Consider the following 72,089-nt stretch of genomic DNA (forward strand, 5'->3'; position numbering starts at 1 on the left):
AAAAAAGATCGATTTCGTGTAAAGTTCTCATGAAACTAAATAATTCACAAGTTCAAATGTAGACGCATCGTAATGTCTGAGTGCATTGAAAAATATTACTTATCATTTGATATAGCTGTCCAAGAACTTGTCTTTTTAGACATTTCGATGAAATAAATACAGACTCATGTTACCTTATCTCTGTGTCGAGAATACTGTACAGTATTTCTTTTAAATTTTCTTTTCTTTTCTTTGAGTTTATCCAGTTGCTTTCCAGTTTTTGTAAATTAATCATAATATAGAATAACGTCCGTTTACTTATAACTCTGAAAGCGTATTAAATGATTCTTTCCCTTAACTCTTTAATCACATTATGCAAGTTATGGGTACGCAGTTGAAGTCAAGAATATGTTCTTCAATTGAATTGTAAACAAAGTAAACATTTCTCTTTTTTCAAAAAGATAACAGTCAAAAACTCAAGTTATCTTACTTATGCTGAAGTGCTGTTTGTAAAGGTGAAACTGGGCCATTCCCGTTATTTTTGAAACAACATTACAGTATACATTTCACATTTCTGTGGTGACAATCATGAATTTCAATGAAATAAACCATTTATTTAGACATTACCCAATGATGTTATTTTGTCTCATGTATAAATCACACTTTTGATTCGCAATATTAATGTTTTATCACAAGCTCCCGTCTATAATCTACTCATATTACACTGCTCCACAAAACATAAGCAACCTGAGAGAACGTGGTATAAGTGAGGTCCATTCAACACTGGTTAGTGTCATGTACATACACAGAGAACACAGGTAAGGCGAGTACCTACTCGATAAGGTGAGTACCTACATAAGCAACACCGTTGCAAGCGCGATGAACAAATTATGCCATGAGGCGTACACCATAGCTCAGTAGTGTTCGAGTTTCCAAGCATTGAGTTAGTGATTCTTATGTAGGGTCACACCTTGCAATGGCTGGTAGACGACATTTGAGTGACTTTGACCGCGGACGAGTAATTGGGCGGTTGGAATTCGGCCGATCGCAAGTGGAAGTGGCGCAGGAATTCAACGTGAGGCAGGAATGCAAAAGTGTTGTGTCGAGGCTGTGGAGTCGCTTCAGAATGGAGGTGAAGTCAGTAGACGTCATGGAGGGGGCCGTTCGAAGAAGACGTCGGCTATCGAGGACAGATTTCTCACAATTTCTGCCAAATGTAAACGTCAAGCTTCATGCTCTCAACTGGCCAATGAGTAGTTTCAGGCTACAGGACAACACGTGAGTCGTGAAACTGTTCGTCGGGAGCTCAATAGAGCAGGACTGTATGCAAGAAGGCATGTCCTGTGTGTGCCATTGAAACTGGAGCACAAACGTGCGCGTTACACATGGTGTCTGGTACATGTTGCATGGGGGAACACCAGTGGGCCCGTGTCATATTCTCCGATGAGTCAAGATTCAGCCTGTCGTCAGATTCTGGTCGCACTTTAGTGTGGAGAGAGCCAGTAACGCGCTATCATCCAAACTTCATTGCTGAACGGCCTTCCTATGGTGGTGGTTTCATTATGGTGTGGGGTGGAATTATGCTGGATGGGAAAACGGACCTCCATATTGTGCAACATGGCACTTTGATAGCACAACGGTACCGGGATGAAATTCTCAATACACATGTGCGCAATTTCCGCGGTGCATTTGGCCCAGACTTCCTATTCATGGATCACAATGCCCGCCCTCACCGTTCACATCTTGTGTCCGAGTATCTGGAGAGCGAAGACATTACGCATATTGCATTGTCCCATCGAGCATGTGTGGGATGCTCTTGGGCGGCGAATAGCGAGAGGCGCAGTACACCAGCACGCACTTTTCCTGATCTGCAAACAGCTCTCCTCAAGGAGTGGCGCTATCTACCGGAAGACTTGATTAACACTTTGATTTGCAGCATGGAGGCCAGATGTCGTGCCTGTATAGCTGTTCGTGGTGGTCACATGCCATATTGACTGCCTATGCCCTCGGACAATCCAGCTTCACCTGTTGCTGTATCGTTGTGCTGAACTTTTTGGTCACTCTGTACATCCTAACTGTATTGTTCGTCTTCACTTGTGTTGCATTGTGCATCTGGACCGTCTGTTTGTTCATTATACTTGGTGCAGTGATCGTGTCGTTTTATTTTCTGCCACTTTCTTCGAGTTGCTTAAGTTTTGTGGAGCAGTGTATTTGTGGTTTAGGTTTTCGCTAAGTTTTCAGTTGGAGTGTTAAGGATACTTTATGCAAATGTGGTTAAATCTATTCGATGCACAACGCTGCTACATTCAGTTAGTCTTACTTCACATCAATTACATTATTTCATCTTACATTAATGTCCATTATCAACTATAAGTTGTGAACTTATCAACTATAACCAACTTGTAGGCTAAAATAAAGTTATCGGTCATAGATACAATTAGTTTACCATAGTGCATTGATATACTTACAAGTGGGTAATATCACAACCTACTAAGTTAAAACCCTTTTCTTGGAACTGTATTTACAACCACTTGAAACAAGAAAAATAATACAAACCCAGTAAAAATTTTATTTTGCATTTCACACTGTGGGATAAGCTTAACCCTCGAGAAGTCGCGCTGAAAAAGTAACGCGAGTAGTCGCGCGCGGTCAAAAAGACCGCACGAACATAATGTGTTGCAAACATCGTTTTTAGCATTTTTCTTGTATTAGAAACGTAATTTTGTATATTTTATGATTAAGAGGAAAAAATTTTTATTATTATAATAAGTTTTACAGTAATAACTAATAGAGGAACCTACAATTAGACATGAACTTTTTTATTTCTTATTTGGAATAAAATGTTTTTTTTTTCGTTACATATTTATATAGATAGCTACGTACTGCTTTTATTGGAAATTCTAAATCTGATGATCTTTTGTTTTTGTCAACTCTGGTTCCTCTAAAATTAGAAATGCAATAGTAAATTAGTAAAAAAAAATATACTATATAAATATAACACTAAAACAAAGCTTCACACCGCATTCTACATTCATTTAGAGCTCACTCGTAGCTAAGCGGTTAGCATACACGCCTTTGGCGTGGGATTTCCAGGTTCGATTCCCGGTGGGAGATCATGTGGTTCGGATACCACGTTAAGCAGTAGGTCCACGTCTTACATAGCCTTGATCCTGAAAAGGGCCCTAAATTGAAATAAAATCGAATTTACATTGAATTATTTTACGGTCCTGTTATTTTGAAACTTCACCTATACAGCACTACATTTAATTATTTTAGGTTATATTCAAATTTACACTGTTCTACACTTCGTCGTCACTTATTTCGTCCTCTCCTGCTCTGACTACATTCGGGGAATCGCTGGTCATTTCTGGGTTTAAGATCTCCAGATTCGCTCGCAGACTCCTCACTTCACCTTTCGCGTGTTCACTCACTTATATATATATGATCTTCCTCAGACAAAGCTTCCACGAGATCATCTCGGCTGATTTATCCAAATAGTCCGTTCCTAATATTTCCCTCCGATGTTTTAAGCTATTCATTTCTAATTTCCTCTTTTTTCACACTTGCTATCAGTTTGTTAACTCTGTCGACCTCTCTTCCGTCCATTAAAATAATATTTCTGTTTATAAAGCTTAAAACATCTCCAAAGCAAAGGTCACGTGCAGAGCGAAACACTGAGAAAAAACATTACACGGTTAGTCGCGCGCGGTGGAAAGCACCGCAGAATCACTATACAATCACTAGTAGTTAAACTAAACAACGGATAAGGGAGTGATTGAGCAGGAATATTCGGGAAGGTGAGGGGAAAGATTAGCTAGACGGAGAAGTCTGTCGGACAAACAGAATGGACACACGATCAAAAATAATTTCCCTGCGGTGCTTTTGACCGCGGCGCGACTACTCGAAGGTTGTAAAATATGAAACTCCATGTCAATTAATGAAAATGACGAATAACTAATATTTGTTTTATATTTAAGCTTTTTTATGGACTATCTGCCTCTCGTGCCTTTATATTTTATGCAAATGTTGATAAATTGTCCGCAGGTGCTAGACATATAAGCAATCTAACGTGTAGATTGCATAGTGCATTTTGCTACTCAGCGCAAGTTAAAATTTAATTAGAATTGTTGCTCTTTCACCGAAAATATTAATATTAAATTAATTTTAAAACTACTACTACTTACCACGTAACCAATGTTCATCAGTTTTGTATAAGCTGTAAATAGTGCGAAAATTGGATTCTTCTTACATACATATTGACAGAACATATCAATAAAAAAATTATATTCATAATGAATAGCTTATTGGTAAATACCATAAAACTATTCATACATTAGTCACGGCTTTGCAGTAGGGTGTTTTGTGTTCCTCCTGCGCCACCCTCCCACCTCCCCTGAATGCCTATAGCTACTGGGCCAACCCCTGATAGCCTGTAACTACTGGGCAAGCGCCAATCTGCCTATAACTTCTAGCACACCAGTCACTAGCCAATATTATTTACTGCAGTACTCTTAGTTAACTTATACAGCATCATCATTCCGTACCCTCAACCCTGACTGACCAGTGACGTTATTCAAATACGCCAATGATATCCCTCACTGATCGCTAGCACAGAACGAAGGTATTTCTATAATTACAAATACTAAAGTGTCCTTGAAAAAGGAATATTGTTATTTTATAAGAAGAAGCATTAATGATCTTTAAATAAAAAGCAATTCAACATTCATCTCGGAGAAGATAATTTTAATATATTTTTGGAGAATATCATCCCAACCCCGTGGTATTATGACAGCACAATCCATTACTTTGTGTCCTATTTCTAAAAATAACTATATGTATTTATCATAGGTTCATAGCATCCATTTTCGCAATATCATTTGTTTTTCTTTGATCTAGATTTAATTTTTTATGTCTGTATTATCGAATTCTTGTTTATATATCCGGAGTCTTTAAGTTAGGTCCTTTGCTTTTTTTTGCATTTGCCGAATTTTATTTTTTAAACTTCTTTTTCTAAATTTTAATTGAGATATTTTAACCTCAATTTCATCGTTAATAAAACTACTAGTTGGATGCTCTAAGAACCTACATACTCGTTGATTTGAAGAACTCATTATAATGATGTAACTTACTTCTTTGCACTTCTTTACATATACATGCATAATAAACTTTTATGAGAGCCAAGGTTATCAACTTTTATTGCATTTAAACACCTACATAGGAAAGATTAATAGGTAACCTCTCACCTTTCTACTATACATAACTTACAATGAATGTATATATAACTCGTGCTTAATAAAAGAAATAGTTTATCTTGTTTGTTTCTTTTCTTTTTTGTATTCGTGGTTAATGTAATGTGGCTTAGATGTGGAATCCCCATAACGTTTTCGAGGTATTCCGGCTTTTATCTAAGAAAGGAGTTTTTTTAATGTAACGTAACGCATTCATAACGAGATACAGTCACGGGACTAGAATAACAGGGGGTGATTTCGACCTTTCCATCACGTGGCAGGACTGCAAGCATGGCGTCACTAAAGATGGAAACGACAATTATTTCATGGACAATTTTATTCATGGACTTGGTCTAGGACAACATAATATGCATAATACCCGCAATAATAGCAATCTTGACTATATTATCTCTAACTTAGAACCTCGTTGTGTTGTCCCATGCAGAAAACTTTTCCCTCCGATTACGATTCCTTGGATGTTTCTTTCGATTTTCTCCCCTCCACTACTACAAACCAGCCCCTCAAAAGTAAGTCACAACTACTTTGGAAGAAAGCCCCCTGGGGTGACATCTGCCGGGCTATTGAACTGTTTCCTTGGTGTTTGTTGAGGTAGGAACTGCTGACGACGCTGTGGACTTATTTACTTCTGTTGTCCACTCAGCCATAAAGGACTTTGAGCCGGTGAAAGCATCAAAATCGAACAGGTTTCCGGTCTGGTACGACAATGAACTTCGTGAACTTCTTAAAAACAAAAAGCTTGATGGAAATCACATCCGAGTGACTACACATACAAAAACTTTGCTAGAATTAGAAGTCCTGCCAAGAAGGTACAGCGGCGTAAATATTTTGAATACATAAACTCAATTGGTAATTTTACTGTTAGTAACCCTAAAGTCTTTTGGTCTGTAATTAAATCTATAACAAAATCTCCGGGCATACCGGCAACAGTTCAAGATGAAAATACTGAAGCGAGTGATGATCAAAGACCCGTCCTCTTCAATAACTACTTCTGCAAAACATTTACTTCCCTTCCCTCTACAACCCATCTTCCCCCTCTCCGCTCCATCCTCAACCTTATCCAATCTCTTTACCACCCTGGGCGAATTTCTGGCTTTCTTGCTATCGTTATCTCCATCCAGATCACTTGGAGCTGATAAAATTAGTCCTCTCTTTCTCAACAAAACTGCTTCAGTTATTGCGGTTCCTCTATCTATCTTATTCAATAGATGCTTCAAGGAAGGGTATTATCCCACCAGTTGGAAACTAGCTCACGTGACCCCAATATATAAATCAGGACTTAAAGATCATGTACCCTCCTATAGGCCAATATCTCTTCTTTCTGTAATATCAATTATCTGCGAAAAAATAATCAAAGACAGGCTACTTCAATTCACCTCACCTTACATCCATCCCAGACAGCAATTTAAACTTGCTGCAAGTTTTCCAAAACTTGCTATTGCAGGTCAATTTAGCTTGCCGCAAGCTATATTATGCAAGCCAATTAGCTTGCTACAAGCTTGGGGCAAGCTAGTTAGTTACACCAGGGCAAGGCTTGCTGCAAGCTTGCCTTCACAACTGAAACACAAGCTAAATTATCTCAAACGCAAACCAAGTATAAGCAAAACTCATCATTTGCAAGCCTGATTAAGCTAAATGCAAGCGAAAGACACGCCAAACAAGCGATATGCAAGCTTGCGCAAGTGAATTTAGATCTACTGAAAACTTAATAACAGGTGTAAGTAGCGTAGTTTGACTTTGCACTTTGCTTGTCTTTAGCTAATTTAGGCTTGTCTTTGACTAAGATAGGCTTGTCTTTAGCTAACGTAAGCTTGCCTGTATCTAATGTAGACTTGTCTTTGGCTAGCATAAACTTGCCTTTGGCTAAGGTCAGCTTGCCGTTGGCTAATATAGGCTTGTCTTTGGCTAAGGTAAGCTTGCAGTTGGCTAATGTAGGCTTGTCTTTGGCTAAGCTAAGCTTGACGTTGGTTTAACTATAGTTGTATTAGGCTTGCTTTTGGTTGGATTAGAACTGTCTTTCGCTTCGTTTAGCTTGCCTTTGGTTTAGTTAGGGTTGTCTTTGGCTACATTTCGCGTACTTTTGGCGAGGGGCGTAAGCAGGTGTGAATCCTAGGGGTCCTGATCCTCCTAAATTACTTTTCTATAAATTTAGCATAAATTTAGGTGTAAATTTACTAATCCTAATATAATTGGACTTCATGTTAAACTTGATTCCCTCCGAAAAGATCTGAACCTTCTCCGAAATAAATTTCTGCGTACGCCCCTACCTTTGGCTAATTTCCACATTTACTTCTGTAGTTGTCCATTATTGCAGACCTTTTCTCCTTTCAAAAAGTGTCATTGTGCACCATCAGAACAAATGAAAACTGATGGACTAGAACCTTAACATCCATGTTAATTCTACTATATAAGTTGTTATACGAGGGTTATCTGACAAGTAGTAAGCTTACCAATAAAAGTACGAGTTGTTTGAAGTATAAGCAAAATACGACCGTCTTGTTTCTTATTATAGTCCACATAATTATGAAACAAATATATATCTTCAGATACAACAGTCGTAACTAATTGACCTGAAATAAAATACTGGTATAACGATCCCTTACCTGATGTTTTTCCAGAAGAGGCTATCTGGAAAACGGACACCCGAAAGTATTGTGAAAATACATGTGAAGAAACTATCCTAATACGCAAGGTAACTCGATGGGTAGAATCTTCGTTGTACAAGACGTCAAAATGAAATTGAAGTGTTACTTGTGGTTTAACTTGTGCTCCACAAAGCAAATTTGGTGCGAGGTAGAACGAACCAGAGATCCCACACACCAGAGGAAGCACTACCAGTGAACTACTACGAACGCTCGAAGATCGTCTGAAATTGTTATACAAAACCGAAGAACATAATTCAGAACTATTTGAACATGAATAATGATGTCGGAGCATTTTTAATAGGACTGATTCCGATCAAGATGATTTTGGTTCTCCTATGTTACCGTCATTCTACATTTACCTTTATTTAAAAGTGAACTAAAATGATGCAGTGAATTTCTGTTGTAGAGTTGTGGGAGAGACCAAGATAAAAAACCGAAAGTGGAACAATAAAGGAAGACAAACGATGAGAAACACACATCATACTCCTGTGAGATTTTCAGACGCAAACTCACTGCCCCTCAGCTCATCCTCGTGTATTTACCACTACCCGTATTGGCCAGGGTATAAGCTGCACATTTTATCCAAATTCCAGTTGTGAAAGTTTGGATGCGTCTTATATTGCAACCGTACAATTATAAAATTTCGTCATATCGTATGCTGTTAAAAAAAAAGGCCGATTTTCTATTTTGAAATAATAATAATGAACAATAGAACTCTTGAAACTAGCCGCATTATAAATACCGCAATATTATCCAACAATAGCACTGTCAAAACAGTCGGCAGTATTGATAATATTCTGATTTTACTATTGCGTTTAATTTATTTTCTTCATTTGGTTTATACACAGATTTTTTTTCTTTTTCCATTTCAAATTTTAAGATGTAGCTTATATTCGGGCCAATATGGTATATCTACCGATAGTGCATGATATTTACCTCTACGGTATTCCAACAATTTCCTATAACTCATCCACTGATAGCAGAATCTATTGACTATGCTAAGTAATACTGAAGAGGAAATAAAAAGAGAAATTGGTTAGCTTTGAATAAATCAATTTTATTTGGTAAAAATCTTCTATGTATAATCTTCATAATCTTTGTTAAAATCTTCAGAAGTTTACATTATAATGTTAAATTTTAAAAAATCGTAAAAGTTTTCTTTAACATAGATAATGTACAAATCAATAAAATACAGTTATAAATAAAAAAAATATAACATCCTGCTGCTTCAATCACCATTTTCTCGGTCCATCGAGGCGGCTTTCTTGAACTCCCTGGAAAATACAGATGCGAATTTAATGCATTAACTGAGTAGAGTACTTTTCTCGCTTCAAGATTTACATCAAGCATTAGTAAAGATATTTAATTTCCAAAATCATGCTCTCTCGCAATAGACGACCTACTAGGTCGTAGCTATCATAACAGATGACTTTCCCTATATTTACCGTTGTTTATGAATAATGTGATTTGTGTACAGATGCAATTTAAGCTAAGCTGGAAACAAAGCAAGTCCTAAATAAAGTAAGTAAATAGAGTGTGAGCAACGGAAGTAAATTCAAACTTTGTGGTTTACTACCGTACAGATTGTTGCCAAATTAGTCACTATTCAATATAATGGTTTAGACGAAATTTTTGGTATTTGCAAAAGTCTGTAATCCCAAAATTCCTGATTTATTTTAATAAAAGAAAATAATTGAATTTCAATGTCAATGAATCGTCAGGATATTTGCCTCGTGCAAGTTAACAAAAGATCCAAAAATGTTCTGTATATCAGCTATTTAAATTTTTAATCTGTAACTACAAAAAAGGAAAGAAAAAATTAAAGGAAATATTCAATATTACGTCCCAAGGTTATGTCCTGTAGGTTAGAGACGGTGGTGATAATGAGTGAAATGGTGGAATGAAAGTGAGAGGAAACGGAGGAAACTCGAAAAAACCCAGGCACACAGTGTTTGTCCACCCCGAAGCCTACTTGGCGGGAGCTGAAATCTAACCAGGGATCCACATATCGGAGGTAAGCACATTGGAAAACTCCCAAAAGGGGGCGGGGTAGGGAGAGAAAAAACTTACGTGTAACTAAGGACAAATTCAATCACATTATCTGTTCTTTGAATCTCGACAGCTGAATTACTGTATTACTCATCTAACTTACAAGGAAAGGACTAAGTCATGATCGCCAAATGGATGTCTACGTATGTTTCTCAACAGATACTAAAATTAGAAGCTCAAAAAATCAAATCTCAGGTGCAAATGTGCCCTAATATGTTTTTATTGCGTAGATTTGTATTGATTTTGTATTGTATGCAATTAAGTCATTTCATGTCACAGCAACATGTTAAAAAATTGAACTGCCTGGAACTTTGTACTTAAAAATACTTGTTTCTACATAGATTCTACTAAGATTATTAAAACTATTTTATATATGGTTACGTTTTGTTTTTTCGGGTTTTCGGCCAATTTAACTTTTTTTCTTTCTCTCTGGAGAGAGCGGTACACGTGTAAACAAAAAATATTATATCCTGTCAAACAAGAGTTGTAAAATAAAAGTTTTGATACATCATTTTAAAGCTTTGAAACTAAGAAATCTGATTCTGTATTGAATATGAATCAGTTTGCAGTACCTAGTTTCTGATTGGTCAAAAACCGTAATAATACCCTTCGTGAATTTCCGCACAACAGATATGTTGTTTTCTTTGAAAATTAAGGAAATCTTTCAAATATAACCGTCTAAAAACCGCTTTAGAAATATTAATAGAATATAGAAACAGTATTTATGTGTACAAAGTTTCAGGCAATTCAATTTTTCGGCATGTTGCTGTGACATGGAATGACTCTTTAACACAATACAAAATCAAAACAGATTTGCGCGTTAAAAATATATTAGGGTACCCTTGCATCTGAGGTTTCATTGTTGAGCTTCTAAATTTAGTTTCTTTCGAAATACACATGCAGATATCCATTTGGCGATCATGACAAAGTCCTTTCCTTGCTAGACTACTACCTTACAGGAAAAAATAAATCAATACTTCAGAAGCAAAAATGTATTTCACTTAAGTATTGTAAGACGTTGTTCGAAAAAAAATAATCCTTATGTAGTGATAACAATGGTTTTAGTTTCATATACAATTATTACCAGTAAAATCCATCACTCTTAAAGAGAAATTAATATGGATAGAATTAAAACTGATTTTAAATGCCAATCATTATAGATTTGGAACTACTTTTTTATAAGACTATTTACAAAAGCAACCACTTTTAATAATAATGTCGTTACTGTTTATGCAATATATCATTACCTTCATTATACATTATCTTGACATAAATAATGATATATTGTCGAAACGGAACAACATTCCTATTGAAAGTAGTTATTTTGGTAAGATTTTATTTTATTAAAAATGTATTATTGTCGAGAAGGAAGCTTAGCTCAAACGATCCTGATCTTATTAAACCTCTAATATCTTATTATCAAAGATAACAATCTACAGTTATAAGATGATTCTATCTAACACTTAATATACAATCATAATGTATTTGCAATAACATTGACTTTGAATTACTAAATTCTTGAACCTGCATGATCCTTCCTGGTGGAAAAAAAACTTTTTCATTAATCATCATTCTATACTAGCTAACACGTAAAATTACAAAGTTACAATTCATGATACAATAAGACACCTATGTGACATGATTTTATCTCTTCACCAGTAGGGCTCTGTGTTACTTATGAGCATCTAATTAATCATAAGCAGACAATACACAAGACAGTTTATAGTGGTATTGTCTAATGCTCTACAGCTTAGACTTTAAAACCCTAAATCTGGGTTGGTGAAGTGACAAGGAAGCAATAATAGAATCTTGTAAAAGCTAAAATAATCTTTCGTCCTTTTAATTTTTTTCGAAAACAAAGGTTGGCCCCAATTCTCTCAGTGCTTAAACTCACAATACCATTTAATCAATCACACACAGGAAAATTTATAAAACTTCAAGAAAGAACATATTTTTATTTTATACAAGATTCTCAAACATTCTGCAGGTGTGGTACTAAAAGGAAATTGCTTTCTTTCTTTCTGACAAACTAAATTTCCCGAAAAAAGAAAGAAACCTACCTTCTCTGTGACCGATATTTTGCCTGCTGGAGCCAGTGGCAAATTAACTCCTTAATCTTGCTTTCGGTTTCCTCACCTTAGATCTTTTTGACTGCAGCTGTAAAATAAATAAATGAATATTTTTTCAGTAAGATATAACAAAAATGAGGCAACATTTTTAAAGATTATTCATAAAAGAACATATTCTACAGTGAATGTGTAAGTAAACAACTTTCCACTAGCTGCTAAATCTGAAAAATATTCCAAATAACTTGTATATTTCTCTGCAATAATAACTCTTTCTAATACGTTATTTAAAGCAGCAGAGATAAAAGAAGAAAATTGACTATTTCATTAAAAACTGAGTGGCATAACTAATAATAAATGAAGACACAGTTCAAGTGAGAAATACATAAAAAAATCATAAAATTTCTACCTTTACGTATCCAATATAGCTATGTTTCTATCGCAAAGTTCTAATCCATAACTTGTACCTTCTTCAGTGCTGAAAAGCAACGTTGTTTTACCTCTTAACATTCTGTGGTTTGGTGAACGAAATTTATAAATGAAATCTTTAAGTTTTACGTCCAACGTTTATGCCGGTTAAGCTAAAGGAGACGGTGGTGAGAAATGAATGAAGTGGTGGAATGAAGAAAGTGGAAGAAAACAGAAGAACCCCGATAAAACCCACGAGCACGGTGTTTGTCCATCACAAAGTCCACACGGCGCGAGCTGGGATCGAAGCAGGGACCCCAAGCATCGTAGGTGAAGGCTCTATCGCTGAACCACCGCTCCCCCCTGAACGAAATTTAATCCATGTATGAAAAAATAAATAAATAAATGAAATGGATCTTCTGGTTTCACCAAACTACAAAATATAAGAGGTAAAAAAACGTTGCTTCTCAGCACTGATGGTAAACAATGCATTAAAACTCCGATGGAAACATTGTTATATTGGATGCACAAAGGTATGAAAATGTTCCCTAATATGAATCCTTTCCTTAAGTTATTGTGAATTAAATGTTTGTTAATCACAAAGATAGCATCATTCTAGATGTGTAACCTAGTGTTTTACACAGAAATATGTGAAAATCGATCATCTACTATCAAGTTTGATACTATAAACCGATGTAATATCTACTTGCAAAACTTACTACACTGCGTACATTACACTGCGATCCATTAAAGCAGTGATCTCTCGAGCCATATTGCTTGTCAGTGGATAAGAAAAAAAAAATAAATAAACCCAACAAGGATACAAGAAGCTAATATCGGTAGACGACAGCAAATATAAAATTGTATTTGATATAGTTTGGGAGAACCGGAACAGGCAAGAAACTGCAAAATGTATATACGAGCTTCAAAGGTTATTGGCTACGATCTTAAGCGTTTCTTCACATTTACGGTGCATATACTGCATAACTTTATGATATATTTACTCAGTAATACAAACACTCCAAAAGCATCCAAAGTCCTTTAATTTCAGCGCCTTTTAATATAAAGTTATTCCTAACAATTCAAGTATGTTCAGGTTCTCCTATATTTTGGATTCAACTTACTTGAGTTTATTGATGCATCTTAGAATGATTCTTATGCATTACATTGATGCATTCTTTTAGGAAGAGCAATTTTATTTAAAAGTTAGGAAGGTCGGTTTAAGTTGTTTTCCTCTATATACTCATAAAAAACATAATCCGATAAAATTACAATTGCAGGAATCGCATTTCCAATGTAATTCTAGAGAAATTAAAAATACAACAACAGTACAATATTACAACTGTATGAAATGTATTAATCAGAGAAAGTCTATTTGGGATGGAAACTGCATGTCTACATTAAGTTTCGTGAATATAATAAACTCTATCTGGTATAGAAACTACACATTTTCATTGTTTTGTGAATATAATAAACTCTACTTAAGATGGAAACTACACGTCTCCATTATGTTTTGTGAATAAACTATTTTGAATTAAAACTTCACGTCTTTATTATGTTTTGCGAATATAATATAACAAACTACACTAGCACAATAAAAACAATAAGTTTGAAGAAAGTAAATTCATAGCATTTGAACGGATGGACGCTAGGCCAAAGAACATGCTCAAGTGGTTATACGTTGTTAGTGCATATACTCCTAGCTCCATTCTTTGTGGTTTTCTGGACGTCAAGCCGCTACCCCTTAATTCAGATAGCTATCTAACTACCTCATGATGTTGGGCTAATACCGAAAAATACATTTCACCAGAAATGAGTCCAGAATCGCATACAACAAAGACAAACTACTCGATTACATGAAAGCTCAATGAGAAAATATTTACCATATATTGTCTTGCACAGAATTGTACAAGAGAAGAACCTTTTAACAGTATTCCTGGAAGATACTCTCCCAGAAAAGGAAAATTGCATCGCAAAAGAGTCAGCAATCAGTCTTCTCAAAATGTTGATTACAAGAGATTTCACATCAAGCCCTCCAATTGTAGCCAACATCTTCACCTGCAAAATTAAAAAAGAACAAAGTTATAACACGCTCAACTGTTTTAAAATTTTATTCTATACTATATATTACTTTGCTCGTCGTCAGTGCTCGAAGTAGGGGGTATGGCATACACCACCTCAGCAGGAGTGATCAGCGTTCCCCTATTTCTTATTGATTTTTTCGCGTCCCGGGACGTTCACTTGCTAGGTGTATGGATGGGTGATATGCTTAAATGAAAGAAATGGCAGAACCCTGAGAAAATCCACGCGGGAATTTTCAGAAACGAAGGAACACATTGCCCGCTCGTAACCGTAACATAAAAAAACGGCTGAATAGTTAAAAATAAACTTTAGTAAAGACCACAAAGAGGATCGCGTTTCATTTAAAATCAAACTTATGTATTTGAACGGGAGAAACTTCATTTTTTAAAAAAATCGTAGACATGATGCCCATCGTTTGGTATATTTGGCGTTTTCTTTTACAAATTTAATAGTCATTTTTCACAATTTTTAGGTCATTTTTCCATATTTTTTATGTCATATATCTATATATTTTAGGTCATCTAATTCCGTCCCTACTCATTACACTTAAAAGAAGAAAAACACATCTGCACAACTTTTTGTCAAATAAGAAGGTTCGCTCCGAGTTGGAATCACTGTGTCTGAAGAAGCCCGAAGTTGAACTGTACGTCACGTGTTAACACATAGGAGAATTTTCAGTTCAAAACAACCACAAAGAATCAGCTCACCCTTTTTGAACAAGGTATACATCTTTTATTATGCTGGTGATAATCATTAACAAAGGTGGACATAACTTGAATATTTTGTAATGAAAGCTATTCCTATGCTGAATTATGATCACTGAAGAGGTAAAAACTATAACAGCTGTGAAGTTTTTGTTCAATAATGGCAAGAGCAGCAAACATAAAAGAAATGCATAGTCCGAATAAACTTAAATATTCCGGGAGACACTATAGCTCAGTGGTAGAGCGTTCATCTGTGGTGCGTGAGGTCCCTGGTCCAATCATAACTCTCGTCACGCGGGTCTCGTGTAATGAACAATCACGCTGAAGAATCATGATCTACTTGCATTTTCAGTAATTTCCTATGCTCACACATTATTCTCATTTCTTAATCCTCTATTCCCTTCATTACAATCGCCGTTTGGTTATTGAAGTTGAGCGTTCCTTTTCATCAGCAATAGGACAGAGATCTATAGTTTAAAGTGGAATCCAAACAACCATAATCGTTCTAATTTTTAAGGCTCTACTGCGGGGAATGGAACCCGGAATCCCGTATACCTAGGCTCACGTGCTAGCGAAAAGTGTTATCACCAGAGTTTCATTTAGTCTTGGAGCATAGGCATAAGACAAACTTTTAAAAATAGCACTCAAGCGATAATGTTTCTGAAGTATGAAATAACAGTTCGTACAGCATTATTTGACTGTTGAAACCACATTGAAAGAAGTTCAACAGGGCACCGAAATATTCTCGGTCGCCAATACGTAGTGTCAGGTTACCTAAAACTTCTTTTTTGTTTTTATAAATTAAATATACGATAAGTTTTCGTATAAATTTATGTAACATATAGACGATTGATTCTAATCAATGACGTTTGATTAAATGAAAACAGCATTGCAAATTCGAAGGTTTAGCATTTGTTCTTTATACTAACGAAAGAATTGGCTCAATGAGATAATGGAAGACCAGAAAATGAAGACGGTGATAGATGTCGGGAAGCATTTACATGGACAGACAATGGCAACGACGCTTACATTTTAATTCACGTGAGACACCTGAAGCCTTATGCAGAGTCGTTCTGACGCGAGATTAGTGCCATACTAAAGAGTTCGACCAACATATATTTCCTGCAGCAGTCAGGCCTTTAGTATAACGCTAATCAGACGCCAAAACGACTCTGCATAACGTCCCTGATCTGTGGATCTACTAGTATTGAATGTTGAAACAAACAATTTTTCGGTTATAGGGATACTCACCTTTGCCAACGCGCCTGCCTTATACAAACCTTGCCCAGACAAAAATTGAATGCAATGCTAGGTTGTAATAACCACCTACCACAAGTGTTGCTGCATTCACATTTATGGGTGCATGAATTTGTAAAATTTACGGAACAAAATATGTAATACAATTTGGAAAGCTCACTTCATAAGCAACCCAAATATCTGGACACTGAACCTATGAGTTCGATATTTCTTGAGAAATACATCAATAAAATTTCCGCTAATCAAACATGAAATCACATAGGATAACACAGACAGAGTTGGAAACCCATGTCGCATAATGGCCCTCTGTCATTATTAAGGCAGTAGTGATCAAAAGAAAAGTAAGTACTTTACCTGTACACAAGGGCGCCCATCAGGGGGGCAAGGTGGGGCGCTCGCCCCCTCTTAGAGGAAATTGTACTTGTTAATATCGAAAACCCAATAGAATTTTTACATTAGTTACGGCAAAATTTGAAACTATATTTGAAACGTTGGTTATACTTGCCCCTCCGCCCCCCCCCTTGGAAACCAGAACATGGACACCCTTGCCTGTACAGTCAGTATTTCCTCAGAAATACCTTACTGAAAGTAGTACTTCTGAAGCATAAGGGCCTAGCATTTCTCTTTGATTGCGAACTTAGCACACAACGTAAATAAATTTATATTGCAGGTAAGTATACGCAATTAGTTATAATGGACAAAAACAACGTGTCCTACGGGCCTCTAACAAGCCTTCGTTCGCTCGGCAATATTGTATAAAACATTTGATTTAGTAGTATTTTTGGCGAAAGCTAAACTAACTTAACAAAAATTAGGCATGTTTAAGAAAATAGTAATAAGTTCTACCAAAAAAAATTAGATCCCCGAAAGCCGACCTATGCCAAACATACGTGCACATCCATAAAAGAGGATAGTGTAGTTTCCCGTAGTATCCTATTGCGTAAGGATTTTTTAAAATATACATACCGGTATATTGTTTCCTGCTCTTACAAGAAAACGCTTTCTTAATATTTTACAGTCATTTATAACAGGGAAGTTACATCACTTCCTCAACCATTCACATACTACCATACTTTATGGTCACTTTTCAAATCGCTCTGCCATTACATTGATGAAATAACATTACTTCCATAACAAGACTTTCTGAAGGGGGAATTTCACTACCCGTCACCCATTCACGTACTATTCTGCTTTAAGGACGCACTATTACCTTCACGAAATATTAACAACCATTTAACAAATCTCTTTTGGAGGATTCCATTTTATGAGTCAGGTGACGGAAGTATAGCGCTTTCCAGAGAGTCCCTCCTGTACTTTGTAATTAACCAACACAAGTGGACATTTCAGTAATGTTTTCAGATGAAATATTGGCCAAGGATAAGGTACTTCCTTTTTCCGATTACTAAAGAAATGCTCTCTTCAAATTAAAACATATTTCTTCCACAAATTTATGACTATGTACAATAGGATAGCACCCAGTTTCCGCGAGTCACAAATACTTGCTAAGGCTGTAAGATATGATTATGTGCTAAAAGTTGAATTTGATGCATTCCAGTATGCACCCATAAAGTGTGAATGTAGGCAAGAGATTTTCGCACGTGTTAACACATTTGCACAGTATGTGTCGTATGCAATGACACATTGTTACAAAATACTTCAAACCCAGTTCCACTTGTTGCTATGCGTTAAGATGAACGTATAAAGTGATCCACGGGTGTATCGAAATTTAATCCATTTACGCGCACCCATGTTCCTAACGCGCCTCTCCTTATGGATACTCCCATGCGGGCCCACCAGTTATGCTATGTCCTGACGTGAAATGATGCAATGTTTGCTTGCACTGGCCATTTCTCACAGCTTAGTGTGTGTTCTTCGCAGAACAATACTTTTTCTGGTACATGAGCTTCCACGCATCTTATCAATCTGTACGCAAATAATTGGGCATGTACAGGAAAATGCCAGACATTTTGCAGAATGTCTCAGGGATTTATTTATTTTTAACAAGCAAATTGTAAGCCATAAATACAAGTCATGTTATATTTAGAAGATTACTGTAGACCCCATTATTCTTAATATGTACGATAAATTTTATTAACACTGATTCGTTGAACCAAAAATATAGCCCAGACTTTGGAGATAAGTATACTTCCAATTGAATCAATCCTTCCTTGCCATGTGTACACACTCATAGTTAAGGTAAATAAAGCATTTGAACAAACAAATTTTAATTAAAGTGTGAGTTTGCATTTGTATAAATTCATATATATCAAAGAATGAATATTATTTGTGTGGTGCATCTAGTGCACTATACATAGATATATATATATTTGCCATTAAATATAGATATATTTATGTTGCATTTATATTATTGTACTGATGTACGACAGTAACATACACCGGCAATTGAAATTCAGACAACATAAAATGGCAAGCATAAAATGAGGAAGTTCATATTTTACTAAGGAAAAATTCTGACTTACCTCCTTCTATTTGCAACTCCTCCTTCTTAATAATTTATCTTCCAATACTGAAGGTGCCAAATTGCGATTAACAAATATAAAATGAACGACTACTATTTTCCTTTTAATCAACGTGAATACAAAAAAGACGCTAACAACGCGAACACTACCAAGCAAGGCGCCAAACATTAAGAGGTTAACGTCACGTGGTGTTTGAGAACAAATGAAAATCGAACGCGCGCTGGCTTTTTACTTCAATTCAAGAAAAACGTCTCGCAAGCGAAGCTTGGGTTGTCTGTACTATAGCTTGCGCTAAACAAAAATAAGCTTTTGTGTATAAGCGAGAGCGAAATAAAATCAAATAAAAGCGACAGGCAAGCTTGCGGCAAGCAGGCATGCTGTCTGGGATAGTTCTCAGCACGGCTTTCTATCGAAGAGCTCAAGTCTCTCAAACTTAAGTACTCTTCTTTCCTGTGCAGTCAAATGTATGAATAACAATACTCAATTAGATGTTATCTACTTTGATCTCTCGAAGGCCTTTGATTCTGTCAGTCACATTCATCTTCTTCATAAACTCTCCAATAGATTTAATGTACATGGCAAATTTCTCTCTCTAATCACAAGCTACTTGAAGGACCGTAAAAAGAAAGTTGTTCTTTCAGGGGCGACTTCTAACCCCCAACCCGTGATCTCAGGGGTGCCTCAGGGGAGTGTACTTGGGCCTCTGCTGTTTGTCCTGTATATGGATGATCTCTACACGCACTTATCAGCTCAACCTAGTGGCCTTCTGCTTTTTGCTAAAGATTGTAAATTATACAGAGAAATATCGTGTTTCCATGACACAACTGCTCTACAGGAAGAATAAAATTACCTTACAGGCTGGTGTGAAGTGTGGCACTTGAAACTCAACAGTAAAAAATGTGACAGTATTACTATTACTTTGAAAAAGTCTCCTGTTCCCTCCACATACCATATCAACGATTCCCCTATCACACATTCTGCTAGTCATAATGATCTTGGTGTCATCTTTGATTCAAAACTCACATTCTCTGACCATATCTCCTCAATACTAAAGAATTCATTGCGCATGTTGGGACTTCTTTATCGATTCACCGAACTACGCACTGTTTCTTCATTAGCAACTTTTTATAAGGCTTTAATAGCGCCCAAGATCGAATATTGCTCTCCCATATGGACCATGGCAGCACCTACATATCTCTCCAGACTTGATTGTGTTCTCAATTTCTTCATCGCTATAGTCCGTTTTCGTGTTCCTGCACTTCGAGTATTATCTAAGAAGGAACTCTTGCGACATCTTAATATTCAGACTCCTGTAGTACGCAGAACTATCTCTGACCTGAAATATCTACATAAAATAGTTAATGGAAACTTAAGATCGGAAATATTACTTCAGGAACTATTCTTACGTGTCCCTTCTCGCATCACCCGGAATATCCACCTATTCCATCTTGCCCGTCCTAGGTTCGCTGTTATACAGAGGTCTCTTTTTTATAGAATACCAAACTGTTATAATCTAGTAACAACTGATGTGGACATTTTTTCGAGCTACCCAGTGTTTGAAAGAGCAATTAAACGAGCTTTGACGGAATAGTTTTACTCTTACACTCTTTTTTTATGTTGTTGTTATTGTTATCTTGTTTTTTTTTTATTTTGTCAGCATGTCCCTGTGTAAAATGGCAAAGCTATGCTGTATCTGGGAATTCGTTCAATAAAAAAAAGTCATCGTTGACAACTCATAACTTTTCCATTTTTCTCTAAGTTTGGATAGGCTTTGTAATATTTATGAAACCTTATATCTAAGAAATATAACTAATCGTATATCTAATACTACAACTACTCTACATCTCTTCTATCCCATAATGTACCAAGCTAATGTATTTACACCATCCTCTAGTATATATCTTTTACCATCACTCGGATCTAACGCTAACTTATTAACACCTATAGTATATGCATCATGCTTGTGATTGCGAATAAGGTTTATATCTTTATATGTTCTTATCTTATGGAATATGGTTTTCTTGTAATAATCAAATTTTAACTGTTTTGCTAACACCTTTCGTTATTCTTTTTCTTTTCTTTATTTTCTATTCTAAACGCATAATCTTAGATCGTAGTTCAATAAATTCAGCCATTATTTTAATTATGTTTTCATCTTCCATTTTGCTTAATACTTTTTTGTTTATTAGTGGTATTAAATATGTATTGTTCTGTTCGTATTCGCTTGTATCAAATGTATCAACCATTTCTTTTAAGTCTTTGTAGAAGTAATCACTTTCTATCTCATATATAAAACTCAGTTTCATGTAACATAAATCTATATGGATTCCATATTTATGTTTCGTAGTGTTAATGGAAATCGTACATTAATAGTTTTGATAACTCTAATACACTCATTTCAAAATATATGTTTTTATTGAATGTTAATTTCTCTTTCTTCGTATATATAGTACAAAACTCTTCAGTAAATATAGTTCTGTAATCAAAGTTCGGTTATACTATTAATTTCTCTACCTTCTTCGGATCACATTCTAAGGTAATACATAGTCTTTTTCTAATATTTTTCAATGTCTTTCTGTATACGTTTTTTTCATTAATTTGTAAAAGTCCTTCTCGAAATCATTCTTAGCTTTTGTTCTTATATTTGTATTCCAAAGTATTGTTCTTCTAGCTGCCAAAATTAATGTAATTGCTCATCTAAACTGTCAGAGGTGCGTGAGAAACATGTGATGAGACTGGATGAGACTGGATGACTCAGATGATGAATGATGTATTGGTCCTGACAAGATCCATCCTAATTCTGTATTCTGCAGAGTGGGGAGAGAATTGTGATGAAGGACAACTCGTTCTGGACGCAGAAGATTTAAAAATAATTCTGCACTAATTAGGAGATCTATTTTATTTGGGATATTGAATGTTGGATCAGCATGTCTTATAGTATTGGGTATGTTCCACTCTTGAGTTGAAAATTGTAATGAAGGTAGATCACCTGTAATGCGTGGCAATACTGCACATGTCATTATTACCTTATATTGACTTACTCTGGATTCAACGTCTAAAGAGGTAATATGCGTTATTTCAGACCCCGTGCCGTTTATTCCTTGTAGTGAGATATGTACCTTCTCTTTACGTAATTTACACATTTATACCATATTTTCCGAGATGAAGTTTGACTGTGACCCACCGTCTAGTAACGCTTTACATGTATGCACTCGACCAATATTGTCCCGAACGTTCTCTAACGCTGTAGCTAATAACACTTGAGTTTTATATTTAACCCTTGCACTGTAATATGAACCTTGACTCTCAATTTGATTCGAACTGGCATTAACACTTGAATTTGAATTGGTGGTCTTTGATGTCTCGTCACCTACTTGTTCTTTATCACTGGTGGTATTACTTAGAGAACCTTGATTGAAATGAATGTCTGTATGTAAGAAAGTGTTATGTTTCTTTCCAAATTTTTTTACACGTACTAGCCCGACATTCACGTGAACTGTGAGAGGGATGTAGACAATTGAAACACAGGTTATTTTCTTAACACAGTTCTGTTTTTCTGTCAACGTAGCCTTTATGAATGACGGACACTGAAATATTTTATGCATTTCCTTACAGAAGACGCATTGTGTGATGTTTGTCGATAAATAAGATTGTGTCTTTTTGGGTCGACTGTTACCCTTTGATTTTATTTCATCTTGGTGTGACTCATTACCTTTGGATTTCATATTTTCTATCGCCTGATATTTATGTTCTAGAACAGAAAGTAACTCTGCTAATGGCTGGAAAGATTGATTATTTGGTTTTAATTCCCATTCTCTACGTGTTTGAAAATCTAATCTTTATACTAGCAATTGACTCAATAATGCCTCTTGTAGTGGTACTTGTAAGTTAAATGCTTTCAGTGCATGAAAATTGCTGGAAAATGTGTTTATGAACTGACGTAATTCCCTTGCATTTTCCTTGTGTATTGCCTGAATGTGTAAGATTTCCCTTATGTGAGTTCCTGCAATCATACCTTTACTTTCATATCTTTCCTATAATAACTTCCTTTTACGTCATAGTTCTCTTGCGAAACTGGAAGATTTCTTATTAATTCAAATGCTTCTGCCTTAAGTGCCGATAAGTATTGAAGTTTTTGAACAGGTTGCAATTTAGAATTATTATGAACCAATAATTTAGTTTTCTGAAAATGCTAACAAACCCTCGTATTTTCCGTCAAAGGTAGGTAATGAAATAGTTGGCAGTTTTAGATTATCTGCGCTATTCCCCTCCGAATGATTCTGATTAGTGTGTGTACTATTTTCTTTGAATGTCCGTTTATTTGATCGTTCATTTACTAATTGCTGCATACTTGCCTTTAAACTATAATACCAATCTTCAATTTCTTCGCGTTCAGTTTCTTGAATACTACCTTCATCTTCTAACTCGAGTGTAGTCTGAATGTCGACAAACCTTGTCCACAATTCTGTTAAATGTTCAAGCCTCGTTGTAATTTCGCCTATATTTTGTGTTTCGTTAAATGTACTAACGAACTTTTCCATAAGTGTAAGCTGTTCTTTAATGTTACCTTTCTGTTTGATAAGTTTCTCAATTTCCATTTTTACATTGTGTAAGACAATTAATTTTATTGATTATGCAAAATATGTGCGTTTGGAAACACTGTAACAAAAGTAAAACTCGAAGTACTCACTTCCCTCTTGTTACTTTCACAAATTACTACATGCTTTTATTGTCACTGGAACTTGTTCTTTTGTTATGCAAAATTAAATTTATATTAGTTTATTGTTGTCATTGTCACACTATTCACACTTACCACTGAATCTGAGCTGTAAGTGTCACTTTTTTTAATAATGCATGCTTTATTGTTGCTTTTATATAAATGCCAAATCTGGAAACGGAGAAGCAAACTTTTTATGTATGTGATTTAAAGTATTGCTATAACACCTTGTGGACTGTATTATTATCGCTGATTCTAAGATTTGGCCTTGTTATTTTTATACTATGAATTTATTGCAGATATAAAATATGATTCACACTACAATGACTACATGTATTATTGCTTTGTTGTAAACAAGTCTTTATACAACATACATTGCTATGATACAAATAATTATGTTTTTGGTACTTACAGTAACTGCTGAATTTACATATATACAAATCAATGAACTACTTGCATTAATGTACTGATTAAACTGGTAATTAATTGTCTTTGATGTGTATGAACTGTTTTGATTGCAATTATGGTAAATTCTTCTTGCCGCGTGGTTCCACACTGCACATTTTTAACACTGCACTGTATCCAACTAGCAAGATAGAAATATGTCAATTAAATGAATACACACAAATAAAAAAAACTCAACAGGTTAGGATTCGAACTGCAGCAGTTACAAAACGAAGAAATAGCAAAATTTCAAGAAGACAACCCAGAGTCTCCCCCTGTGTCATCCCTGGAGGAAGAGTCAAAACCTTCTTGGAACTCCGAAGAAGAACTCCGATATGACCATTGGGATCCTCCTACGGTTTCTACTCCCCGAGCAGTGAACCAAGACGGTCCCACGAAGGACGCCGATCAGAGAAATGATCTTGTCGCCCCTGCTCCAGTTGAGAGGATGTTAGACGACGAGAAGAAAAGTGATGATGTTTATCCTCAGTTTACTCCCACCACCAGAAGCGAATTGAGGAAAAAGAAAAAGAAGAAAAGGATTCCTGGTCTGAGAGTAGAATAAACGAGAATATTGGTAGAATATTTCATTACGCGGAAATTGGTGCGTCAGTAATTTGTTTACATGAGGTAGAATATAGGGACGATCCCTCAATTCCTCCAACCCAAAGTGAATCTAATAATCAAACTAACAGTGTTAATAATATTGGATTACAAACTTCAGCTAGTGCTAGTTCTAAACTTAGTTCCTATAATGAGACTAGTGAATCACCTGCGACCAAGGAAATGAAAAAATACCAACAAGAGCAAATGTTAAATCTCTTACAGATAGTATTTGTTTCGCCACCCAGCAGCATAGTTTCACCCACGACTCCGGTCGAGAAATTAGAGTTTAGCGGAGGAGAGAACACAGAAAAATCAGTACTTAGCGAGCAAGACAGATCTTATACATCAGAATTTAGTCCAAAATAAACCTCAAGGTTAGCAAGTAATAGCGCAAATGATACCGACTATAGGTCAGTTTCTGAACATTTCAACATCTCAGCTTCTTTAGACCGGTCCTTAGACATGAAAGATGAGCCCTTTTCTACGGATAAGAATTTTGGCAACCAAAAATCAAATTTTTAGTCCTTTTTAAAATAAGATCCTGAGGATAAGCCTTGTATAATTATAAAATCGGAGCAAGAAATGAAAACTAGTCCGGCTACCGACCCATGCATACCATATAGTTTTGAGAAACCTAGATTTACAGATACAGTTGAAACAGGCCAAGTTCGCAACCCTCCTCCCGAGGGTGACATTCAAAAATGATGCTATTAGTGCTAAACCACAAGCATTTAAGATCTATAGAAATGTTGAAATTCCGTCCTTCTCAGACATGAGTGCGTGGAAACTATCCTACAAGAATATGAATCAGTGGCTGGCATATACGAATGATCGAACCCAGGGATAGTGAATTATCTCCCTTGTTGTTTGAAAGGAGAAGCATTCTAATTCTATTCAGTAGACATAGCAAACCTTCCACCCTTAAGCTATAACGAGTTGAAGGCAAAACTTCAAAATGCATTTCCTAGTATTGAGTACACCGCAAGATTAAAATATGACGTCGATATAAGGAAACAACAACCCAATGAAAGTATTTTACCATTTATTTATAAGCTGATGAAGAATCTGAAATTCTTACGAGGTTGGATTAATTAAAGTGAACTGATGACTAAGCTTAGAATGAGTTTGTTACCAGACGTCCTAAATAAGTTGATGCTTGAAGTGGATGATTGTGATAACCTCGAGTAGTGCATCCGATATCTTACTAAATATTACACCACAAAGGTTAGTTAATCAGAGGATTAGTTATGATATAAGATGGGAAAATGGACTGGTCAAGCCTTAAAGAAACTGCCCGACCTGGATTTGTACAGGTTAGTTCTTGTTAGTCAGACGAAGTAGTAGCAGAGCCGGGCTATAAAATTTATAGGAGCACTCACCAAAATACCTATGGCTTTGGCCATGGGCGAGCCCAGCTCAGTACAGTCAAGATAAAAGTAGGGGACCGCTGGGCCTAAGCGCTCATTGACACAGGGACAGAAATCTCTCTGGCTTCGAAAATCCTATTACCCCCAAGATTCCAACTAACTGAGAGGTTGAAGTGGGTAAGTAGAGGTAAAACTTCGCGGGGTAGGTTCCCACCCCGCAGATTACATTCTTGTGGTGAGAATAGCGTGTTGTTTCGAGGATCACTTGAAGACAACTAGGCGAAGGTTTCTAGACTAGCTATAGTTGAGCCACAGTTTTGCGTCTATGATGTCATTTTAGGGGTAGATCGTTTGCACACGTATTTCACAACAATTCATTCCAAATACTTGTAGCTAGCAGATAAAGACGGGAATCATGTGGAAGACCTATGGTTCGCAATCCCAAAAGGTACCAATGGGCAACGTCCAGGATTAATTCATTTTTTAGATCTAACACATGTTGAACGATACCCACCGTCTGTAGTTAAGTTAGAAAAAGGGTCGCTTAACATCTTCCAATTAGCACAGGACGATAACGCTATATAACCGATCCTCCTTAACCCTCCTCGTAGAAAAAAAACTTATAATAAACGGAACCTCCCACCAAGGAGTAAGGATCCGTCTCCAAAGTTGGCCACAGGTAATCCCCTAAATCCCGTTGCTACTGTAGCTAATAAGAAACAAAATCACTCTGCTAAAGAAATCACATTTCGAGTATTCGTGCTTTCCAGGGAAATTACAAAATTTCCCCCACGGCCTACGAATAGAACGGATGGAAAAGTTAATGGGCGTAAAAAGGCAAGGCGTAAACAAACTAAGAAAAGCAAGGTATCTTAGTTACCTTAGTGCTCTTTAGCTGAAACCTATCAATTCGCTTGGCTTTGGAAAAGGGAAAAAGAATCTGTCCAACCTTGCCCCTCAACCTGGCCCTAGTGGGACTTTGGTAGCTACTCCTACAGAAAGTTCTAGTACAAAGACTATTCAAAGAATGAAAAAGAAAGCGTTCCATGCAACGAAACATAGCAAAAATAACCAACACCCTGTAAAGCCATCCCTTGCCTCACAGGCGCCTTATAAGCCTGAAGGGGACCAATTAAAAAGGGAACAGTCAGAAACATTTGGAAAACCTTTGATAACGCAAGGAAGTATAAATTACCCAGCAACTCTCTCGGACCTAGAGAGGTTTGCTCAAGATCTTATTAGAAAAGAGGTCATATCAAACCCTTTGGGGTTAGATGAAGAAATGTTTTATCTCTATCCGGACACTAAATATAAAGTGCACCTTTCAGCAAGTTACCGCATGCCGCCCAAGGCTTCGTATGACATAGAAATTGCAGTTACAATCGGGAAAGTTTATATTTGGGAATTCACACTATCCAAAGGAATTCGGTATTGGCACTCTTGCATGATCCCGAGGGGATCAGTTTTTTCTTATAATGGAAATATTTATCTGACTATTTTTAATAGTTCTGATCGAACTAGAACTTTGTCTAGAAACCTTTGTTTAGGGAAATTATTAATTGACGAGACAGAAGAAGACGTGCAGCCTGTTAATCAGATCATACGCCTTACTAACAAAGTTGAAACAGACTATGAAGAAGTCTCTGGACAACCTCAAAAAGTTCCAAAAACAAAAGAAGAATTAGCTCAAGCTTTAGATATTGGTCCAACTTTAAACCCAGAAGAAATAAACCAGTTACTGGACTTACTGATGAAATTTAGGGATGATGTAGCCTCGGACAAATCTTGTCTCACTGTGGTTACCGATAAGTTTATGTGCCCCTTGGAGGTCATGACAGATATTCCTGTCTCTCATCCTCCGTATAGAGAGACACCAAAACAGAGAAATAGTCGCGGAAGAGATCCGAAAAATGTTAGACAGAAATATTATGCGGGAAAGCAGGAGCCGCTATTCGGTACCAATTGTGCTAGTACTTTAAAAAGATGGCTCTCCAAGGATTTGTATTGATTATAGGTGTTTTAATAAAGTATTAAGGCCCAATTATGTGCCAGTGCCGCGTACAGATGAGGTATTATGTTTCTTAAATGGTACCAAATTCATAAATACGTTAGATTTACAAAATGAGTATTATCAGGTGCTCATCCGCCCGTGCGATGTAGAGAAGACTGCATTCATCTGCAGCTGGGGAAAATAATAATAATTATGATTACCATTAGGCCTAACCACAACCCCGGCCCTTTTTCAAAACATGATGAATGTTATCTTTGGTGACATCATATGGAAGTATGTAATATGTTATTTACATGATTTGGTTTGCCCTGGCCCTTCCTTTGCAGCTCTAATAGAGACGACGACAATTATTCTATCTCGGCTCCGGGACGCTAACCTAAAACTCAACCACAAGAAATGCTATTTTGGTTATGAAGAAGCCTCGGTGCTTGGTCACATCGTCGGTGGATGAAGAGTTCGTGCGGACCCCGCCAAAATTGAGGATACATACTATACCCCACTACAGTCATAGAAGTACGTAGTTTTATCGGACTTTGTACATTTTACCGAGCTTTTGTTCAAGGGTTTTCTAAGATCGCAAAAGAACGTCAAATTCGACTTTGGAGAAACAGAAAAAATGGCATGGGATACTTTGAAGTCTTGTCTGATATCTGCTTCATTCCTCGCACACTTTGATCCGACTCAGGATGCTAGTCTACTCGGATGCCTGTCGAGACGGAATCGGTGGATACGTCGCGCAAATTAAGGAAGATAATAAGGAACACCAAGGATAGCCTATTTTTCGAAATCTTTGAATCCACCCAAGCTCAACTATTCCACGGTTGAGATTGAAGCTTTAGGCTTTACTAAAGCCATTTTACACTTACACTTTCTATTGGCAGACCACACTAGATTTTCATGAGTGGTGTTTGAGGTTGGTATTTGTATTTGTTGTTTTAGTAACAAATTCCGTGACATCTTTTTTTACATAAACATCATAGAGTAAGGAAACCTTTTGAATTTACAAAGAAGGAAATTTATATAAAGTCTTCTTTCGAAAGCTACTCTGAAACAACGGTGTGTCGTTTCCCACAATTCGAGTTTGTTGTTGTTTGTCACATTTTTATTGAGGATATATCAGTTCCTATTATGGTAAAGATTGGCACATATCTGTCGAAACAGCTAAATGTTACGGGAACTTATATTTGTAATTATCCCTTGCAAAAAAGTGGTGAGTGTTCTCGCCTTCGGGACGAGATAAGTCTCATACAATCTCGCTGCTGAAAAAGACACTTAGCTCCAAATGAACACGAAACATCCTAAATTTCACGGTAGCTTCGCAAATTGACAGTTGCATTTCTATTTTAACGGAGCCCTTTATATCAACTCATTTTAAATAAGTCCCAGTATTAGGTACCTAAGTTCAGTATTAACAAAAAAACACCCAGCCTCTTGCAAGCATGTGTAGCACATTTTAATACCTACACGTAAAATAAAAGTACAACTGCTTAAAGACGATTGACTTTGTCTTTGGATCTCATATGAGAATATGTGAATAACAATATAGGGCTTTTCAGATAGAAGGGGAGGAGGGGCAGGTTTTATTATACAAGGCCGTACATCTTATATGTTTTAACTATAAGCAACTTCTGCTTATAGGATAAACTCAGTGCTCTTGTCACAATTCTCCGTATCCTTTCAATTTATCCTTTGATTCAGATGAGACCCTAGTCTGCCATATTTTTTAGTATTTAAGGGGCATTCTGGACAAGACCTAACAAAATCTTTTACGTACTCTATTAAACCATTAAATAAAAATCGCTTCATAATTTTACGTAAGGTTTTATATATGCCTGAATGACCACCTGTAAGATATTCTAAATGATAGTATTCGACCAGACTTCTTCTAAGATCTTTTTGAAAAACGATTTTCCACTCATTGTTCTTTGCTCTAGTCTTTTTTTAACAAAAACCCAAGTTTGATCTGATAGTCATTAATGTTCTCACCACATTCTATCTTAATAATTAACTCATTTAGTTCATGATCTTTACGTTGTAATTCAATCAATGGTTCACTTAGAAAAGGTAATTTCCAAAGATTTGTCAAAACTAAATAGGTTTTATCATTTTCTTTGACTTTAACACTATGGTCAAAATGAAACACATCGTACTGCCTAGATAGGAAGTCTGCTAATTTATTCTCATTAGTTTTTAGATGGTGGATTTTAAACGAGAACTGGGAAAGTTGTTCTATAAGTGAACCGTACTTTAATAGTCTTTTAGAGTTATTAATTATCCAGCTTAAGGCCTTGTTATCAGTATACAATATAAATTCATTAAACAAAAATTGTTTGAATCTTACTATGGTTTTAACTAGGCTTAAAAATTCAATCTCGTAGATTGATCTATGCCGGTCGGCCTCAGTTAGTTTCTTCAAAAAGAAACCTACAGGAATTAAGTCTCCATTGTCATTTCTCTGTGAAATTTTGCTTCCTAAGCCTCGCGAGGACAGATCGACGTGAACTACGAACCTCTTTCAAAACCAGGTGTTTTTAGAATAAGCTCTTCCGAGAAAATTCTTTTTTTAAAAATGCGTTATTTTGGGCTTCCCCCACTCAAACGTCTTCTTAACAGATCTTAATTCAGATATGGGTCAATAATTTCTTGAAATCCTGGTATAAAGCTTGAAAAAAAATTAACTACTCCACAGAATCGCAGCCCGGTCTTTCTTCTCTTACGTGGTGGGAGATTAATAATAGACTCAACGCGTTTAGGATCCATGGTGATATTATCCCCATCGACTATAAAACCTAAATATTTAATACTCTTTTTAAAGAAAAAACTCTTCTTGGGAGATATAGCCAGACCATATTCTCTAAACCTATTTAAGACCATTCTAATCTGTATTTGCGACTAAAATGTCATCAAAGTATACGTGAACACCATATGGTTCAAGGTCACCAAGTACATCTTTAATACATTTAGATAAAACACTACTTGCAACCTTAATTCCAGCTGGAAGCTTCTTGTACTCGAAGGTACCAATCGGAGTCATTATAGTAGTTAAATCTGGAGTCGCTTCATCAAGCTCGTGCTGAAAATAAGCTTTCTTTATATCACACAATGATATATACGGGCATCCAGATAAGTTACTTAAACATTCCTCCATGTGAGGTGTCGTAAAAACATAATCTGACAACATACTATTTAATTTCACAAAGTTAGCAACTAATCGGTATGAACCATCTCGGTTTTTCACAATGAAACATGTGCTGCCAAAGTTTGAATGATGACTTTCAACTAACACGTCTTGTTCTACTAATTCTTTTATAACATTCTCAAAAATCTCTTTTCTCTGGGTTTGGGAAAAGGTTTTTCTAGTAAATATTTTTGTTCTCGAAGGTACAATTTACATTTAAAACCTTTGACGCAGCCCACCTTCTCACTCACAACATCAGGATAATCTTGTTTGAGAGATCGCACAAATGACTCTATATCAGGATCAATCCAATAGCCACTGTCATCTTCCGAAGGACTACCGGTAGGGTATTCATCCTCAGGTTAATGACGTCCTTTTCTATCCAAGTTAGTCTCAGTTTCTTCAAGTGGTGTTTTCTCACAAACTATTATATCACTCGAAGATTACAGTCCAAGTTGTTGTTTTAACTTCTTAAATCTTTCGCTAAATTCTTCTTCAAAGGATTCAGTCCACCCGTTAATATTTTTGGTTTCACCTGAATCTTCTAGTTCTAACACTCCATCCTTATCGGTGTACACTTCACCAGTTGCTAAGACGATCTTAGATATTTGGTTATTTCTACTATGGTCACGAAGTCCATTGACACTTCCCAGTTGATCCACAAGACCAGAAACTGATGTTGGAATAGTATTAACTAATGTATCTTCAGGTTCCAGGTAGTTGATCTGGTTCACACTGAATTCCGATCTCCCTAGAATCAGACACCACTGTGACCTGGAGTAATGAAGTTTTTTCGACGATGAAAGCCATGTAGATAAATGCAAACAGGCTTCAGACCCTCATCCTTCAAACAGCTCGAACCATGGATGCTATCTACTTCAAAGAAATTTTTAAAGTCTCCATCGATCTCAGAGGAACGTATCTTCTTTGGTTTCGAAAATAAAGTTTATTTCCAAGTACTTCAAGCATGGCACCAGTTGAACGCAAAAACGGAGTACCCAAGATAGCATCACAGTGTAATGAAGCTATCACCACGAAGTCCACTTCAAATCTCAATCCACCTAAGTTCAAGTCAACAGTGATTTCTCTAGGTTCTGTCACTCTAGAACACATCATAGAATAATTTTCATCGACGGAATCAATCGTTGCCTCTTAATCAGATGCCTAATTTGATTAATTGGAGTCGACGATGTAAAATTTACAGAACTTCCGCTGTCAACACAAAGAGGAAGTCTCTTATCACTAATGGACCCAATCACAAAGGTTGCAGAACCATTATCTCCATTAGAAGGCAAGTTTAAAGAAATATCCCCTAACTTTTAAAGAAATAAATTTATTCAACAAAGTCATCCTTAATTCAGGCCAAGTTTTTATTTAATGTAAGACCATTCATTATTTCTGTATACAACAACCCTGAAGTTTTAACAGAAACTGCATACAAAATCATTCTTAAAGAGAAGTAGTAACTTAAAACAATATCGTTCAAAATAAGCATCAATTCAAATACTTGAAAACTGTCATTACCATCAATCTTTTTCAAAGAACCAAGTTTAGTGTCAATAAGAGCACTAATCTTATTGAAAACATACTTATCTATTAAAGGATTAAAAGATTTCCAATTATTACCACAGTTTGTTACTACCGGAAATCTCTCAGGAACACTGTATGTGTTTAAAGGCATAAAGGCTCTAGGAGGTTCCCAATATTGAGACCTTACTGATTCGTGATTATGTCCATACGTCTTATGAATATCATCAAACCCTTGAGCTCCCACACTATCCACATACTGAGGCGGTTGTTCAAAGTTCCTTGAATTTTTTTGGTCAATTACTCTTTGCTTTACTTCAGTTTCAGAGTCCTTTTTACAAATATTGTGAATACTAGATTTCATTTGAGACCTAAAGTCTCTTACCTTAGGGATAGCACCCTTATAATACAAGGAAGGAGGCGGAACAATAAATTTTCTATCATTTCCTTCACTCTCCTTATTTAAAGTTTCAAATTTTATTTCCTTCTTATTTAAATGCTGATTCTGATCTGGCATGCGACAATGATCATTTACTCCTAAACCACTAAACACCACTGGTATATTTGGATTACCTAAATTATGACCTTCAACATACGGTTCTTGATGACCAACTTCAAATGACCTACCAGGCTATAACTTTACCGCCTGTTGGCTTCTATGAGTAAGATATTTATCAATAAAGTTGTGTTGTACTGTAAAATTTCTATTCGCATAGCGATGAGAACCGACAACTTGACTGAAATGTTCAGAATTTTGTGGTAATTCACTGGAAGCACCTAATCCTGCAAAACATCTGTTTGCTCCTTTACTATTACCCCCATTTTCTATTTTCAGTCTAATCAATTCATCGCCTAATTGGTAAAGAACATAATTTTCGAATGGAGGTGGCGCTACAATATTCTCCTGTAGAAACTGAATCGAATCAGAAACTTCAGCTACTTCTATCATACGATCTTCAATATTAAAAGAAGTAGCATTTGGAACATGAGATCGATTGTCAAACTCCATGTTTATAACACAATAAATAAGTAAACAAAATGTAAATGAAACGCACTGTACAATTTGAAAAACGAAGTGGTAACACAGAAATAAATTCAACTGTTACAATATATAAATTCTCCAAGTCAGCTACGCTACAACTACTTCTACAATCACACTCATTCATTCAATCTCTAGCACGCAAGCCAGCACAAATAAAGATTGACAAAAGTTTCAAACAACAAATTTAAATAGAAAACATCCACCGCTGACAGCTTGTGTAGTTACAAGTCACTCGTGCTTTTATTAATGGAACTATGAAAAACTTCAAACTGTTTCTCCAAAAGATCTAACTCAGATAATTTTTACTAAATTCCAACTAATTTCTTTTAAATTTTCAAACTCTATTTAACCAAACTTAGTTTTTTGCAAAAATATAATTGCAAACATCAACTGAACTGAGTTTAACCAACAATGATATCAAAAAATGGAAACTCAAAGAATAATACTAATTTGGGACCTAAAATCGTATCTCCCAATCAAAATTTCGGAAATGACTCCCACAATGAAATATCCTACACACCTTATCTTTTAAACAACTCTCGTGCATCCGGAATTTCACTTCAATCAAGAAAATATTAACAATTACTATAATCGGTAACCTTAGAAAAGACATAATCTACAGGCTAAGTTATGAATCACCGAAACCAAACAATAACTGTTTCGTAGTTTATCTTTTCGGTATTCTCACAATTCTCGGTCACAATTCTCGGTATTCAGACTGCCTTCAAAACAATTATAACAAATGATTAAGTTTCAAAATTCTTTAATCAAATCCTTAATAGATCCTTAATTTCGAAGGTGGTGTTCAAAAATTTAATAGAAAAACCTTTACTCTAACAATTTCAGTAAATTTTGCAAAGCAGAAATCATTTAGTAAGACAACACTTTCAAATTATCAAAATTTAAAAGTTAAGTTGAATTCTATAATTGAAAAACAGCAAAAGCAACAACCACGTCAATTAAATTTTCTCATTATAACAAATAGGTATCGTGAATTTTAAAGTAGCCTCGTATATTTATTAACAATTTACTTCCTGATCTATTTATCTATTTCTCTCTGTATTTCTTAATTAAGGAATATGTGCTGTGATCGTGCAACTAAGATACTATTCAACTAACTACTGTACTTTTAACTAGTATCAATACTTCACAGTTACCATAACTCAGCAGGAAATAATAGTTACAGAGAAGCAGAGGTACCATTCTCTTCTCCAGATCCTCTTGGGTCTTAGTGACTGTTCCATTTTAATAATATACAATACAGTGCAGTGCACGCGAGTATTTCATACAATTCAAGAAATTTTTTTAAAAATTATTCTCACCGACGAAATTTTAATCAAAATTTTTGTTTATTTTGTTTCAAATTTACATTCGAAACCTAGCCAAAAATCCAAGAAAACTAATATAACAGTAAATGCATTTAACAGCAATTAATTAGTTAATTAGCTAACTAATGACGTTACCATTAACAGCACTCTAAGATGATTAAACTATTTCCACAGCAGGTAATACCTATTTATACTTTACTTTAGTTCTTGAGAAACTGTTACACCTTTAAGAAAGGAAACCCAGATTAATTTAACTCTATCTCAGTTACGGTAATTACGGTAATTAACAAACATTTTTTACTAAATTACTTTAGTCCTTCAATAACTATCATCACGTCATTAGACTCGGTTTATATTTTAAAATTTAATTGACTATTTTCAAAGTCAACGAAAACTGAACTAATTAGAAATTTAATTTTCCGTAATTAGCCACGTAGTTTAATAATGAACAGAAATAATTAAAGAAATCTTTCTTATATTAGTTACCACGAGAGTATTCAATTTAAAGGTGGAATTATAACACATGATTTTAAGTTTTATTTTTTCCCCCTTTATAGTTGCCCAGCTAAATTTCTCACTCGACCTTCAATGGCACAACGAAAGCAAGACAAGCACTAGACACACTGACTCATTACACGTGTTCCGTCTCTCACATAACTGCATGGGATGTTATTGTGTTTTTCAGCCTTTAAAGGGGTTTAATAGGGAAGTCTTTTTTAAAAGAATTAGACTTTTTAAATTTCATTTCATACACTTGCAAAATACTTCTTCTTTAACACTACTTCACACATTTGAAACACGCAAAATACAAGTAACCTTATCACTTTTAAACTGATTCAACTTTAGAGAACTTAATTAGACTCATAATTTAAATTAAGCCTTTTAAAACTCTGAGTAATTTAGCACTAAGTTTAGAAGCACAGTTATAATTAAGGCACTCTTCACAATATAATACGAGGCACAGCTACATGGAAAACTTGGACCACGTTTTTTACTTTTTTCTAAAAAGAACAACTTTCGGCGCGAAGTAATGTATGTCGAATACTTGAGTCCAACAAGGGCTGGCTCAAAAACCACGAAACAGTTATGAGGCGCACTGGATCAGAATGGCATATATAATAACAAGACTCTCGCTACTGCGCAGAGCCTAACTCATCACATACGTGACTCTAGAATACTGCGCTAATGTGAAGTGGTTGTGAATGTTAAAAAAAGAATTGATTCTCTGCCGTATTACAAGTATTACTAAGTTAACATATAGAAATATATACATCATTTTAAAACTTTTTTAACGATCTTTACAATGAAAGTATTCTCAATTCAATATAACAATGTAAAACAAAATAATTCATCAAGAACAATTTTTTTGCTTTTGTTACTTTTTTAAAAAAAGAAAACAAAAAGAGTAATTTCATAATGAAGATATTAACAAAAATGTAGCGATTTTTTTCAATCATTACACTCTGAAGTCAATCGACAAGTGCCATTAAAATGTTAAAGAAAATAACGTATCAGTATTATTATATATTACAGAGACAAAGATACCACGAGGCTCCCAATTTTTAAATTTATATTGTGTGTGAAAGCAGATAGGCTAGTAGATTTAATTCTTTGTCACATGATAACTAGAAGCTGAGAAAATTCAAAGGGAGTACAGAGGATATTTCTATCCTCATAAATAAAAGTTGTGAATTTATTATGTACTGAAGCAATTATACTTACGCTTACACTACCCATACGCTGATGTTTTACCGATACTTTTATTCAAAGTCTACCAAGAGCTGGATTTCTAAAATGATCCTAAATTAAGGGTGTACTGAATCAAATTTTACAAATCAATCCCGAAAGGCAAGTTATCCAAACCCGTAAATCTTTAAAAAATGAGCGAAAAATTTCTTCACCTCCTCTTCCCTCAAATGATTCATTTCTCTAAAGAAAATCTACTTTTTTATTTTAACTCCCATGATTTTGTTCTTTATGCTAGAGGACACAGTTGGTTAATGAAAGTGAAGGATTGTAAAATTAAATTTTGGTTTCACTGGAAATCAGACCCAGAACAACGTACAGTAAAATCACATGCACTAGTCAATAGACCAACGGAGAGAATTTTCACAGTTCTCGAGTGGAAACATATCGGAATTCTTCCCTGGTCAAAACTCGAGAAAATAATTTATTTGTCAACCGCGAAAATCCACTTAAAAAAACACAAGCATCGTGAGCCTTAAGCTTAATTTGATTCCAACTTACAGTTACAATGTATTTTGCAAAACTCTAAGCTATCAACCTTAAATTAACCTTTTAGTCATTGACATTGTCATTCCTTTGGTTTACAGGTTGATCCTTTTTTATAATGTAATCAAATAAAATGTAATCAATTTTTATACAATCTGCTTAATACACGGTAGAAGCTTGCTGAATTGTCAATAGTGCTATGTTGTTCTTAAATTAGTAGTTTCCATTCATACATCACTATTCACAATACATCTGTATTACTGCAGAAATGGTTCACTACAACTACTTAACTTATAGCTTTCTTTATTAAGCGTAAACAGATTAGGCTCTGTATAACATCTAAACTGCAACTTTTAAAAACCGTTGAATTCACTGCATGGTGAAACTCTCCACTTCCCTGTCCCAACGCGCTTTCCCTGGAACTGATGTAAACACAACATCAGCGCCATCCCTTCAAAACCGCACTGCTATCCTGCTCAGGTAATATATCATGCAACTTAAAAACCGGCTTTTCTATACTTAAAGTAATGTATAGATGAATCGAAAAGTAGAACCACATTATGCTTACCATTTGCAAATGTAATACACATAACTTCTAGACTCAATGTGGTGTTATGAGGTAAATTTCATATTCACAAACATCTTAATTGAGTTTTCATTAACTTTAATTTTTGTTCTTTTAGCAAAATACAGGCTATAATCAACTCGCCCTTTTAAATTTTCTATTCTTATATTCGGATTTAATAAAGAATTCTTTATATTTAACATATTCTAGCAGGACAATAGGCTACTCTTGAGGGAAGTCGCACCGTTAAAGAATCAAAGTTTTCTTTCCTCAAATTAAGAGAAAAAAGATCATATGATCCAGGAAGAATGTGCGGGGCACTTTTGGGAACAACAGTGCGGAGTCTTAGGTTCCCAAATTACTTATATATATTCTCAACCTCCTCAAATCGTGCCTAAATTGCATGGGGATGACGTTATTATTGACGTTTGGAGATTGCTACTACTCACCATCTGAAATGAGTAGGTTAGAAGTAGGAACAGAGAAAAAACACACAAATTGAGCTTTCATTTATATAACTGTATTGTTCAAGCTATCAAGTGTGAATGTATGTTAATGTTGAGTGAGTATAACACGTCAGATTACATATCAACATCATCTAAGAATTCCGTCACGAATAATTCGTACATAGCTGAGATACACATACCTTAATGTCTGATGACTGCCTGGACTGGATGTTGACGTTTTTACGATACAGGATCTCTCTTACTGCAGATAGTCGGCGAACTATAGAGTCCGACTATAACCCAACCATACTCCAAGTTAATGGTTGAAATTTGAAACAATAGATCTTCCTAGATCTATTCCGCTGAATTGGACTTGCAGCTGACTACTCAACTGCGATGAGCTCTCAAGTGGTTCTCTCTAACGATCCTCCACTTTTGATTCTAATCCTCTCCGACCAGAGGTTTTTATTCTCCTTTCCAGACATTCTGGAATTCCCTTCGTTGATCTTTTGTCTATCTCAACTATTGGTAAAACATTGGTTTCACCCGAATTACATCGTGACTAAATTCCCAGACCAACAATTTTCTGCAAGTCTGACGGTTATGCCATAGTCAAAGTGTGTCACTGTTACGTACAGAATTTCGCATTGATGACATTTTATTATTTTTATACACAACATTGCAAATCATAATAAACACATAAACTGACGACATAGCGTCTAGCCATAACACAACAATTACGTTTAACACATTTACAAATTATTGACGTACGTCCACAAAAAAACACACGCACGTGTTTATACAAGATAACAACATTTCATTACTATAATTCAGTATTTTAATACAACTTTTAATAACTGTGATTTTCTATCACCAAAATAATATGACCCAAAACCATATATCTCTACATGCCCCCCTTTAAAACGAGGGAACTGCGTTCACGTTTAAATTTCTGGATAGAAATTGACAAAATATTTAATATAAAATACAAACAAAAATAATTGAACATATTCTTCCATCACCTATATATATTTGCATATGAATTTAATATATTCCTACAACCATTTATCATAAATACAAATTCAGTCAAATATTATTTATTTACATCAATTCTCTTTATTTCATCTTTAAAAAAATCTTAACAAGAGTCTTTGTAAAAAGTGTTGGCTCCTGCCATCTATTATATTTTACATGTAACTATATGTTACTTCCTGCGCTCTCAAACGCACATATATGTACATTTTATTCTCTCGTTCCTGTAATTTTCCATTGCATTCGGTATCAAAGTTCAACACAATGTTTCTTACCACTGTACTTGTATCACAAATGTCAGTGTCTTCACTACTGATTCATTTTGAAGAGATATACACTTTATTAAACACTCTTCACCTCCTAATAATATATTTATATACTTGGTAACAACGTCCCATTTCGTTGTCTGAAATTAACACACGATTAAAAATTTGAAAAATATAAAATCACTTTACTGCTGGTACCATTTTTGTTCCTACAGTTAGCAACTATGTGAAGCATCCATGCCATAGACTGATTATTCAGCAGATTTTTGATAATGACACTGAAAATCTTCCACGTCGTATCCTTTAGTTGCGCCGCGTCACTAATTGCAGTTGACCGTGAAATCGTGTCTGTAACATTTTCGTTGAAAAAAGTTCACAAAACTACAACTTCACATGGATGGAAATATACTTTTTCACTTTTCAAGTTCGTAGAAAATTGTTCGTCCGTTTTTCCGATCTCGGAATTCGGGAAATACGTGATTTCGTGTGCATCACTCTGGATTTTGGTGTCTTGTAGTGCTTTTTGTGCATCCTTTATGCTTGAGTTATTTTGTGATAATTCTATCTGCTCACGACATGATCTGAGTTATTTTCGGTGTTATTAGTGTGTTTTCTAGTGTTATTTTAATTCACAAGTGAATGTATTGACGTGCAACCGTAGTGTTTTGTGTGTATAACATCTTCATATATAATATTTTTATTTTCAACTTTACCTATCTGTTCTCTCTGCTCATTTAATTTACGTAATTTACACACTAAATATAATATAATTACCAACGTCCCTAATACAAATACGACTAAACTTGCTAATGCTATACTAAATATCATAGTCTTCTGTTCCATAGCTCCTGCAAATATAAATGACTAGTTATGAGATTCAGTTTTAGTCTATTTTACGGTCTTATATTTACTAAATCTCTGTCTACGGTTACTTTTCGTAAAATATTACGTTTTCTTACCATGGGCCTACTTTTAATGTTCTTTATTTGTAAATTGTTCACTATAAAATGCAAAGACGATGCATATTCTTAACAATGAATAATGTTCTAACACTTATGTAACCATTTATGTACTAAAATCCTACTCTCGTTACATATTAATTCGTTTTTCGTCGTATTCTCACTTTTTTTCAAAGTCGTAACAATCCTACATTTTTACGCATATTTACGTGTTTAAATATATTTTATAACTGCTTTTACCGCTATATGTAGGTACTAATACCTTTATTAATGTTTATTACAAATTTCTCTAACGTTACAAAGCTTTATTTATTGTGAATACATTCGTATTGCATCAAAATTCTCGTAAAACAGAGTTACTACTCATGTGTAGGCGTGGCTTGTTGCTACGGAGCGGCCATGTTGGCTCACAGACTCTGCCCTTAGATACGGAGTCCCCTCGCCACAGAAAGCGAGATGCTTTCAAACGCATCCATCCTCGCGAGTAGTACAGGAAACGGAATTGCCGTAACTTTGTTAATTCTCCACACATGTATATTCCAATAACTAATGAACTGAATACTTGAATCATTATAATAATAATTATCGATATGCCAATTGATTATTATATAAATATTACGGATTAATTTATTTTTACTCTTTCTTTTTTTTAAAAAAAACTTGAATTTAGAAAATGAATTTATCTCAAAATAACTTGTTTACATACCACTTACGACAGCTTTTAGCCATGATGCACTACGACTATATTCTCTTTTGACTATTTAACGTCTATTATCTATTATTTTATCTACCTTTTTTACTTTTCTCTTCTCGATGTTCATTTCTTTTAAGAACTTTTAGCATACTTTCTACGACTTATATACTTCATTCGTAAGCTTAATTTTCTAATTTTATGTTACTAGTATCTATAATATTCTCTATTTATCTATTTATCTAGCTTCTATTAATTGACATTTCTTTCTAACTTTCGTTGTTTTACATAGCTTTGAGCTATGGATCTCACTGATATTAGGATGTTATATAACTTAGTCATTATCTATTTGTATGCTCTTATCTATTTTTATCTATGATATCCTATTACTATGCTTACTGTTTACTGTTTTTCTCACTTTACCAAAATACTGAGTTTTATCGTACTATTACCGCATAATCATTCTCGTTCAATGACCTTATTCGTTTTCTCCAATTGAATAGTCTACTCCTAGTTTGTCTAGGACAACATTAACTAGGCTTCTTGACTCGTGACTACCACATGCTCTTGGTAAGTATTTCTACATGTTTACCAAATGATCAATATACTAATAAAGTAATTATTTTCAGGTTTTCATTCCGATATTGAATTTCTTTTTTCTTCAAAAATAATATTCTTCTTCATATCCCAAAATGAAAAACTTTTTTTTCTACCCAAGGCACATACAACATGGATTTACATGATACGCTTTACCTCATTAATACATATTGATGCTTATGATTATTATTATTGTTGTTGTTATTATTATTACTATTATTATTATTATTATTATTATTATTATTATCATTATTATTATTATTGATTTTGAATTTTATACTGCCGAATTGATTTATAAATCCTACAATACAATACTAATAGCAATGAAGTTGTTGATATTAACGCTATGATGATTCCAAGTATTACGTACATAATATAATCTGTTTTTAAATGCAACGCAGGGATTGATGTATCGACTTTTAATTTCAATAACTTTTCTGTTAATCCATTTAACTCCTGCGTATGTAAAGAAAAATTAACTTGTCTCTCCGTCCAGTTACCAATTAATGTAATATGTTTATTTTGAACTTGCACTATTTGCTTAGTTGGAATTACCAGTTCTCCTATTATTATATTGTCAAATTTATCATAATTTATGAAACATGATTTAGTTTGATCCAATTTTGTGGAAGTAACCTCTTGATGTACGCCCACTTTCGTCATGTACGCCTCCTTTTCAACAGAAGAGTACATAACTCCTGCGTGTGTATATCTGAATATTACATTCCCCCAAAAATTCTCAGAATTTTGCTGGCATCCTTCCAAAGAATTATTTAAAACAATATAATTTAAACATTTAGCCTCATTATCCATTGTTATACTTTCACAAAAGTACAAGAAACTTTTAAATTCATATTTATTTTTATATAATGAATGATATTTACCTACCGCCAAGTAAACTGCTTCCGGTAAATCGTAAAATATTCTGGTATTATTTATTAAGTGGCCCATAGATATTATATCATACGTGATTGAGATACTAGTGTCATATATGATTGGAGTGTTTAATATTAAATCAACGTTATTTTCCTCATAATGATATTTTACTAAATATACGCTAGACATTTGGTAAAACATCCCAATGTCTGACCTATAAATAGTATTCTTCAAAACATCATGAAGACTTATTAATCTTTTTACATCTGCATTAGACAATATATAATATGTTAGTTGATTATTTAATATACTGTGTATTATTTTATTTACCCTTTCTTGCACAAGATGAGCAAAAAAGTTTGCAATTATCTTGCATTGCGATTGGTGTAAATAACAATATAGTTCTTGAATTTTACTTTTAAAACCTTGCAATACGTGTTGCACATTAACTATAATTCCATGGACTACAGAAATTTCATTAATTAATGATGCCTTTAGACTTTTAATTTCATTAGTTAACAAGTTCTCGTGTTTATTTAGTTTATCAATTCAATGAGACAATTGCTAATTATGTACTAGATTATATGTCGATAGACCAATAGAAGATAATCCCAATAACCATGAAAATATGAACCTTTTACTCCTATGGTTATTACTACAGGTAGTCTTGCCATTTTCATAAACGAAATGACATGGTAACAAATTTACAATATTTTGTCTAAATTCTTTTTCTTTTACAGCATAATCATTAAGAATATCATATGCATCAGTACACTTATCATGTACTGGCACAGACTATTGAAAATTTAAGTGTAACTTTACAGTTGTATACACCATGTTTTTTGCACGTACGGCATATGCGTTCTGCATTAAAGCTAACCCAATCTCCGATAACGTAATATGCTGTTGTTCATCTTCTGCTATGCACATGCTCGTCATTAGCAATTCCAAAATTATAATCTTCAACATGGTGTTGACTGTAAGTAATGGAAACTTAAAATTACTTATTGAATTTATTTTATTTATTTTAATAAATTTTAAATCTTTTATTTAGTTAATACTTATGTTCACTTATTTATTTATTTTATCATGTTTTCATTTACTTTATTTTCGTTGTATGCGTACCTTGGATAATTTAATATACAAACAAAATTTTACGAAATATCTAATTTTAAAAAAAAATCTCTATATTCCTAATAACTCTAAATTCTGTAAACAAAACATGTATACCAGTTCAGGGTTTTTCAGATGGAAACCGAAATTTCCTTCGGCTTCGGACTCGGACTTTGGTTGATAAACTGCGATCAAACTCGCCGTCCACTGTCAAACACATTTTGCTTACAGATCCCCTATTTATTTTTGTTTTTGTCACAACAATTTTTAACTTTTTGTAATGTGGTATTTTAGTCACTAAACCTCTTGGTTTATTTCCACGCGTTGTTTCTTTTTTTCTTAGACATCACTCTCTAAATCCGAATTTTCCTCTTGATTATCAGACTCTTCCTCATTTGCTCCAATAAACGGTTTTAAACGCCGAATGTCAATCGTGTCCACTTTTTCTTTACCTTTGTTCGTCTCGTACTTTACTTTATAAGAATTACTATTCATTTTTTCCAATATAACACCACGGGTATTAAATCTTTTTCCAAAACAAGCGGGAATACCTAATCTTGGCATCTCTCTTATCCATACCTTTTGACCGATGTCAAAGTTAGGTTGAGAAAACTTCTTCTCAATCTGCTTCTTCTGTGATTTAAAACGCTTTTGCAAATTTTGGTATGCCACCTTCCTTGCTTCTTTGACGGCCCTGATTCGCTCATCATTCTCCACATACTCACAGGGAATGTCCAGATCTTGTTCCAAAAACGTTCTGGGTTCACGTCCTGTCTGTAAATAATACGGCGAATGTTTTGTTCCATCATGTATTTGAGTATCCATGGTGAATACTATACAAGGTAGAATTTCATCCTAATTTCTAAATTCTCGGTCTATGTAGTGTTTCATGACTTCCTGTATGGATCCTATGGCCCTTTCCGATGTTCCTATATTATAATGCGCATCAGTATTGGCGAAGTTTAACTTCATTCCAAAACGTTCTGCCATTTTCTCCATCACTTTGCTTCGGTGGGTGCTATGCCTATCCATCGCTAGAATCTCGAGAATGCCGTGTTTAGTGATTAGTTCTTCGAAAATCACTTCCGCTATGATCTCAGATGCTATTGCTGGAACTTCCTTAGCAATTACATATCTTGTAGCACTATCCACAAACACAATTACATATTTGTTTCGATTGTTCTTCGAGCGTTTAAATGGCCCAATCTCGTCCATTGTTACATGCTGGAATGGCATATAACTTGGGTACGTCTGTGGATGCAATGGTGTCCTACCTGCCTTACGTTTTTGAATCTGGCAACTTACACATTGGCTGACCTTCTCCTGAAAAAACTTTTTCATGTTAGGGAAATAAATTGATTTTAATGCCCGATTGTAGCATTTGGTGTAGGAGTAATGATCTCATCCATAAATTGAGCAGTGCAAGTTTGTGAACACTTGCTCCCTTAACAAAAAAGGAATGCACAAGAGAAACTTCTTTCCACTTGCCATCCTTTGTGTCCTAAAAAGTTTTCCATCTTTCACCACATGCCAACGTGCTTGCCTCTCAGCCTTCTTATCAGCTACTTCCGGATGTTCAATCGCACTCATGATGGGTCGAAAGAAAGAATATTTTCTTTGCAGTTCGGCTACATCTACGTTATCATCAAAGGTGATGTTTACTTCCAAATCTTCGGTATTAACTGGTAATGCGTCCAAATCAATACCCTCTGCCGTTGGTTGGATATCAGTATTCCTAGAAAGCACATCGCTCGGGTTCTTCTCACCCGGACAGTGAACAGGTGTATACTGATATTGCGCTATCTCTAAACTATATCTCAATAATTTTGGTGCCAATTTTGGTGTTGTTTGCAAGTATTTAATACATCTACAATCCGTATAAAGTTCGAACTCTTTGTTGTACAGATAATAATTGAATGCTTTAAACGCACTTACAACTGTTAAGATTTCCAACTCCACTATATGTCTTCTAGCTTCTTGAGGTCGCAATACCCTACTGTAATATGCGATTGGGGTCCATTCTTCGTTTGCTTGTTTCTGCATGAGAACAGCTCCTATGGATTTGGTCGACGCATCAATATATACTCTTGTGTCCAGATTTTCATGGAACGGAGCTAGCAACGGTGCATTCAACAATGCATCTTTTAATCTCTCAAAGCTTTTCTGGTGTTCCTCAGTCCATACGAACTTATGATTTTTTCTTAGCAATGGTTGAAAAATTGCTGAGATTTCTGCATAATCTTTGCAGAATTTTCGTACGTAATTTGTTAAACCTAGGAACGATTTGAGTTCTTTTGCGGATTTCGGTGGTTTACATGCTTTTATGGCTTGAACCACTTTTGGACTAATCTCGTATCCGGCTTCACTTACAATGTGACCTAACGCTAAAACTTTTTCTTTCATAAAGTGGCATTTTTCAACTGACAGTTTCAAACCATATTTCCGCAGTCTTTGAAAGATAGAATGCAAAACTGATACCATTTTTTCTTGATTATTAACGTAAACGAACACATCATCCATGTAATATGACACTGCTTCCGGATTAACGTTAGCTAATATCATAGCCATGATCTTAGTGTATACAGCAGGCGATTGGATGTAACCCAAGGGTACGACAGTCGAGTACTGCTCTGATCGCTCCAGAAGGCTTTTTAACGAACAGCATTGGGGAATTATAAGAGCTGTTACTCTCCTCAATAATGTTCTTTTCGAGCAGGATGTTTATTTGCTCCTTAACCGTTTCTTTCATCGCAATTGGAATTGGATATTGTTGCCTCCTAAAAGGAACTTCCGTTTCCAATTCTATTTTATGCTCAACACCTTTCACTGTGCCTAAATCATTGTCTCTCCATGCGAACACGTCCGCATAATCATAACAAAGTTTTTCTAATTTCTTCTTAATTTCAGGTTTAGTTTTGTCGCCGAATTTTAATCTCGCCTTATCACAATTTCTACGTGCTTCTAAAACTTCCTCAATTTCATCTTCCGTTAGACCTTCCTGTCTTAATTCCTTCTCACTTACACATTCTTCCCCATCGCCAATTTTCAAATTTCTTGTTAACATTATCGTTTCGTTTGATGGGTTAATAATCTCTAATTTCTGATTTTCTTTCGATAATATAGCTCTTGGTATAAATACATTATACTGCTTCTCTAATAACCTATCAGGTTCTAAAAGATACTAGTTACTCGCCCAAGAATTTACTAGATTGACTTCTACAGTCCTTGGTAACAGTCTAACTCTATGTCCTAAAACCCACATTGGTTTTAAACTAGTTTTTACACTTATCGCAATATTATCAGAAACTGATCTTGGTTCCTGATCATTTTCACAACTTCTTGTCGGTGTTCCGAACCTTTGGAATAAAATCTTACTGTTCCCAGAGTCTGACAATTTTTTGTTTTGAAGAAATCATTCCCTATTAGCATCTGATACGGAAAATCTTTTAATACTCGGAACTTCTGATGGAATGTCTGATTAGATATTTTAAATTTGATTATAGCCAATTTATTGATCACAAGTATGTTCTGAGTTATACCCCTAATTTTCGTCTGTTTCGGTATAATACGTGCATTTGGCGGTACTAATTTTTCATTGATAATGGAAATCTGTGATCCACTATCGAGTAAACCTTTAATCTGTCTGTTTTCAACTTCTAATGGTAAATATACCATATTATTTTCTAATATCACTGAGGCTATAACATCACGTGTTTTCACATTTTTGCTACCTGTAAATGTGCCTCGCTCATTTACAGATGTATTTAGTTTAAACGACTCGTTCCTACAGGTTGGTAATATGTTGTACCATTAACTTGTGCAGGTACAACTTGCACAAACCTCTGCGAATTGTGATTATCCGAATATTGATTCTGCTGGCAACAAGAATTCTGACAATGACCACTTCTTTGCCAGTTTCTTTGTTGATTACGGCCACGGTTACTTCGCCAGTATCCGCCTCTATTACCACGTCTATTCTGAAACCCATTGTTTACTCTATTGTTATTATGGCCTCTTCTATCATTATTATTCGTCCAATATGTGTTGTTATTTCCACGATAATTAGCTCTATTGTTTCCTCTGTATTGCCTGTTGTTTTTAAAATTTTGATTTTTCAACTGTTTTCTACTATGACTATCCCGTTTTTCATCTTCTTGCGTTCTTGCTGACAACGCGATCTGTAACTTATCAATTTTGTTCTCCAATTCCGCGATTTACGTTAAACTATGCGGTTCCTGTTTGACTTTGTGTTCTTCTTTACCTTTCCGTACTAACACGTGATCCAACTCGGACTCACTCTCCTCGTCCTCGACTTGTTCACGGATCTTTTTGACCAAATCTTTTATTGTCGCCCTTCCTGATTCGCGCTTCACACGTTTCGCGATTTAGCACTTATTTTTCTTAATTTTTTGTAGATCGTTTACAAATTTATCCAAATTTGAGTAGGCCACCGTCCCTACTTTCTCCATGCAGTACGGATGTAACCCACTTACTATTATCCCAATCTTTTTCTTATCTGACATATTAGTGTCTAATCTTTCACAAAGAACAAGCATGTAATACACATAATTTATGACAGCTTCATCTTCTTGTTGTAAACGCTCTCTTATCCGGTCCTCAATATCGAGAGTTACGTTCGACTTCGTAAACTCCTCTACAATTTCCGCTTGTAAATCCTTATACTGGATTTCAGATATGTTCTTTCGTTTCAGGAACAGCTTAACCCACTGTCTCCCTACTCCTTTGAAAATATTCGGGATCAGTTCTTTCCTTTTGCTTTCGGGGATACCTGCCATCTGACACGCATCGTCGAATTCGTCAAAGAAAGACACAATATCTCCATCGTGTTTTAAATCGAACTTCGGTTATTTGTTTATATCCGTGTAAAACGTGACGTTTGAGGCCATTTTTACGTGCTTATTTTTGTTCTTAACTAAATTTTCGTCTAAATTTAAAATAGAGGAAAAATATTCCGACACTCATTTTATCACTGGACTGCTTGGAAAATTAAAAACCGGTTCTTTACTTAAAACAATTTTAGGACTCGCGGCTGTTTCTTGACTACTAAAAAATTTCCCTCTTGCAGGTGTCCTTACGCAAAATAAATCATTTACTTTAAGGTTAATTCCTTTACTCACCTTTTGTGCCCTCGTCAACACAGTACTGTCGGTCATTTATTAATATATATTCCTTATTACAACTTATATTTGACTACGTAGTGTGGGAGGGTGCTGAGGATTAACCTGATAACTTTATATACTAGAGTCACTTTTTAAGCCTTTCGAGATCCGAACCAAAATCTCGCATTATTCCATTGGTGAACGTTAAAATAACCTTGACTCATTCTTACCATACTAATAACTTAATCTAAATTTTAATTGTGCCGGGACTCGAACCAAACATGACTTCACCATAACAATGATGGTAAAAACTTAAAACTATTCTGACTCGGGATTTGAACCACAGCTATCTCCACCATCTCAACCTCCTCACGTTGTGCCTAAATTGCATGGGGATGACGTTATTATTGACGTTTGGAGATTGCTACTACCCACAATCTGAAATGAGTAGGTTAGAAGTAGGAACAGAGAAAAACCACACAAATTGAGCTTTCATTTAAATAACTGTATTGTTCAAACTATCAAGTGTGAATGTATGTTAATGTTGAGTGAGTATAACACGTCAGATCACATATCGACAGCATCTAAGAATTCCGTCACGAATAATTCGTACATAGCTGAGATACACATACCTTAATGTCTGATGACTGCCTGGACTTGATGTTGATGTTTTTACGATACAGGATCTCTCTTACTGCAGATAGTCGGCGAACTATAGAGTCCGACTATAACCCAACCATACTCCAAGTTAATGGTTGAAATTTGAAACAATAGATCTTCCTAGATCTATTCCGCTGAATTGGACTTGCAGCTGACTACTCAACTGCGATGAGCTCTCAAGTGGTTCTCTCTAACGATCCTCCACTTTTGATCCTAATCATCGCCGACCAGAGGTTTTTATTCTCCTTTCCAGACATTCTGGAATTCCCTTTGTTGATCTTTTGTCTATCTCAGCTATTGGTAAAACATTGGTTTCACCCGAATTACATCGTGACCAAATTCCCAGACCAACAATTTTCTGCAAGTCTGACGGTTATGCCACAGTCAAAGTGTGTCACTGTTACGTACAGAATTTCGCATTGATGACATTTTATTATTTTTATACACAACATTGCAAATCATAATAAACACATAAACTGACGACATAGCGTCTAGCCATAACACAACAATTACGTTTAACACATTTACAAATTATTGACATACGTCAACAAATAAACACACGCACGTGTTTATACAAGATAACAACATTTCATTACTATAATTCAGTATTTTAATACAACTTTTAATATATGTGATTTTCTATCACCAAAATAATATGACCCAAAACCATATATCTCTACAATATATATATATATATATATATATATATATATATATATATATATATATATATATATATATATATATAAGGAAAGCTTGGTGCAATACAATGAGAAGACACGTAGTAGTAATGGCAGCACTTTATCGAAGTTTGGACTTTGACTCCAATCTTTGTGACGTAATAGGTCAAAGGTCAATGACCTTGGCTTGGGTCAATTACCTAGGGGTACCTAGGACAACCCTCTGTAAATTTTGGAAATTGCCAAATCAAAAAATTGGCTATGGTAGCCTAGGACCAGGGTATCCTAGGTAGGTACCTCTAGTAGTATTGGGTATCTATGCCATTCCCTTCATGGGTAAAAAATTGCCAAAAAGTAAAATTTCCCTGGTTTTTGACCTAATTTATCCCCTTTGATGAGGTGTTATTACAATATATGGTTACATGGGCGTATATAGGGGTTCATTACCTTTCATAAGACATGGGTATATTAATGAGCTTCTTTAAAAATTTGGGAAGGGTACCTTGGCCCACCCCTTAAATTTTGGAAATTGCCCAATTTAAACATTTGGTATAATAGTATAAAACCCTCGTATGTATCACTATAAATTTTGGTTGTTCACCTCGTTCCCTTTCATGGATACAAAATTACCAAATTTTAGTACAACCACGTGTTTGGTTTTTGGCTCATTTTATCCCCTTGGATGAGGTTCTATTACCTTATATAGTTAAATGGGCGTATACAGGTGTCCATTCCCTATCATAAGACATAGGTACATTTGTGCAACCCTTGAAATTTTTGGGAGGGGTACCTTGGCCTACCCCTTAAACTTTAGAAGTTACCAAATTTAAACATTTGGTATCATTGTACTGGACCCTAATATGTATCATGATAAATTTGGATTGTCCACCTCGTTCCCTTTTAGGGGTACAAAATTGCCAAAAATATAAACGTAAGCAATACGTTGTACCTCGTGTTTTGGTTTTTGACCTAATTTATCCCCTTGGATGAGATCCTATTACCTTATATGATTATATATAGGGGTCCATTTCCTATCATAAGACATGGGTATATTGATGCACCCTTCTTAAAATTTGGCAGGGGTCCATCCTTCAATTTTGGAAATTGTCCAATTTAAGCAGAGTACAGGAGCTCAATATGTGTCATGATAAATTTCGGTGGATCTATTGCCAAATTTTTTAGTACAACCATGTGTTCGGTTATTGACTCAATTTATCCTCTTTGATAAGGTTATAAGGTATGGACGGGTATCCCCTTTCAATTTGGTAGGACCCTTAGGGTGTAGTACGGTTACGTGATCGATGATTTAGTTTTGATGCGCGACGGGTCCCTGGTCAATATTCTCTAGGAATTAGGTGGAAATTTAGAACAAGATTCGTGGCATTTAAAGTTCTTTTCAACTTTCAAATCAACTTTTAAAAAAAATCAAACCGGAATTTTCAAAACAAAAATTGAAACGAAAACATTAAACAAAAATCTTCAAACTAAAACATTTTCATAACAAAAATTTCAAACCAAAAATTTTGAAAAATTTTCAGACAAAAAACTTTCAAACAAAATTTCAAACAAAAATTTCAAACGAAAAATTTGCAAACAAAAATTTTGAAACGAAAAAAATTTCAAAAAAATTTGAAACAAAAAAATTCAAACTAAAAATTTGAAAAAAAATCGAAAAAATAAATTGTAACCAAAATTTTGAAACAAAAAATTTTTATCAAAATTTTTGAAATAAAAATTTCAAAACAAATTTCAAACGAAAAATGTTTCAGGTAGAATTCAAAATCAAACAGTGATCATCTCTCACGGTTATCCGTTAAACTTTATCCGGTTTTTAACTAGTCGATTAACAAATAAACGGTTTTCAAGTATTCGATTAACAAATAAGCGGTTTTCAATTATTCGATTAACAAATAAACGGTTTTCAACTATTCGATAAACAGATAAACGTTCTTTTCCGTTTCTCACCAACATTTATAAGTGAGTGCAAGAATTTACAAAAAATTTGAAGTCTCGTTAAATACGCATCATATTTGAAACAAGATGTTAGTATTCATCACGGACACGCAGTGGAAGCATCCATTTATCTGTATTGTCGCAGGACCTGGTGGGTGTGGAAAAACGTATTTTGTGAAGCGATTACTGTCACATCTCCCAACCATGATCAATGCGAAATTTCGTAAGATATACTGGTATTATGCAGAATGGCCAGACGTGTATGAAACGATGCCGTTTCCAGTAGAACTTCGCGAAGGACTTCCACGACTGAAAGATTTCCAACCTCAAGATGGACCACATTTGATTGTTATTGATGACCATATGCGAGAAGTGAATAGTGATATTGTTTATATGTTCACAAAAGGATCGCATCATCGAAATGTTAGTGTGATTTTTATAACACAAAATTTATTTCATCAAAGTAAAGCAAATAGAAATATGACTTTAAATTGTTCGTATTTGCTGTTGTTTAAAAATGCACGTGACAAGTCACAAATCAAACATATGAGTTATCAAATCATGCCTGAGCATCACTGTTTCTACAAGAAAGTTATGCAGACGCAACAAGAAATTCACATGGCTATTTACTGATGGATCTTAAACAAGATACACCCGATGAAATGCGATTTCGTACTAATATTCTTCCCGACGATTTGCATCATTACGTTTACGTACCAACAAAACATCTTTAAATTATTGTCCATGGGAAAAGGATGTCCATGTGAAAAGTCTGTCACGATGTCTCTTACAGTGAAACACGCTGATCTGCTACGTGATTTCCACAAAGCTAAACCAAGATTGCGTAAAGCTATTATTGCCAATGCAGACGCTACATTAATTGATAGTATTTGTGAATGTTGTTACAATGTCTTAAAAGGCAATGTTCCACTGATAAGTGCGCAGAAGTCAAGATTAAAGCGTTACAAGAACACGCTCCGCTATCTCGTGGACAATTCAAAATCAATGGATAAAAGGAAGAAACATTTAGCCGTACAACAAGGAGGATCCTTACCTGCATTACATGCACCTATTGTAGGAAGTGTGTTATCCAGTTTTTTGTTTAAACAATAAACATAATGGAACATAGCAAGAAGATGGTTTTAGTGCCACCAGAAATGCTTCAACGAATGCATGCATCATCAACTCGTGCGAGTTAAAATCGAGAATCTAATTTCGATCGTGAAACGCAATCAATATTGAATACATCGTATCCAAGTGATGAAAAAAATGGAATCAGTATAATAGAATATTACAGAAATATTCTTTTGTGATACGGAAACAAGAAGAACCAATACCACTTACAATTACATCAGTGAAACCTGATGGTGACGTTCCGAATGTGGACGATAGCACGAAGCAAGAAATCTTAGCCGCAATACCACAAATGTATCGTAAGAAAGCCGAACTACTATTCCGTCGTTTAAAACAAGATGACGCAATTACGTGGGATCATAAAGGAACAGTGTATATCAACGATAATAAACTACATGTATCCAATATTGTAGATTTAATGTGTGATGTGACTCGACCGAGGAAACTTTCTAATCCTCAAGGCTGGGAATTGTTTTGCAACTACCTTGCATCGTCAAACACACCTCAAGAATTGATTGGTAATCCACGAAGGTTAAACTAAATTGTCAAGCATAAAAGTACAACAGCATCTGAAGGATCTGCACCACCAAAACCTGCACCTGAGTTGTTTTCTTCCGGAGAAGAAGAAGAAGAAGAAGATGATGTTCCAAATCTCATGTCGATTTTACTTTGCTGACTTCGTGCCAAGTTATCAGTTCTGATCTGAGGATTCTGCTAACTTATCTGAACAATGCTTTTTTTACAGGATGAGGTTGTTAGCCTCGCACCAAATTCTCAAGCTGGATTATCACACTTTGTCCGCGACTGCTTACTCATGTCAGTATATTTGCAGCTAACCTGTATATCCCAGAGGCTTTCTCCAGAGAACGCGCCGTGTCGTAGTGACAGGAAGACCACATTTCACGGAAATTAATAAAGCTCTATTTCATAAATACAGCAGGTACTGATTATCCGAACACTACTTTAAAACACACAGGAATAATCAATATGCTTCTATATATGGAAGCATATTAAGACTGTGAAAGCTTCGGTGCCGTAAAAATCGTAAATTAGAGACTACTGTCAGTGTAGTATTTCATGAATGCATCGTACGTTTGACTATCCGAAATACTCTTGATGTATCACATTGTTTCGTTTTATATATGTATAACATTATAATATTTTGTAAGTGATTATATTCTTTACCTGTTCTCTGCCAATACCAACTCTATGAATACATAATACAGAACTGAAATAAAGAATAAAATAATAATAACAATAATAATAATAATAATAATAATAATAATAATAATAATAATAATAATAATGTAATATTTCGCAGAGCATCTTATGCAAAGGGCGCCCTGTATTCTTCACAGGTTCTGTACTACCAGTCAGTATTTCAATTTATTATACAAAGATGGTATACAGGATAACTAAAACCACTTATCCATAATGAGATGTTTCGTAGGGCGCCTTATGTAAAGTGTGCACTGTACCTTTCACAGGTTCTTCGCCAACAGTAACTGTGCGTATTTATTGTACAGAACTGTGCTATACAGAAGAGTAAATAAAATTGTTCATCTTTGATGTGGTCTCGGAAGGGCGCCTAATGTAAAGGAAGCACTGCACCTTTAACGGGTTCTTTACCAATAAGGTTAAGAGTACATTCCAGACTGGAAAGAAAATGTGACGTCATTCAAGAGAGATAAATGTCTTTCAGGAATGAATATATTACAGGCTATCCTATCCAGTAGATGTTTTCTGACATGAGTAAGGAAAATATCGCAGGAAGAAGGACAAATTTTTCTTGTAATGCATTTTTTACATTATAATGTTAAAAGAAACTCAATAATGTGAAAATGTTCGTAGTAAAGTGCAAACTTCACGTAAGGAATGAAATTTTGTCATGATAAAGAGACCTACCCATTCTACACTGCAAAGAGCAAACAAATCCGTCCTATAGAGACATTATGTAAGGAGACAAATTGTTTTATCATTACTATTAGTGTAACGGAAACAAGATTACGTACAATTTCTACGTACAACTGATCTTTCACTCGGAAAGCAGGACAAAAAAGTACGTAAAGGAATGATAGAAAGTCATTATAATGTTATATATCCCGAAAAATTGATAAAAATACATTTAGTAATGAGTAATTTACAGTAAGTAATGGAAGAAAGTCCTTTAACTCTGTGTAATCATACAGTTGTTTGGTATTAAAGTCTGTACTGTCATGTTACTTTAACATTACAATACAGACAGTAACGCATTGTTCTTGTTATAAACGTTGCAAAGAAAGAGACTCAAAATTTTCATTACCCACAATTCCATACTGTATGGTAAAACACATGAGTCTCCATTTTTCGTGTGAAAGTCAGTATCGCGCTTGAAGAAATAAGAAGCAAGAAAGTGTTGTTATTTTTCAAAATATGGATGCTTATGTCGAGGATTTGTTCAATACTTGGAAACTAAACAATTGCGTTAACATTTTTAAGGTTAAGTAATTAGCATTAGAAATAAGAAAACCTGAATCAATCAGCGTGACTGCAGAAGACAATCCATCCTGCTTGTAAGTAATGAATATTTTGTAACGATCTAGAAATTACATAAAAACTTGAGAATTTTTGTGTACACATGAACATTAATTTTTGTAAAAACATGCAAGTATGTCGGTTGCACTTATATTAGAATGTATGTGATGTAACATGCTAATTCATTCCAAGTCATGTAGGTTCCTGCTTCAGTAACTGGCTTTCCTAATAATGTAACTTCTAAATCTGTTTAGGCAACAAGTATTACTAATGTAAATAATGCCCTTAGCCGTACATTAAGAGCTTCTCATTTTACCATTATTAAAAAGATATAGGGGAAAGTTATACAAAATGGGGACCCTTATATATTTTAGTACATAAAACCAAAACTATCAATGATAAAATTGCTATATGTAAATCAAAACATTCAGTGGAATGTTGGCTACCATGAAACAGGCCTTTTTGTATCATAAGAACGTTTATTTTAACAAAAAGTAAGGGAAACTGAAACAGGGTAAGAGTCCCCGTTTTATACTACTAGTCAGGTAAAATGGGGTTGCCTTTAAAACCTTACCAAATACTTTCAAAACTTGTTTACAACTTGTTTACAACTTTCAAATACATCTTGTTTACAACTTGTTTATATCTTATACATATATCTAGTTTACAAATATCAAGTTTACAAATATCTTGTTTATAATTAATCAAAAAATAAATAAAAATGAGATTTTCGTTCTAAATAAAACTAATTAGAAATAAAAATACTTTTGTCTAGTATGCAACAAATTAAACGTGCTACAAAAGTCACGAACAGATATATGTACACTAGGGTGGGCCTAATTTTTTTTCAAATATTCGGGATTGAGTAGTTTTCAAAAATTGTGCATTGGTACGAAATGAAACCATGTCAAATATGTTGATTTTAAAACAATATTTAACCGGGCCCCGTGGCCCTAAAGTCTCTAATTTTTTGTTCAAATAAAATGGTTTTAGGTAATAATAACATTTTACCAGACAATATTATTAATACATAAAACATGAAATACATAGTTTCAATATACGCAAATAACTATTAAGAGCTTAACTAACTTTTATAACTACCATAGTAACACACGAAAAACCTTTGTGTTGAGCCCACCTCAGAACTCTCAAACTTTAAGAGAATATCACTTTTTCGCATCTGGATGCAAAATACATAACACTGGCTTTCCGAAGGCGGTGCTTACATTGCTGAATTCAAATAAACTAGAAACAATATGGCTGCGAGCCTCTCTTCCTGTATTGTCTTGACTTCGAATTAAGCATATGATTTTGAATTACAATTCAAAATGCAAAACGATCATTAACCCTATTGAGAAATGAGATATACCCCATTAAGAGCCAAATTAAAGAAATTTATGAACGGTGCTCACAAGTTATTTGATATTTTCTCTTGCAAATGCTGCGATAGATGAACCTGTATATGTGGTAAATCAAATTATATACCGCTTTTGGAGTGGGAGCTCATATTAGATCAGAGAAATCAGAGACAAATGACGACTTGCAATGTAGATGTAGCAGAAACCCATAGGCTCAAAAGAAAGCATGACACACAGATCGATTATGATGCTGCGGTACCAATTACAAGAGGATTACAATCGTTAGCCTCAATCCCGTACTTGGAACATACATTAAGCATTTCCACCCCGAATTCAGACGATGAAGAGTTCGCATGGAGCTATCGTTTAGAGAATAAAATCTAAAGTAAACCTAAATAAACAATAGTGAGCCCTAAACTAATGAGTATGAGATTTAACAGGTATATCGAATAGGTCGGCTGCTAAAATTGTATCCGCTGTTTTAGAAGATACGAATTTACTGAACAAAACTAAGACAAGGTAGTAGATAAAAACAAAATCCGTACGAAAGTAGCAAAAAAGAAAAAGAAAAAGAAACCGTCTACAGTGTAAAGCTACTAATTTTAAGGGTCTCTATTTTGATGGCCGAAAATACCAAACTATAGTTCAAATTGACAATTGCAATAGGCAAAGCACTGAAGAATATGCGGATTATATCGATTTGACCGATTGGTCAGAAGTAATATTAACGAAACCTCCAATTTCGGCTAACGTATCAATAAAAGAACCAACTGAAATGATTGTGGAAAAGAGGAGGTTTCAGTTTGTCACGTTCCCCTTTCACACGCAGGCTTTGGGGAAGTGTCTAAAGGCAGTAACAGAATCTTCTTCAGAAGTATGCGGTAGTGTTGCACGAGACGGTTATATTCGCGCAAAACTGGAAGCACGAAAGTACGGTATCTGCCAAGCTTCGGACAAAAATCTCAATATTTTGTTCGAAGATTCCGCTAAGAAGCTTTAAGTAAGAGGAGGGTGGGCGGGAGGAACTCGCTGTGTAACCATCTCCACGTGGTGAGTTCTGCGCTGGTTTGGTGTTTGTTGGTCAATTTTTCAACCTTACCTTATGTATTTGTGTCCGTACTATTATATCTACTAAACACCAGTCAGGCGAAGAGCTGCACATCAGATCAGAACATTTAAAATCCTGGGGTAAAGTATTACGAATTTTAACCAATTTTCTATACACACTTAAAATAATGGTATATATATTTAAACAAAAACAAAATAACACTTTTTGGACCCGTAGGGCCTGGTGAAATATTTTTATCTGCCTCTGTTTTGGGGAAGAAACATAGCATTATACAACTTTTGCACGGTACTCAAACTTAATTTTCTGAAAACAAATATTTCAATAATATTTTCACTACTCACAACCATATTTTTTCAGCATTAACGTTCTTTTGGGCTCCCGGGGCGCGGTTAAATATCTTTTTATCTGGCTCTGTTTTGATGAGGAAACATGACATTATAAATTTTGCACGGTACTCAAACTTAACTTCCTAAAAAAATATATTTCAATAATATTTTCACTATTCACAACTATTTTTTTTTAAAAAAAATAACGTTCTTTGGGGACCCCGGGGCCCGGTTAAATATCTTTTTATTCGGCTCTATTTTAGTGAAGAAGCATAATATTATACAACTTTTGCATGGTACTCAAACTTAACTTTCGAAAAAAATATTTCAATATCTTCACTACACGCAAATATTTTTTTTTCAAAATTAACGTTCTTTGGGGCCCCGGGGCCCGGTTAAATATCTTTTAATCCGGTTCTGTTTTGGTGAGGAAACATAATATAACATTATACAACTTTTGCAGGGTACTCAATCTTAATTTTCTAAAAAAAAATTTCGTCCGTTTTCGGCCCACCCTAATGTACGCCGAATCAAACTCGGGTCTCCCACGTCAAAGGCGCGAACGCTAACCACTTAACCACGAATGAGCTATATACATACTTCTTGTCAGTATTTGTATTGAATTAATAAATCCCTTATTTATTACATATGTCATATCACATTTATGTGTATGTTTGTGGTGGGTAAGGTATTATTGTCTCATTTTGAACTATTGCACCTTCTGATTTTACGTCCTGCTGGCCTAATTTTATCCCTCCCAATATATATTATCTAATTCGCGCACTGCAGGTATGTATAGATATTACGTGTGTAAATTAGCATTTGTGCATTGGAACAAGAATAAATATATATATGGATAGACCTATTTAATAGGCCTCTTTCGCGCACAATTAAACTACCGCAAAATCTACGATTTTTCGCATTTATACTGTATATAAATCATATTAACCAACAACTATACACAGGAAAGTGTAGGCACTGTTAGTTTGCATCAGATACCAATCGTACGACTTTTCTACACACTTTCATTTGAAAGGTATTAGAAAAATGCGCGATATTTCTATTATCTTTCAAATGAAAGTGGGTGAAAAAGTCGTACGAATGCCATCTTATGCAAAATAACAGTGTACGCATCCCTGTATATACCGTAGTTTTTGGTTAATGTTATTAAATTACAAGATACTTGCGAAAAATCGTAAATTTAGCGATAGTTTAATGTCGCGAGAAAGAGACATCTTAAGTTTCATGCACTTTGTCCCCAAAACTAAAGTGTCGGGGAGAAGTAAGGGAAGGGGAAGAATTGAATTATGTCTCTTAGTTAACATAGATAGTATGTTAGGCGTGTCCAGCGGGCGGGAGGGGGAGGCTCATAACTTGTATGTAAGTGACACTGGCAATCATATTTTTTGGATTGGTGAGTGCGTGTGACTTTGAAATTTTCAACTATTGTTCCAAGTATTCAGCATGACATGCAACCTAGTCTCTTAAGAGTTTGAACATTGCGTGCAAGGGGGGAGATCTGAATGTGTGATTCTCCAACCAAACCCCCAGCTTAGGTATTGGAGGCTATTACCTAAACATTAAAAATTGTTTTGATAAAGATGATTGTTGTTGTTATGGCGAACTGGCACATAAATTTTTACTTATATGAAAGGAAGTTCGCATATGTATAACTTTTGGGGGGAATGGGGGCAAGATAATGCGATCATAAGCCGTAGCTCGTTTTGCTTTTATACGTAAATCGGGCACTGATTAAGCAACATATTTTTAGTAAATCATTACAAAAGTTCTCTTTATTTATTTGATAAGAAAATTGAGATCCTCAGCACTAACGCTGCAGCGTTATTAACGCTCATATAGTCCATCCAGTGTTATAGCCATTGCTCCAATCAGCCAGCGTTAACACGCCCAGAGACGTTGACAATGCTTGGTTAACCCGTGCTTGCCGCCGCTTTCTGTCAGCATTAAATTTTGGTTGATTCCGCTCATATACCGGTACCCCAAACCTTAAGGGTCTTCACCACAACGAAATTAAACTACCGATAATTTTAGAATTTTTCTGTAATATCTTCAAAACAAATAAAAATATTCAAAAAGCAAAGAAGTACTGCACTAGACAATATTAATTTTCATGTAACATTGTTATTACGACTCATCTATCAGCTTTCGATTTGCAACTGTCGGTAAATTTAGCATTTTTTGCAGGTTCTGTAAATAGCAGCACACCACAAGCAAATACATGAATTATGGTAGGGTATCACATGCAAAATCAGATTATCTAGTGATTTGAATCTTTGCTTTTTGAATATGTTTTTGATTCGAAAATATGGCAGAAAAAACTCTAAAGTTTGCGGTAGTGTAATTTTGCTATGGTGAGCACTCTCAATAAACAGGAAAAATGCAGCAAATATGAGTAGTTACGCTAGGTTTAATACCCCTCTCATTAAAAAGAAGATATTTCAAGTTGATAAACACAAAGCTCCGCATACAGTGGATGGTAACGTTAATCAACAAAAGGAAGCAGAAGTTGTCTGTTGTCATGCTGTAAAGATCCTCAGCATATGCATTAGGGCAGTGTCGTCTTCCTCAACGTATGTTCGTTGATTTGTACCTTTCTTAAGCATAGTTTCGCAAATTGGTCCAACACGTAAAAAGGGCTCCATAAGATATCTTTTGATTCGACTTTCGTTAGTGGAAAAAATACAGAATATAACAAATCATATTTGCTGAGATAAAAATACACAAGGGAAAAGATGACATTGTTACATTACTAGGCACAATTCTGTGTATATATGCCAAAGTTTTTCATCGCATGAAAGTACCCTACCTACTCACAACAATCTTAGAAGTATTGAAACGTATAAATAAAAGCTCTAAGCAAGTTTATCATTGTATGAATTCTTTTGTTCACGAGAATATAGGTGATCATTTTTAGTAATGAACTGCAGAGTTTATTTTGATGTAATGTGGAATGAAGTTACATTTTTATTTCCATTCCATAAATTTCATTATGGTGTTACGTTTCTTCAGTTAATGTCATATTTTGCATTACCATTTCACCACCTCCATTGCGGTGTATAAAAGGTTAATATTATGATAACATTTTCTCATTCTGCATTTGTATAGGACAAATATCATAATGTAAGGTGCTCCTCACAAATAGGTGCATGTTTAGCAGAGAATGACGGTCAGGAACAACCTGAACAGTGCTTTAAGAGGCTAAGTATCTTTCTTTTCCAGAGAATGGTATAGATTTTGTTGCACTTCAACACTTAGAGGATAGAGACATCGAACAGCTAATACCTCAGGCAGGGCCAAGAGTAAAATTCAAGGTTAACTGGAAATTTTGGAAACAGGATCTTCAGAAAGCAGATGAAAACAGGAGGGTAGGTTATTCTTGTGTGTCGCCTACTGTTACGATTAATTATTATCATTGTGTTATTATCAAATTGTAAATGAAACCCCATTTCAATGTTTCCGTCAAAGTAGGCTGGCAACCCTGCCTTGTCAAGCTACTGCGTAATGCCTCGCTCCCGAGTCTCGCTGCGCGAGTGAGTAGTTGACGTCAGCGGGAAGCCTTCCTCTACGTGAAAAACGAGATACTGCTTCCTGTTGACTGCTAAACACGGTAAGAGTAAAGTAGATCGAAAAGGGTTCTGTATATTTATAAGAAATGGGAACGTGAGACGTAATTTTCAGTGACTTTTGATAGTGAGAATAACTTCTGTTTGTTACTATGGCTTTGGAAGATTGAAATATTGCAAATGAAGGTGAAAATTGTGGAAATTTAATATAACAAGTATTTGTTAAAATCATTTCGAGTAAGTTATTAATATCTTTGGAAGTTTCATAAGTCGATTTATTATGTGTGATTTACAGAGGAGGTGGGAGAGTTAGTGAAAGGGTCCTCTATGTTAATCCCTTCTGGCATTTTTATTTTTATTCTGAACTTTTAGAGGATTCAGTCACTGACTCTGTTCACTGTTTCTCTCAAGGTAAGCTTCATGTTAGTTTCAAAAGTTGAAAAAAAAAAACGTCAGGTTAAGTTTAAAGAATTCATACTTGCCCTCTCCTTAATCGGAACCTTGAAGGAGGATTTCATAAAACAACAGGGAAAGGAGTTGTTAAATATTTTTTGTGAAAAAAAAGTAAGAATTTGTGTTAAAACTACCTTTTGATTTGATTGAAACAAGTATTCGTTCCCAGTTCAAGACTGGATTTGTGTGTTCTATTAAAAGTTCTCAAGTTAGCAATTATCAAATACGGAACTAAAATCGTTATATATATATATATATATATATATATATATATATATATATATATATATATATTGTTTTTGTTTCTATACTTATTTTGTTACAATAAATTGTTAACTATCTTGAAACTTTTGGGAATTCACAATTTCAGGAAGTAGATTTGATCCTTACCCCACTGATTTGATATTCAGAAAAAAGAACAAAAAAGCATTTTTGAAAATAAGGTAAAGGGATTGAAGTAATATTTTTTAGAAAGTAGAAATTGCTACATTACTCGTAGTGCAAAAGTAAACTTGTATTTCGGTGGAGTTGTCCAGTGGTTCCTCCTTTGAAAAAAAAATTTGAAGGTAGGAGCTAGGGTTGGTCTTCCGAGGTATAGGTTTGCATATTGCACTGAATTATGCATGTTGTGGTTCTTCGCAACATATATAATTTAAAAGTTTAGCAGTCAACAGGCTACTTTCCGAAAATTTTGTATGCGGGAAGGATCTTGTAAGAATTGCCCCCCCCCCCGAATTTTTGTAACGTTTGGAATTCAGCTGGTTAGAAGCAAAACTATTTTATGCGCCTAACATTGGGGTCATTTTGTACTATTCTAGTATTATTACTATATTTCTGTCTTGTGAAGGACGTTAGCAATATGGCACAGAATTACGATAGGAAGGCCAGAGATTTAAATTTTCCTTCGGGACGTAATAATGAGGGAGAAACCTCTAGTACAAGTAGTGATGAGTTTTTGGGGTACTCATATGAATTTGAAAACCCAATATTTGAACATGGGGGTGGATTTAGTCAACCACTAACCCAACAAAATTTCAGTGGCGGAGCCAGAGGCTGTAATGAAAATAGCAGTACTGTTCAAAATACTCCCTTTTCAAATAATTTGACTCTAAATTTCAGTAAACAAGCTTCGGATGGTGTTTATCGAGCTCTAATTAATGAAATAACTTCACTTCCTATTATAGATGGTTCTAATACGGAACTAACATTAGAATTTCTACTGAAGTTGGATAGTATTGTGAGAAGTAAGAATTTACCCTTAGATTTGGTTCTCATTGCCTGCCTGTCTTTCACATTCTAGAGGTGAAGTTCACGAATGATTCAGGTCCTTATCGGTGGTTGTTATTTGTGGCAAACTATTTGTAGGAGAATTATGCTCAGATTTATCTCTACTGTTGCTCGTACCCAGTTCATGTCAAAATAGTTTTACACAATGCAGAGTGAAGATCAAACGCTTTTTGAATTTGCAGATTTTAAATTAAGCATTATTAACGTCCTTGACATGTCCTTTAGTGAAAATTCTGTTTGTGATCTTATATGTAACATGGTCTGTCCTTCTGCCCATATGTTTTTGGTAGAACATGGGATGCCTCATACGTTTGAGCAATTAATGTCTGTCAACTAGGTATAATATGTTGCATAGGTATAAGGCCGATAATTATAAACTGCGAACACCTGTTAGGGGAAATCGGGATATGGTACCATCCCGGAAATCATCTGCTATGGTCGGGTTCTGTACATTTATAAGAAATGAGTTCTGTATATTTATAAGAAATGGGAACGTGGGACGTAATTTTCAGTGACTTTTGATAGTGAGAATAACTTATGTTTGATACTATGGCTTTGGAAGATTGAAATATTGCAAATGAAGGTGAAACTAGTGGAAATTTAATATAACAAGTATTTGTTCAAATCATTTTGAGTAAGTTATTAATATCTTTGGAAGTTTCATAAGTCGATTTATTATGTGTGATTTACAGAGGGGGTGGAAGAGTTAGTGAAAGGGTCCTCTATGTTAATCCCTTCTGGCATTTTTATTTTTATTCTAAATTTTTAGAGGATTCAGTCATGACTCTGTTCACTGTTTCTCTCAGGGTAAGCTTCATGTTAGTTTCAAAAGTAAGGTCAGGTTAAGTTTAAAGAATTCATACTTGCCCTCTCCTTAATCGGAACCTTGAAGGAGGATTTCATAAAACAACAGGGAAAGGAGTTGTTAAATATTTTTTGTGAAAATAATGTAAGAATTTGTGTTAAAACTACCTTTTTATTTGATTGAAACAAGTATTCGTTCCCAGTTCAAGACTGGATTTGTTGGTTCTATTAAAAGTTCTCAAGTTAGCAATTATCAAATACGGAACTAAAATCGTTATATATATATATATATATATATATATATATATATATATATATATATATATATATATATATATATATTATTGTTGTTTTTATACTTATTTTGTTACAATAAATTGTTAACTATCTTGAAATTTTTGGGAATTCACAATTTCAGGAAGTAGATTTGATCCCTACCCCACTGATTTGATATTCAGAAAAAAGAAAAAAAAAGAATTTTTGAAAATAAGGTAAAGGAATTGAAGTAATATTTTTTAGAAAGTAGAAATTGCTACATTACTCGTAGTGCAAAAGTAAACTTGTATTTCGGTGGAGTTGTCCAGTGGTTCCTCCTTTGAAAAAAAACGTTTTGAAGGTAGGAGCTAGGGTTGGTCTTCCGAGGTATAGGTTTGCATGTTGCACTGAATTATGTATTTTGTGGTTCTTCGCAACACTACACATCATAAGTGGAATCCTCATGTTATATTTGTCAGTAGTTCACGTATTGTAAAGTAGAAATAGACTCGTTAACATGGAAGTCGGGAAGTAGATGTGACCTGTTTCAACTACACAGTAGGTATGACAGACTTCTTTCAAGATGAAGGCATTTTGCTCAATTCAATGCGCAATCTGTGAACACCATTATTTGTGATCATGCATGTTAACCACAAAAGTTATAAGTATAAATAAAATGTGCTTTTTTTCTTTTTTCAGGCAGACATACAAACCAGAACAAATTTTTAATTTCTCTTTCACATCCATGTTACGAAATTCATAGACTGTGTGCTCTCTTGTGTCAACGTCCACAATGTTTCTACTAGCTGTTAGATGGGAAGTGTACAAAACTATACATCCCGAGAATTCGTGATAGATCAATAGCAATAATGTGCCTGTATGCCGGCATTGAAACCCAGCTAATACCATTTAACCTTAATTTTGCCAATACCAACAGCATTGAACTATTAGCCAATCCAATTCCTGTACTCCTACGCCGATAAATTTCACATAACAGTTGCTTTAAGTTGTTACACAAAAACTGGCAAGCTGATTATCTAATTCTTCTTGCGATTCATAAGGGCATTGCTTCCGTAGGAAATGAAAGACTGTAAACTTGTGAAGAAGAGAGAGAGATATTATAATTAGCTCATTTGAGACAATCATTTCTCTCTATTACTTTTCAGAAATGTAATGATCTTCCTCTTTCCCTTTTTTAACACTATTAAATGTTAATAGTGTCATACTGTTGCCAAGAGTGTCTTTAGCATTGGTCTTGCATTATATTGCAAAGGATTACTAGTTGCAATAAATGATAGGAGAGTGTAAAAGTGTATTGATCTCTTTAAGAAAAAGGAAATATTTTGGACTAGTATTGGTAAATTGTGTGTTTTAACTGATACCACATACCTTTGAAGTTAGGTATTCTGATACTTCTTGAAATATTAGCTATCGACACCGATATTATTGATTTAACGATCCATGTTTACCACTAGATATGGATATATACCATTGATGGATTGGCCAAACAGACTCTATCACTGTCCACACTTCAGTTTTCCACAAACATCCATCAGTATTGGAAGCGTCCATATCTGCATTGGCCATTGCTAATGCTGATCAGATGCGTTCGTATCAGCAAAATGATCCTTCCGTTGTACCTGGTATGAGCTGCATTATGAAAATTGACAAGTAGGTAGAATTATAGTACCTCCTTTCACACAAGTATATGTTTGCTCACATTTTTGTTTCCTTCTTGTGTTACGTAGTACTTAAGAAATAGGTCACGTCCTTTGTAGTGTTTTAGATTATGACATTCACATGTTTATTAAATACTCATGCTTCTTGTGAGTCATTTTAAGGTTTGTACTCAGCTGCAGGAAGAAGCAGATAGGTTGCTTCTTGACTTAGCAACGCCAACATCGTTTGGCAACAGTTCTTGGTGGGAAGGAAGGAAATCAACATTCAATGCAAAAGAGAGAGATAGATTAGAAGAAACTCCTGGAACATCTGCAGATTTACGAGAGGAACAACAGCAGGAAGAAAACAGACAAAGTACTTCTGACATTCAGTCTCTTGCTTCTAATTCCAGTCCAACATCTTGCACTCAATCAGTGGAAGACGAAAAGCAAATCATGCACAGGGAATCAGAGGGAAATCATGTAAGTTTTGGTGTAATGGAATTAATGTCTACAGGTTTTTAATCATGAATGTTTATGGGACTGAATGAAGCAAACACCGCTCAAGGGAAATACATCAATATTTCTTTGTGAATGTGCCCTTTTTAAAGTGGTTTGCATGCGCCTTCTGTGTGAACGTGGATTTATGTCCAAATGACAATTTTCCGCACATGTTAGGTTGTATATTGTATTTATCAATCAATGTTCCTTCTTGATACAAAGAAATCATAAATATGATTTTATAAGTAAAGTATAATATATTTGATGGCATGTGTATAATGTGAATTTTAAATTTAGAAGAAGGATTTCACATTCATTTTTACCATGGAGTTCATAAAGGAAAGGGTATTTCAGTTTCTTAAGCATTTTTTTTAAATTACACTCATTTCGATAACCAAACATTTTATCCTTACCCCATTCTGTATACAGCTGGAATTTGCAAGTAGTTACACTGCTACTTCATGCCACTACCCAGTTTTCAAAGCCAAGCGTGCTTCGTCGTCACTTGGATCCATGAAATACTACAACAGGTGGATTTCATAAGGTTTACACGAACTACGGTATAGTTTTTTCTCTTACGTTTACAAATACGTTGGGCACCTAGGTAAAATACGAAACATATTGTTATAGCTAGTTGGTTGAGATTATTGTGAACATGAGAGAAAAGAAGAAAACGTGGTTGCTGTAACACTGGAATTAAAATCTGTGTAATGAAATCCACCAGCTGTAGGGTTGCGTCGATCCACCTGACAATAAAGCATGCTTGGCTGAAAATCAGGGTTATTGCGTGAACAAGCGAACTACTTAGAAATTCCAGATGTATATATGAGGGTTGAGAATAAAGTTAATGAGTTCTATAGCTATACGAACTAGCTATACTATACGAATGTAATAGCTATACGAAATAGTCCTTACACTTCAACAATTTGGGCACAATTTACTACAGAATTTTGTTTTCCTTTATGGTAATTTAATCTAAACATAAAAAAAATCTACAGTAATTTTCTGTGAAACCTCGTTTACTATAAATGAAATAAACAGTTGGTAAAGAATCGGGGTAAAAGTACATTTTTTTTTAATTTTCAGATACAGACTCCCTTGCTGCTATTTAAAAATGTTTTATCGAATCCCTTCTTGTATTGTACTACTAATGAGGAAAAATGGAACATACAAGGACTTTCTCCTGTTGACAAACTCTCCCCAAATGACCCTGATTGTGATTTTGCATTTGTGATTAGTCACTCTGATATTATAATCAGATATTCATGCTCATGTTTTCCCCATGTACATTCTCTTCAGATTGGGTAATTTTAGGTAACACTTCCAGTTCGAGGACTCGTGTAAGAAACCTTGAGGGAAATTATACCTTGTTTTTACTGTTAACTGATTTTCATTCTCTACATTTGCACTACATTTATATTTCATTAAAAGTTTCGAAGGTTCTCTTTACAATGTAAGAGGAAAATGCAAACTATAGTGAAATAAAAAGATAAAAATAACACGCTTATAAATCAGAAAATGTGAGGTCAGTGTATAATTTCTAAAATCTTGCTATGATTAGGTTTTCAAATGGAGATGCAAGTTATGAAATATATTTGTTTTCGTTTTGTTTTATCTGCGGTTTCATGGACATCCTCGTTCATAATGTTTTCCTTGCTTGCAGGTTCGTACTATATTGGATGGAAAGGCTATTCTTGCGAAAGGAGAAAATGGCCTACTATATAACTCTTCAAGGTTTAATTTAGCATGAGTTAGAAGAAAATCCGACACGGCTAATAATACTCGCAATGGAATCAATTGCATAGCACAGGAAACAGATTCTATGCTGCTACCACAAACCGTATGTCTTCTTTCCACGCGTTCCCCAATTAAAACTTCCTGCGGACTAATGTATGTGCCTAATACCTCAAAATATTGTAAACGTTTGTAATTTCTTTAGAAGTTATATTAAGGGAAGTTCATCAAGAGCTAACTGAAAGTTATGAGGCAACTTTTCTACACCTGCGTGCTGTAAAATCATTGCTTGTAAAGACCTCTTAACATTGTGACTAAATAAGGATTTCATGCCATCAAACACAACTTGTACATGTGAACGGCTAAACTTTGTATGTGCTTACAGTTTAGAAATGAATTTATTCATATGATCCTTTCCATACATTTTGTACTGTATTGCTTGAGACAATTTGACTCTTTTCCTCTACAAGAGTCTGTGACAGATTACTACTTGACTGTAGTACAGCTGCATCAGTGTCTGCTAAAATGCACTACTACTACTACATTGCTTTCCATTTTTATGTACACTCATGTCCAAAATTATTGTCGCATATGTATAAATGTCTTCTTGTAAGAATATAGTTTGATAATGATTTCTCAGAGTACTTTTAATACTGATACTATGTGTATAATCGGGAAATGTATATTTGTGGTAAATTTCATGGGAAAAGAATTATAAATACGAAAATTATAATAAGTAAAATAAAATGTTGCTAAATGGACAAGAAAGATTTATTTTCATTTTGTAGTTCTTATCTACTACTTTTTTCACATGAAATTTGCCACATACATGTCTTTGCCGATACATATACTAACATTATAAGAAATACGTTATCAAATTATATTTCTAGAACAACATATTTATAGACATGCGACAATAATTTTGGACATCCGTGAACGTTTGATATCTATTGTATGAAAAATACCTGTAACAACCCTCATATATAGAAGGAAACACTAAATTTCTTTCCATATTTTTGCACATATTTCTTGTATGTCAGACGGATGATTGTTTTTACATGCGAAACAGGTAAATAATATGTGTCTTTGTTGTGGTTCACTTACGCGTAAATCAGTCAAGAGACACCGAACACCTTGAGTCATTTTATCATGAACTATTTGAATGCCATAAAATCCCCTTTACAAAAACAACCAGACTTTCTGACTCTTCAGGATACCTAGCACTAAGAGCATGAACAATTTTCAAACATGTGTCAACAGCACCTTGTAATGAATTTGGTTTTTATAAAGTGTTCTTAACGACAACATAGGATCATGTAACTGAGGTTATGTCCTCACCAACAACAACAACCAAAGCTCCCAGTTTCTGTACTTCAGAGTTGCTCTTTATGTACTTACTACTACATTGAAACTTAGTAACCTTAATTTTCCTAAAGGTGGCTTTTTATTATTTACTTGTGTATGCAGTTTATTCACTGTATTCAAAATTAAATATATCTAGTGAGTATGATTATTTCAGTGTAAATGTGAGTAAATTGTACTAGATTCAGAATATTGTTTAAGACGAATGTGCAATAGTGGTTAATCAGAACTTAATACCATACAAGTGTACTGTTGTTCTATCAGAAGATGCTCCAAAAGAAGAGGGGTAAACATGAAATATATATGTGTGTAAGGACTCGTATTTTTTTGTAAAAGCAGATATGACATGCTAATGCTAAGTTCCATTACGAAATAAATAATCTCAAACAATTTTATTTAAAAAACACCAGTAAATTATATGCTGCACATGCGTTATTTCATTTACATCGTACAGACATATGGAAACCACTAGCTTATTCAATGTTTATTTTCATTTACTGTACATACTAAATTGACATCCATTTAATATGGTTAGCAACAGAAGTGTTCAGATTTGGCTGGTTAATACATTTAGATTAAGTTACATATGTTTCATGGTTAATGCGAGCTATACTTGTCTACTGTATATATATATATATATATATATATATATATATATATATTGCAAATAAAGCATTGAAGTGACATATAAATTGCTCTTTTAAATGAAATTCAAATGTATATATTTCTTATATACATATAGTACAAAAGCAATTAACTATAAAGGTAACCAAGAAAGATTTGTCCCTTTTTGTGGAGATGTGTTCAGTTGGCCTACACACCGTTAGTTGAATACGAATAGAGATAATGCGAAGGTCAGTTATTGGTGTAGACATGTTCAAGAACAGAATGAGCATGAGACCACTATAGAGCGCAATGAATGCATGTAAGATGTGCAAGTTCGAACTGGGGTCAAACGTATCTGCAGCGAAGCAGAAAATATGTCAGGCCTTTGCTGAGAATGTCGTGACTACGCGGTTAGTGCAGCAATGGTTTAACAAGTTTAAAAACGATGACGAAACACTCGAAGATGCACCACTTGCCCGACGTCCAACACACGTACAAAATGAAGATCTTCAGGCAGAAATTGAGGAGAAAAGCAGCCAGACATGTGTGGAACTGGCACTACAATTCAGTGTGAGTGGAGAAACCATTCAGCAGCATCTTCATTAGCTTGGGAAGTACTACAAGTTGGGTCGATGGGTGCACATGATTTTACTCCGTGCCAGAAGGCAACGCGAGCAGACACCTGTGTTTCTTTGCTGTCTCCTCTGAGGAAGGAGCCATTTTTGGACAGGGTGTTGACATATGGTAAGAAGTGCGACATGTAAGAAGCTAGACGGTGCTGCCATCATTACTTAGCGTCCCATGAATCTGTTCCAAACAGCCGATACCAGCACTGCCCCAGAAGATCCTTCTGTGTGTTTGGTGCACTGCTCGTGGAATCGTGCATCGGGAACTGCTGTCAGCTGGTCAGATGATCAATGCAACTGTGTACTGTTAGCTGTTGAGCCGTGTTCGAAAAAAAGTTAAAAATGTGGAGCCAGCAATTCTGAATTGCAAAAGATGTTCTGCCGTTACACGGACAACACTAAGACCCACGTGTCTAGGATGACCAGGAACACGATTCTTCGCCTTGGATTTGAAACATTATTGCATCCGACATACTCCCCGGATATTTGCAC

General features: G+C 34.9%; 1 long non-coding RNA gene across 1 annotated transcript; it reads right to left on the minus strand.

Annotated features, from left to right (window-relative positions):
- Positions 1-8,906: 8,906 nt before the first annotated feature.
- Positions 8,907-19,082, minus strand: LOC145694249 (uncharacterized). The gene is made up of 4 exons (XR_014132980.1): positions 18,917-19,082; positions 14,277-14,451; positions 11,980-12,076; positions 8,907-9,144 (listed from the first exon to the last, which is right to left on the minus strand). It is a non-coding gene; the product is annotated as an uncharacterized LOC145694249 (long non-coding RNA).
- Positions 19,083-72,089: the final 53,007 nt, after the last annotated feature.

The sequence above is a fragment of the Thermobia domestica genome, chromosome 9 (genome assembly GCF_964235325.1).
Source record: "Thermobia domestica chromosome 9, izTheDome1.hap1.1, whole genome shotgun sequence".
Classification (NCBI taxonomy): Eukaryota; Metazoa; Arthropoda; class Insecta; order Zygentoma; family Lepismatidae; genus Thermobia; species Thermobia domestica.